We start from the raw sequence: 62,937 nt of genomic DNA, 5'->3' as shown, positions 1-62,937 counted from the left end.
TTCTCAGGAACCAGAGACCTTTAAAGACTATACACCCTCAGCAACACTTCTTAAAGCATTCAAAGATGCTTACAACCATGATCCCTTTGCGAAAAGAACTTTGGAATACCTCCAGAAGAAAGGTTCCTCTCTTGAGAAAGTTGGACTACAGAATTTCTCAAAAAATCAGCATGGACTTCTCTTATTCAAGAACTATATCTATGTCCCAAGGGATAAACGATTACAGCTACACCTCCTACAGCAGTTCCATGATGCTCCAGCTGCAGGGCACTTTGGCTTTGCAAAAACTTATGAACTTCTAACAAGAAAGTTCTACTGGCCTAGTCTAAGGACTACTCTTCAAGACTATATATCTTCTTGCACTACTTGCAACTTGAACAAACCTACACGGCAAAAGCCCTATGGCCTCTTGCAGCCTCTACCTATACCAGAACGCCCATGGGACTCCATATCCATTGACTTTATAGTCAAGTTGCCTCCTTCTATCCCAAAAGGGGGTGCTACCCCTTATGACTCTATCCTTGTGGTGGTAGAAAGGCTCACAAAAATGGCACACTTTGAGCCTTGCAATGAGACTATCACAGCTTCTGAACTTGCGTGGCTATTCCTTAAGGTGGTCTTTAAATATCATGGAATTCCTGGACACTGGATCTCAGATAGGGGAGCAGTTTTCACTTCAAACTTTTTTAAGGAGTTCTCTAAACTCTTAAACATGGAACAACGCTTCTCTACAGCTTATCACCCTCAAACAGATGGCCAGACAGAGAGAGTCAACTCTGTACTTGAACAATATCTAAGAATTTATACAAACTATGCTCAAGACAACTGGGCAGATCTTCTCCATCTTGCAGAATTTGCTTACAACAACACAGTCTCTAACACCACAAAAGAGACACCTTTCTATGCAAACTATGGTTATCACCCTAGGTTTGAAGTGGCAGAACTGAATTGTCCTGAAAATTTCAAAAACCCTTCTGCTACTGAAAGAATCATCTACCTTAAGGGCCTCCAGGACTATCTCAAGGTTCAAATACAGCGTGCACAAGACGAGCAGGCTCAGGCCTTTCACAGGGGTGTGGTTGCACCACAATTCAAAGTTGGTGATAAAGTCTTTTTGTCTAGAAGACATATCACAACTACTAGACCCTCAGACAAACTTGATACTAAAAGACTTGGACCTTTTAAGATCACAAGGACTATTGGCAAGAATGCTTTCGAGCTTGCATTACCACCTACTTGGACTATCCATAATGTCTTCCATGCATCTCTCTTGTCTAAGGCACAAGAAAGTTCCTTAAGACCACTTCAGTCTCCTCCACCTCCTGTTCTGATCTTGGATCAACCAGAATATGAAGTAGAGTCTATCCTTGACAAAAAGACACTTAGAGGTCAGGACTACTTCCTCGTTAAGTGGAAAGGTTATCCTACAAGTGACAACACTTGGGAGCCTAAGAGAAATCTAAAAAATGCATCTAAGCTCATTCTAGAATTTCTTTCTAAGAAAGCCACCTGGCTAAAGGGCAAGCAGACAGCCAACAAACGTCCTTAAAAGGGGGATCATGTCATACTGACATTCGTTGCACTCAGTTTGCTATCAAACTCAAGAGCAAACTTAGAAATCTCCTCCTCAAACCTAATCTGTTTATGCTACATACATCACGGCATATCATTTGGACACTCATTGAACAAGTTATTAAGAAAATCTCCTCCTTAAGGGGGTGGGCCAATACTACCACATGGCATATCTCTACCAACTAGAGGCCTAGGAACATGAACGATAGCTCTAGAAGCTTCTACAACCCTCTATGATTCATTACATGTCATCGCTCCTTAGTTATCCACAAGATTGGTTAAGTTATGACATAATTAACTATAGGTGCTATGACCTTGGACCTCCTTTTCACTTCCTATAGGCTAGGAACCCAAGAGATGGTTCTATGGGATTCTCTTACGTTCACTACATGATTAGCAAGCTAGTTGTGGGTCGCACTTGATTTCTAATACATTTACCAAGCCTGGTTAGTCATGGAAAGTCATGGAAAATGAGAGAACTACACTCCTTTGGCATAAATAGGATTGCCCTTTCCTTAAGAAAGGGCAAGCAGGCAATACAGTAAATCGACTATCACATACTTCCACGTCTTTTACAAGCTTCCAAGCATTCATCTTGTTACTCCTTGTTTCTGAAAAGTCAGTGAGGTGTTAACCTCTGACTTACCCCTGAGTTCCCAGACTCAACATTTGTTGCAACTTGTCTGAACCACTTCACTACATCACACACCTGATTGCTGCGTTGTGGAATAGTCTAAGCTACAACCCTTTGGCTCTGTTTCCTAAGACAGTGTGTTGTCTTAGTAAAATCATCCCTTCCTTGGGTGGCTAGATTCTCACATCTGGTGCACCCACCATTACACCCAGGCATTGTGAGCTGTAGCCAAAACATCCCAGGCATTGTGAGCTGTCGCTAAACCACATCTCAGCTCCTCGAGGACATTCAAATCTCTTGCTGCTGAGAACTCTTAGCTCCTGTCAAACCACGTCTCCAAGGTGGTCAGCTGACACATGCTGTGCTTCATCAACAGTCCCCCCCCCCCCAAACAGAATTTTGCTCAGAGCTTCCCAGGCTTTCCTAGCCCTGGAAAAATCCAAGATATCTTAAACACCTCATTTGGAGGTTGGAAATATAAAGTGGATTTGGGTGCAACCGGACTTGAGCCAAAAACCAGAAGATTGGTCGACTGCAACCACCCAATACATAGGTCAGCCATAGCTGGCTATCTTTGGCAATGCCTCCTCGACCCTTGCGATCTCGACTGAAGAAGAGGGCACATTTGTTCCGAGCTCCAATCCCTAGGCCCAGTGCACCAGCAGTCGACAGTGGTGGACATAATGCATTAGGTATACAGGCAGGAAACCATGGAGATCAGCCATCAGATACAAGTATACAGTTTAACGCTATGATTAATGGCGATGCTAGTGATGACTATGATAATGACTATAACACAATTGGCAGCAACAGCGATTCCGATATCGACATGCCCCTGCCCCAACCCCAAGATCTCCAGGAAATCACCGAGAAAGCAATCCAGGATCTTTCAGGCCACATTCCTGTGGATGATCCTGCCACGACAGTTCCATATGCTGACACTGCCAGAAACGACGTCTTTGTGCTAGAGATCCCTATAGAGGACTTCCTTCCTGATGACTTGAGGATGCCCCCTCCCCCCGTTCCAGCCGCCGCTGAACACGCTTCCATCCTCGGCGAAGATGATTCTGAGCTTGTCCAGCACAACCGATCATCACAGCCATTCAGCCCATACCTGGCGTTCATGGCCATGTGGGCCGAAAAGTACAATCTGTCCCGGCAGGCCTATCAAGATCCTAATGAGGGATTACCTCTCGGACAAGATCTTAACATCAAAGCAGTAGAGTTGCCACGAGATGTTACAACTCTAAAGAAACAGTTTATGGCGCAACTGCCATTGCTCCCACTACGGCACAAGATGGTTGATCTCAACCAAGAGAAGCTCCCGACAATGACGCCGGCGGAGAAGACAGGCCCGAGAAAGGACCGCCAGGCTGATGCACACTGGTTTGATGTTGCAACATTGGTAACTGCAATATTGTCAGTGGAAGACCTCCACAAGGACTTCTGGAAGGGACTCGGGGCATTCGTGGATACCCCAAACGAGATATGGGAAAGTGACGTGTGGCTTTGCTCACTCCGGACAACGTCTGGAGAGCATATTACATTCTCCGATAGGCTACCAGTTATCTGCTCTGAGTTTGTGGAGTATAACTCGAAGAAGAAAGGTGGCTTCCGAGTTGGCCGAGTTTATAGCATTGAAATCGATAAAAGAACAGATGCCATCGAGAGAGGCAAGCCAGTTGTAAAGATCCAGATGGTCTATTCAACAGCTGAGTTATCACCAAAGATCAGAAACATTGGGTCTGAATTGCCAGTCCCACTGACTCGCCTTGAGAAGCTCTTATCCGAAGATGACTTCGAGTTTGTTTTGCCCAAGAATTTAGTCCAGCAGCTTGATATAACGGTAGACTACACGTTTGGGAATGGGATTCTAGGTCAACAGAATCATGGCTTCAAACCACAGTCACAAATCAGAAGGGTGTTGAACACCATGCACGAAGAGATACGGCCGGCTGCACAATCCCACCCACATGTGGCGGAGCTTGAACTGAAGGCCTACGGGCGAGAATGGATAGTTAAAGCCCTCGAACAAGGCTTTATCTCAGTCCCATGGCTCATGTTCATTGATGGTTTTGGTTTGTATCGCAATATGTACCGATCAATGACTGGTGTGTATGTTACAGCTGCCTAGCCCCTTAAGATGCGGATGCATTGTGCAAATGTCTTTGTGATCACTCTTGGACTGCATGGGTCAAACCTGGATGATGTTCTGCTGTCCATTTTGGACCTCCCAAAGCTGGATAGGGGCATGTCCCTTAATATCAATGGCGAGGAAAAGCTGGTTATGGCTTTTATGCTAGGATATATTGGGGACATGCCCCAGCAGAACGATAATGCCGGGATACTACGCCAGAATGCATGGAGACATCCACTTTGACTACATGAGGCTTGGCCGATACCACCATCACCAAGTCCAGCTCCGAGAGCATGGAAGCACACTTCCTCCTGCAAAAAAGAAGGCATGGTACCAGCAATGGGGGATGCGTGAAACCGAGCCTGCGTTGTTCAAAATATCACCAGCGCTTGATATTGTGCTGAGTCGGCCTCCGGATGTGTGTCATTCAGAATATGGCGGGCAAGGGAAGCAATTCCAGCTTCTCCTCACAACGGCAATACTGTCAAAATCGGGACTTCAAAATACTTTAGAGAGTTCACAAGGTTCCCATCGCCAGCAAGATGGGGACGACGACAGTCGCCCCTTCATCATCTTAAATCCTGGAGCCTCTCTGAGGCTGGGATGGCCTCGATGCAAACGCCCCTGATATTGTGATGCATGCCACTCGAGAAGGAAGATTTTGAGTGGAGGTTTTATAAGGCCATGCAATCTGAATTCCGAACGAAACTGAGACTATTAAAGCTGATGCCAGAACAGCTTGTTGTGCTTGCTTTTGCATCGATAGCCAAGTCGAATGCAACCACTTGCGCATGGAGGATGAAGCCTGGACAGCACCAGGATGCCGAGAAGGCAATATTTGAGGGCCGTAGCATGTATCGGGGGCTCTGCAATGCTGCATCTCTGGCTTCACAGATGAAAGTTCGGAACCAAGGCAAGGGAAAAGGGAAAGGAAAGGGGAACGCATCTCTAACGCCATCAGTTAGTCCACCAAGTGTTGACAACAGCTACCGAGGATTTCTGCAGTGTTATAGATTCAATCGAGCAGTCGGTGCAACAAGAATTCGAACTGGTTACCAGTATGATGGATTTAAAAACAGCATCAGGATCCCTCAATGATTATATAAAATGGCGCAGCCGGCCGAACGTCCACCAAGGAGCCCATATCAACGATACAATTGGGAGGTATGGAAATAGTTTCAGCTGCAATGTTCTCCATTGCGAGGACAAGCATAAGTAGGTTGTCCTCCCCTTATTTATTTGATTCTATTCTGATTATTGAGATAGGCTTTTTAAGAAGTGGGTGGAGGAACTAAATGGATGCTCAGTTGAGCGTTCTTTGATGATGCGCGAGTCAATCAACACGACCATTCGGCTCCTGCTCCAAGGAGCATTCAAGTATTCTGAGCCAGAGATTTTAAGTCAGTAGTGACGTACCGCGGAACGTCACTACTAGCGCAGCTATCAACAGTATCGTACCCATTACCCCACAAACCTTACCTAATCAGGAAGTGATAGGTCAACTCCTCCAACCTTGCAACGACCACCCAGCAACAATGAGGCTAGAGGAGGCACCGGCATCACAGAAGGAGCAAAATTACAAGACAACGAGCAGGTATTACATTTACTACAGCAGCATAGAGCCGATACTACCTAGGGCTCGGATACGGATGCAAATCCGTGAGGTTTTTCTCAATCCGTATCCGTATTCGTGGGTTTTGAAGGTCCTTATATTCAATCTGTGATAATATTCATAGAAGATTAAAACTATTCATATTCATATTCATCGTATTCATGAATATTCGTGAATATATTCATGAATGCTTGGCAATGCTTAGCAGTATGCACGTGCCATAATTGAGGCCGTAAAAAGGAGGGGTAAGTTATATTTGTTTTGTGTTATAATCATGACAAAACACCCATAACTTCTCTTTTTTATTCTTCGCTCTATTTAGGATATATTCATATTATCTAAATATGAATCTGTCTAATTCTCCCCTAGCACGGCGCACACGTCATCGAGAAATTGATTTTCATACATTAAATGATGGAAGTGATGAAGAATATGACTCTGATGTCGTATCACAAGTTAAACGACCACGAAATCCCAAAAACAAGCCCAAATCTCTCAAGATTTATCACTTTTAAGAGAAGAAGATGATAATATCTCACCACATGATTCAGCTTCGCAAGTTCAAGCCTCACACCCTCTACATACAGAAGAGAAAAATACCATTACTACAAATACTCCCTACTCAAGTGCTCTTGAGTATACCCCCTTAATTCAACGAGTGAATAAGGAGCTAATAGGGCAAAGTAGCTGGGTGTACACTCATTTTGATATGGTAGAACTTGCAGAGCCATGGCTATATAAGTCAAGTAAGAAGATGATACCAATTGAGCGTGTTTGGACCTGCAAGACCCTTCATTGCTCTGGGGTTTACAGCGACTCAAAGCGACAAGGAACAACATCTAATATGATTACACACCTTAAATCGCATCATGTCTACAAGGACGGACAAGGCCTTACAGCATCATCAAGTGAGCAAGCAAGTATCGCATCATTCCTATCATCAGCAATGACGATGCCCCCTCCAACATCTACGCAACGGAATAGCCAAGAACAATTTGAATACAATCTTGCACATTGGATTGTACAGACTCAACAACCTTTTACTGCCATTGAAGCACCGTCTTTCCGTCAAATTTTCCGCAGCATCCCTAATTTTGCGCTCAAGTTCAAGTCTGCAAAAACAATGAAATCACGCATCATTCAATACTTTCAAGAGTCACGCACTACATTACAGAATCAGCTAGATGTTGAGTGCTCTACTATTGCCTTTTCACTTGATGCATGGACAAGTACCAATCATTGTGGAATGCTAGGTGTAATTTGCCATTGGCTGTCAAAAGACTTTCAATATCATGAGTCAGTTGTTGAGTTTGCAGAGATCCCTGGATGACATAGTGGAGAGAATATGGCTGAAATGATATTCTCATTATGTCAGGAGTTGAATCTTAATTCAAAGCTACTTGCGATCACTGCAGATAATGCGGATAACAATGGCACACTATGTTCTCATTTATATGAGCTACTATCTCATAACGACATTACACAATATATTGAGGAGCCAAACCTCTCTATCCGCTTCGAAGGAGATGCTAGCTATGTACGCTGTCTTGCACATGTTCTCAATTTAATTGTGAAAGACATCTTACAAAGTTTAAAGTCAGGGGATATGAAGACTGCAGTTGATACTTGCAACGCTATGGCAAAGGGAACCCCTTTCCCATCAGGCCTCGCTGCACTTGCACGACTTAGACTTATTATAGTCTGGATGAATCGTAGTGCAGTTCGTCGGCAAAATTGGAAGACTGTGTGTACAGTTAACAACCTTCCAACAAATATGATTGAGTGCATCAACATCATACTCAATCATATTTGTTGGAAGGTTGTTAACTGTACACACAGTCTTCCAATTTTGCCGACGAGATAGAGAGATTGTTGGAGATTCGAAAGGCTCGGTCGGGAATGCGGAAAGCATTGTATCCAGGTATAGGATCCTTCGAGTTTCAGCAATAGTCATGATGTGGAAGATGTACTACCTTGGTCTTAATGAAATCCAGCTCCTTGATCAGTCGCTTAACAATATCGAACAAAGTAGGTTCGTCTTCGCAAAGATATAAATTCTTTCTTAACATTTTGAACTTCTGTTGCTCAAGTAAATTAGATCCTTAAGCTCCTTCAGCACTTCATTTGCTTTGTCATTAAGCCGCTCCTGATATAGATGTTCTCCTGGAGAGGACATGGTGTTTGATGATAGCCTTGGATTATTGGCGCACAGCGCAGATGCAGGTTTTCAGTTGGGAATTGGTCAACTACACCAATGTTGGAAATCCGGATGTATGTCCTATCGCTGTTGAGGTTATGGTATTGAAATAGAACTGTATTGACTTACCCTACACAATTAGAGATGTACAAATTCGAGTTGCCGGTGCTGTTCTTTTCTTCGCGGGTTGACGGAAAAAGCGCAAATCCTGAAATGGCGCGGGGTTGGAGGGGTAGTGATTGAGCACTTCCATATCGCCAAAGTTTCGATGTGTATGCAATACGACTATGTGTGCGGCAGGTTGAAGCAGCCGTGTATATACAAAATAGAATGCACTTGCATCACGTGGGTACGGTATCGTCTAACTCGCCTATGGCGAGGGAATTCCATATCGTGTGAGATCACGTATGGCCGAATCGTGCGCGCCGGTCACGATTATGACCAACAATCCCACCTTCCAAACATTGTAATTATTCGAAATTACACATTGAGACTTTGCATTTGCTGTTGCTTCGAGCTAGGTGTCGAGGCCAACACAGCCACCGCGTAACTGGCTAGCTATATACTGCTAAATTATTCGATTTTTTATATATTATCTTCTTCTTGAAATGCGAGCATTGTCCGGCGTCGGAGTTATAGCGGCATACAAGTGGAGAGGGAAAGGGTTTTGAGGGGGAGATAGGAGGGAAGGAGATGAGTCTTGGTATCTACACAACAATATATCATATCATGAACGAAGCGACCTACCCAACCGTGGCCCATAAGGCTGGAAACTTAGCCTCAAGTTAGGGAGGTGGTAATCTATCATCTTATTGAACAGCTGGAAGTGAAATCGTCACGTAGAAACCAAATACAACCCCTCACACTATACCCCTCACTCTATAGTATCGTTCGTTGCCTGACCGCCTGATTTTCTACCTAATCTACAATGCGGTTATCGTGTCACCGGAATGTCGCACCCAAAGGAGCCGCATAAATATCTCTAACTCATGCCGTAGTATCATCGGCGTGGTCGCGCGCGTTTTCGATTGACTACCCTTCATATGCATATCCAGTGCAGTGCGTACACTACCCACGTGATCGAAAAATCAACAAGGCTACCCATCTATTTTCAGAGAGTTGGTAATAAGTGCCCACTGGATTATATAAAAGGCAGTTTCCTATAAAAGGATCAGTTCCGTCAACTATCGAAACTGCATTCCAGTGTCCTTCAGTCTCGACAGCAACGTACGTTTACGCACTTCTTCTACTTCCTATTGGAACTTTGCAACGGTAAGTGTTGAAATCGAAATACTATTGCTTGAACTAACAGAACTAGATGGTCTGCGGAGATAAATGTTGGCTACACCGTCTTTGTGGCCACTTTCACACAACTGATATTCTTAAATGTGCAATTCATCTGAATACCACCGATTCCTGTCCCCCCCCGCGCGAAAGAATCCATGATCCGAGAGACACGACCGACACGTACTGTCCTGCTTGCAAAGGGGAAACACCACCTGATTCCGATTAAACACACCGTCAGCTCATTTCCAGTTAGCAGGGAGAGTGGCTGGTGCTTTTGAGCTGCCTGTAGATGGAATTGAAAGACTATTCTCAACCCAAGTGCAAAACCGTGCGATTCAAATTCGTCTGTTAGCACCTGTCTACCACAATAGCATCTTTGATCAAAGCGCTACCTCTATACTCAAAATTACTTGTGCCACCCCATCTGAGCATATGATTGTAGTACTGCACACCGGCCATGCACGAGTAAAATTGACTGAGTAGGATCAGAAATGAAGATAATGCATAATGCTGCAGCTAACTTACGGGTTCCCATCATTATACTTCACTCTCCAACAGTGTATAGGAATTTTTGCTAAGTCCTGGTCTTTATCCCCAACATTGATATCGAAGACTATCCATGCAGATTTATTATCCGGCGAATCGATCAATCCCGGAACATGGACATAGTCTTGGTCGGTCAATTGTCTGTTGATGTGCTGATAGAAGTGATCTCTAAGCAGAGATTCTCTTTGGGATGCTTCGCCAGGCACTTCTAATGTTTTGAACTTCAAGAAATGGCGGGCCTTGCTCATATTTGCTGGCTGTGCTGCTACGGTCGTAATTGAAGATGAGATGTCGAGGACTGTGTGAATATTTGAAGGGGCATTGGTCTTGCACTTATACCCTACTACAGCTTGATCTGAGACATGACTTATGTAATCGAGAACGTAACACGTGACACGACTGGCAGGTTTCAGGCGTGACAGCACGGGAAAGATCACTGTCTTCTTCTGCTTACGCAGGTGACGGGGATGGTGGCGTTTTGCAGCGTGGAAGAGCCATTTGAATTGAGGGTATGTCACGCCGATGCTGCATGGCACACCGGTGTAGTTTGGGACTTCGTGCTTCCTCATTCAGCCCGCTGCTGAAAAGAACGCAATTGACTCATTGAGCCGGCTTTCACTGTCACCCAATTATGCCCGCTCTTACATGAGTGAGAATTTTAGGTTGTTGGTGACCTTCAGATTCCTTCCTATATAGAGTGCCAAATCCCTACTCCGTCTTTCTTCCACAGATCTACTGTTCTCATCATTGCCCGACGTCTCAACGAAACTCTCTCCTCCCAGACTTTGCATCCAACACAATTCGCCTCAAGCACACAACAGCCAGTACCTCTGAAAACATCTCTTCGCTCTATTCCGGTAGACCTGTACGCCTCCAGACACTTTGCTCGTTTGAAACTATAAGGTCTCCGCTATTTCCGATTCCAATGTGTGTACAAAAAGTTAGAAAATGGGCGAACTGCGGGTGTGTGGTTAAAGTTGGCGGGGTCGAATCCTGCAAGGATAAAGGGACACCCGGTTGCAAGGGTGTCACGGAGGAACCGATTTCATATTGGTCGAGTTGGTGCAGTGACCATAAACCTTAGGACAGAGGGAGCGAATATTATATTGGGGCTGCGTATCTACCAAATGCTTCCAAATCAGAATTAGTTCCATATATACCGTCCGCATAGACCCTTGGAAAAAAAGACGGGACTTCGCTTCCTAATCGGCCTGCAAAGCTAAAGTCAATCAAGATAATATGGCCATCCGCGTCTTTCATGATGTTGCTGGGACTAAAGTCCCCATGGCTGAAGCCTGCAGTATGGAGCCGATCCAGTGTTTGCTTGATGTCGTCCGTTCGCGAACGTAGCTCAGATAGTTCGACTTTGAAGAGCCTGTTCATTCGGTAGCCGCAAATGACTCCATTGTCCAAAATTGGCTGCTGGTCGAATTCAACAATGAAAAGTCCGAGCTTCGCCAAGTCAGCGAGAACGTCGATTTCATGTTGAATGAGCTTGATAGACAGCTCGTCTTGGTGGGCAAGCTTGAGAATAGGAAATCGACCGTGCTCGGTGACTCGAATGGACGCATAAGCACCGTAATCAACTATCGTCGAGTCTCTCCAGATTGCAGCTATTTCGGAATTTTGATGTACTGAATGAACGCTGACATTCTTAAGGTCGGGAAACCTTGCAAGGTCACAGATGGGGGAACCCGGTGAGTCAATTGTCTCAAGTACCCTCAGGCGAACCCGACCAAGTGATAGAAAACGGTTGGTGATCGTAGTCGACCATGCATTCATACAACCCGCGGACTCCCCCGCTTTGAGGTGGTGTTATGGGCTTCGCCTCCTGGGGGGACTGTGACCCGCGGACTTCCCCGCTTTGAAATGGTGTTATGGGCTTGACCTCCTGGGGGGACTGCGTTGTAATTTGTCGAGGAGGTCTGAGTCGTGATATCTGCTGATTGCTAACGCAATATGTTCTTCTGGGCAAGCTTTCCTGACAGCAGTTAATTGGTACTCGGATAGCAACTAGCTGGTCCATACCTTGGGCGTGTTTCTTCACTCTAGTGCGGGCCATGTCGACGTAAGGATACCCGCCCCAGATAATTGATCTGGGCTAGGATACACCCCGCGCGTTGACCAAACTGCGGGATGTCTCGTCGAGATATTAGATTTTGTAGCACCATAAATCGACGGCATAAAGAACGTACAGGTGTCACCGTTGAGGTGCAGTGATGAATGGCGACCAACTTCGTCGTTGTTGTGGATAGGTAATGAATCGCCCAGCGAGGAGAGAGAAGAATATAGCAGCCCAAGGAAGGGTGGACTGAAGATTTGTACTCATCTTCCGAAGTGTTTTGAATATCTTCCCCTTCCTATAATCAAATGATCCTAGATGTAAGGACACAGGGCACCCAGTGTTACGACGGAACAAGAAGGCTGGCCAACTACAGGACAGGAAGGAGGGAGGTCGCATGAGACCGGCCCTGGTACCTGGAGGGGCAGCGGGGAATAGTAGTTCCGAAAGTATCACGTGACGGACTTGCAGGATGATGAGAAGAGTCCTAAGAGTCCAGGACTCCGAGGACTCGAGTGAGTTCCCAGGAGTCCACTAGGCACGTGATGGACTCGCAGGATGATGAGAAGAGTCCTAAGAGTCCAGGACTCCGAGGACTCGAGTGAGTTCCCAAGAGTCCACTAGGCACGACGCCACTATATAAGTAGATAGTATTTCCTTAGATAGGAGCTTCGTGCTCAACTCAATACAGTATTTGTTATATACTAGTAACGTGTTACTTGAAGCCTTTGTGTCTGATCCCCTGCCTCCTCTGATAAGTAAACCTTTACGCAAGAGAACCTCTGTGTCTTCTATCGTTTAGAAGTCAGCGTTACACTTTGAGCACCACTTCTACGAGGCACTGGCTCATACACAAAGCAACATGTCTGTCGTCAGTTCGAAGGGAAAAACCCCCACCACGCCAACTTCGTCTCAGAGGTCTAAGCCTGAGAATGAAGAGATGCCCGACGCACCCACCGTCAACGAACTCAAGGAAACTCTACGCGTCAAGTTGCCCGACACTTACTCCGGCAACCGAAAGGAACTTGAGGTGTTTTTGCTACAGGTCGAACTGTACCAGCACTTCAATGACAAGAAGTTTCCCACCCAGGAGAGCTATGCCCTGTGGACTGCGTCCTACCTTAGGGGGAAAGCCCTGCGATGGATCGAACCATTCCTCAAGGATTATTTCAAATATGAAAGTACCAATGGAAGCATGGCAACTACGCAGACTATGTTTGGCAGCTGGAAAGGATTCTGTAAGGAAATCCGACGCATGTTCGGAGACATCGATGAGATTAAGACCGCGGAAGACCATCTGTTTGCACTTAAGCAGACTGGCAGCGCCCTCACGTACTCCACAGAATTCCAGAGATATGGCAATCAGACAGGATGGGACGCCAGCGCACTCATCAGCCACTACCGACGTGGGCTGAAGAGCCATATACGTATGGAACTTGCCCGTTTGGAACAACAACCAACGGACATGGTAGCGCTAATCGAACATACGGTCCGAATCGACAATCGACTATACGAATTCCAGAGGGAACGTTGGACCTATGACAAGCGCAAGAAAAGTTACCCCTACCGGGGAAACGAGGGCAGACGACGGGATCAACACCCGCGAGACAACCGTTGGTCGGACCCAATGGAACTCGATGCCACATTCAAACCTGGACGACCCCGTGACCCTAAGAAAGACAGACAATTCAAGGAACGACTCTGTTTTAACTGCGACAAGCCAGGCCACATGGCCCGAGACTGCAGACAGCCAAAGAAAGGGAACGGCGGACGCAAAGTTGGCAAACAACTCAATGCCACCTGGACAGGACAGTTGAATGCAACATTTGTGAACAAACAGGACTGGGGAATAAACGGCGAAAGCACCCCAGAAGACGGAACGACTCTGTTTTAACTGCGACTACGGGAACCTGTTACAGGGACTTCCGTTAGAGTGCAAGGTGGACGACTGCAAGGATGACCTCTGGAGATACTATGACCAACTAACGAATACCCGCAGGCTGCTTGGCACGTCCCCAGACGTAGCTAAGTTGGAAGCCCAAGAAGCGGAAGAACTGGAGAAGGATGTCGAGCATATGGCTAAACTGAAGTATATGAAAAGCGTCGAACTTTACTACCAGGACCGCAGGAAAGCCCTGAAGAAGTACGACGAGAAAGCCAGAGATATGCTCCGACGGGAAAATGCGAGACCCACTCCACGCATCGAAAGGAGAGCCATGGAGCAACTAGACACGTTCTCCACGCCTCCGAGGGAAGATAGTGCATGGGTGAGAGGACAGCGGGAACTATCAACGACAGACGCAACAGAGACTGATCATCCCTGGCACACGTATGTCTACTGGGAGTATTGCAGCGAAGATGACTGCAAGCTCCACTGGAAAAAGAAACACCAGAATCAGTTGTTTCCCCGATCCTCGCCCAGGATACACTTCAGAGACGCAGAGCAAGTTCACGCCCTCAGGCGAAGCCAGTCTGAAGGGGACTTGCCTATCAAAAGCAAACAGGTATACGAGAAATACCCACATCTGCTAGATGAAGCAGAAGAGCGAGGGAAACGATCTCCCCAAGGACCACCATTGGAAGCGGATGAATACTATCCTTCCTCGGACGAGTCAAAAAACTAGGAGTCCTCGACGGTAGGCCACCGGCGAGCGACACGAAGAGGCCTAGTACAGACCAGCTATGCGCCACGACGGGCAGCATGCAACTATATGTGGTCGCTAAGATACAACAGCGGCACCTCCGAGCAATGATTGACTCAGGAGCGACGGGCAACTTTATGACAAAGAAAGTAGCAGACACACAAGGTTTCAAGACGCAATTGAAAACTGAACCATACCCGTTAATGGTCGTAGATGGAGAGCCCATCTCGACTAATGAAGGAATGGTGACCCACGAAACGATCCCATTGGAAATGGTCATGCTACATGGGCACAAGGAAACGATTCAGTTTGACATCGTGCACATGGACAACCATGCGTGCATCCTTGGTGTGCCATGGCTCAAGAAACACAACCCCCAGATCGACTGGTGGAACGAGAAAGTTGTGATGAGCCAGTGCGCATGTGAACAACGGACGGACACGCGACAATGGGAGAAACCCTCCCAGGGCCGGAAGGAGTTATGTGCAACCTCCGAGCTCGATGACCTAGCTCAGGCATCCTCACCGACGAGTATACCGGTGGAGTACAAGGAATACGAGCAATTATTCCAGGAAGGCCTAAGAACGAGGCGCTTCCTAAGCACCAACCATGGGATCACGAGATACCTTTGGAGAAAGACAAGAGTCCACCGTTCGGACCAATATATCAGCTATCGGAAAAGGAGCTGAAGGTACTTAAGGAGTACATCGATGATAACCTAGCGAAAGGATTCATCAGACCATCCACATCACCAGCAGGAAGTCCGGTGCTTTTCGTACCAAAGAAAGACGGCTCCCTACGGTCATGTGTGGACTATCGAGCGTTGAACAACATCACAATCAAGGACAGGTATGCCCTGCCGTTAATCAACGAACTACACGATAGATTTCAAGGAGCAAAGATCTTCAGTAAGCTAGATCTGCGAGGAGCATACAACCTGATCCGAATCAAGGCTGGGGAAGAGTGGAAAACAGCATTCCGCACCCGCTATGGCCTATTCGAGTATCAAGCCATGCCCTTTGGGCTAACAAACGCACCCGCATCTATGCAACGACTGATGAATGATGCTTTGCACGAATACTTAGACATCTTTACCATTGTCTACTTAGACGATGTCCTGGTGTATTCAGCAACCAAGGGGGAGCATGTCAAGCATGTCAAACTCGTCCTGAAGAAACTAAAGGAGTACAGCTTACTCCTCAAACCAGAGAAGTGCGAGTTCCATAAAAAACAAGTCGAATTCTTGGGTTACATTATTGGAACGCACGGCATCAAGATGGACCAAGCAAAAGTAACGGCAGTGTTGGAATGGCCAACACCGACCACGGTCAAGGAAGTGCAAGCCTTCCTAGGCTTCGCCAACTTCTACCGAAGATTCATCTCGGGATATTCCAAGGTAGCTCAACCACTCACGGAGCTTACCAGAAAGGATCTCGAATTCAAATGGACGGACAAGGCAGAGGCTGCTTTCCAGGAACTTAAGACGAAGTTCACGGAAGCACCTATCCTTGCTACATTTGACCCTGCAAAGAAGATCATCCTCGAAATGGACTCTTCTGACTTCGCAATTGGAGCATGTCTGAATCAACCAGACGAGAATGGTAAGTTCAAACCAATCGCGTACTACTCTAGGAAACTGTCACCCGCGGAACTCAATTACGACATCCACGACAAGGAGCTACTGGCTATTGTCGTTGCCTTTGAGCAGTGGCGAGTATATCTTGAGGGATCCACCTACCCTCTGCAGGTATGGACGGATCACAAGAACCTCATATATTTCACCACGACCAAGGTTTTAAACCGCAGACAAGTCCGCTGGGCAGAAACCCTCACAGCCTACAACTTCACGATAACCTATCGCAAGGGCTCCGAGAATGCAAGAGCAGATGCTCTCAGCAAACGGACCGACTACGCCGGCCCAAAGGAAGAAAGACCTAGAGCAATTCTGAAGAAAACAGATGCAGGAATACAGTACAACGAGTTACTAGCGACGATCTCAGTCATCGAAGATACAGAACTCGAGGAAAGACTCAAGAAAGCTTACGCAACAGACGAATGCGCCAAGCGAGTCTTGTCCAAAGTCGAAGGCGACTTCGCCATCGACGAACAAGGATTGATTCGATACAAAGGGTTAGTATATGTCCCAAGTCAAATGAGACGCCCGCTGGTGCAAGAACAACACTCGTTACCAGCACACGGTCATCAGGGAGTAACACGAACCTTCGAACGAATCACCCGACACTACTACTTCCCAGGTATGAGGAAGTAGGTAGAGACAGTGGTAAGAGAGTGCGACATTTGCAGCAAGTCAAAATCCAATAGGCACCTGCCATACGGACAACTCAAGTCGACACCAGTACCAAAAGGAGCGTGGAAATCAATAGCTTTGGACTTCATCGTCAAGCTTCCACCCTCCAAGGACCCGTTAACAGGAATAGAATATGACTCTATCCTCGTCATCACGGAAAGACTCACGAAATATGGGAAGTTTATACCATATCTAGAAGCTAGCGATGCCGAGGTGCTCGCATATACCTTCATTCGAGTCATATTAGCCGATCATGGGATGCCAGAAGAAATCATCTCAGATAGAGACAAGCTCTTTACTTCGAAATTCTGGAAATCATTGATGGCGCTACTGGGAACAAATCATAAGCTATCAACAGCTTTTCATCCCCAGACAGACGGCCAAACAGAAAGATTAAATCAGACCCTTGAACAGTACCTGCGAAGCTATGTCAATCATCAACAGGATAACTGGGTTCAGATCTTACCCATCGCACAGTTTGCATATAACAGCGCGATGACAGAAGCAACGAAAGTCTCACCGTTCTTTGCCAATTACGGCTACCAGCCAGAAGCATATAGGCAACCAAGACCAGATGAATCACGAGCTGAACAAGCCCTGATCGTGGTGGAACAACTGAAATCGTTCCACGAACAACTTGCGATGGACATCCAATTCTTAAATGAACGATCCGCCGCATATGCAAACAAGAAGCGCAGTATGGAACCTGCCTTCAAGGAGGGGGATAAAGTATACCTACTCCGGAAACATATCAAAACGAAACGACCAAGCACAAAGTTGGACTTCAAGAAATTGGGACCATTCAAAATATTGAACAAAGTCAGCTCAGTTAATTACAGACTGCAGCTACCCAGGAAGTCTAGACTACACCCGGTATTTCATGTCTCACTACTGGAACCAGCAAGAGTAAATACCCCAATTGCGACCGACACCGAACTCCAACCCGAGAATGAGATAATCGAATATGAGGTCGAAGCGATCCTAGACAGAAGGTTAGTAGGACGTCGAGAAGAGTTTTTGATAAAATGGGAAAATTACGAACCTACGGATAATTCGTGGGAACCAACAAGGAACATCAGCAAAGAACTGCTGGAGGAATATCGACGCCGCCATCCGCCAGCCATTGATCCCAAGATGCAGGGGAGTAGGCCAGTGGATCGGAGGAAGCGGGGGTCCCGGTCACAGACGAGGAGGCAGCGCTAACTGCCTGTTCCTCGGCCTCAACAGCGTCACGCTTCTCAGCAGCCACACGTTCGGCCTCCTCTGCCGCATCAAGCTCGTCGAGGGTTTTCAAACCTCGCCGGAGCATATCTTTACCACGGGTTCGGATGAGGCGTTTCTGCTTCCGCAGACGAAGTAACTTTGAAAGGGTTTCTTCCTCTTCGCGATCCAGGCGATCCTCCTCCCGTTCGAGCTTCACCCAGTCGGGATGCTCAGGACCCATACAGTCACACTTTTCTTTCAAGTTGCGACGAACGCACTCGGCGCACCGCCGTGAATCATTTGGAGATGACACGCAAGTAACGTTTCGCCTCACGCAGTTCGAGCAAGAATCCATTTCGGGTAGTTCGTATCCGTGGTTCTTTATTCGACGGACAAGATCGTTGCGTTCTTGGAGTTTGCGGGCAGTGTCAGTAGGCATGTTGCATGTTGAAGGACTCGCTGAGGAGCAGCAGAGTCCCAGGGATTCGAGACGAATGCCCAGGGGAAGGGAGCGAGTGTTACGACGGAACAAGAAGGCTGGCCAACTACAGGACAGGAAGGAGGGAGGTCGCATGAGACCGGCCCTGGTACCTGGAGGGGCAGCGGGGAATAGTAGTTCCGAAAGTATCACGTGACGGACTTGCAGGATGATGAGAAGAGTCCTAAGAGTCCAGGACTCCGAGGACTCGAGTGAGTTCCCAGGAGTCCACTAGGCACGTGACGGACTCGCAGGATGATGAGAAGAATCCTAAGAGTCCAGGACTCCGAGGACTCGAGTGAGTTCCCAAGAGTCCACTAGGCACATGACGGACTCGCAGGATGATGAGAAGAATCCTAAGAGTCCAGGACTCCGAGGACTCGAGTGAGTTCCCAAGAGTCCACTAGGCACGACGCCACTATATAAGTAGATAGTATTTCCTTAGATAGGAGCTTCGTGCTCAACTCAATACAGTATTTGTTATATACTAGTAACATGTTACTTGAAGCCTTTGTGTCTGATCCCCTGTCTCCTCTGATAAGTAAACCTTTACGCAAGAGAACCTCTGTGTCTTCTATCGTTTAGAAGTCAGCGTTACAATATCGTAGCTAGCTATTATAACAAAGATACTCCTCTACTGTTGGTGGTGGTACTAGAAACCTTGTCCTGATCAAATTGCCACGAATACAGGTATAACAGTTTGACAGCAATATTGCAGCTTCAAAGTGAGCAGCTACAGGCTGCGATTGTGACTGTAACCCCTTGTCAAATGCTGTATATGTCCATAACTGTTGTGTTAACCCAAAGGCGTTCTCTACTGCAATTCTTACAGACGATAGCGCCTTATTAAACTGCTTCTGCTTTTGCGGAAGATATCGATGACCACGAGGGCAAGTATATGGGGCTAGAATACCATCTGTACAACGGTAGGCAGGGTCCCCATAAAGATATAAATCCTTTCTTCCTCCTATAGTACGCCGGATCCGCTGTACGCAGCCAGAATCCTGCCATATTCGCCAGTCGTTTGCGGGTCCGTTATATGGTCCAATTAAGGAAGATACAAGCCCGTCTGGGGTTACAATTGCTTGGAAGTGCATTCCGTGCTTCTTTTGATATCCAGAATACCACTGCTGCTGGACTTCGGAGTCTCCTGCTGGTCGACAAAAGCCTTGGAAGGTTCTGTCGACAAACCCCCATATTTGACCACACCCACCATTGTCTTCAATCGCTTCTTCGAATTGTAACAGCTTCTTGTATGTAAGGTATGGGTGCCACTCGAGTACAGCCTCAAACTCGTGTACTAAGTGGCTCATTACGTCGTTGAAAACTGTAGAGAGCATGCTGGCGACCGCCCAAAAAGATCAGCGCAGGTTGACCAACGTCCTGGATAAGCAAGGCGAGCTAGGACTACACAAAGAGCAGTCTCTAAGTCTGGCTTTACCCGGTCTCTCCATTCGATTTTATAAAGCTGAAGGAGTGGCACAAGCCGGGCGATTTCCTCAATTAAAAACCTTAATAGTATAAGAACCTATACCCCAAACCTCAACCCCTATTCAATTACTTACCGGAACTTGTGTACTACCCGCCCTGGAGTTTGACTACCCCACGATCGTAGATTCCAGTAGAACTTCTCATATTCATATGTAATCCGGGCTTGTGGGCGTTGAGTTATATGTAAAGACCGTATAAGCCACCAATAATATCGGCGCCGGCGACGACGTCAAACAAGTAAGGCTGCTGCGCAAACAGTAAGAGCAATCAACTCTAGCTCTTCAGTATCCGACATTAGGTTATATTACTATAACCTCCTTTATTTTTACACAATATAGTAGCTACGTCGCAAAGATATTTTATAACGAAAGTGGTGGTCGAATAGGGGGGGTAATTTGAAGTGGTGGCGGTCGCAAAAGGGTACATATAGGTACTTCCATTTACATATATATTTGTATGGCAATAAACGTACCGCGATGTATCTTTTTTTCTTCTCGCAGTGTTCAATACAGTCAATATCACCAAACTTTTGATATTGCCTAATTAGGAGGTATGGTAAGTACTAAACAAGGATTCTATTGCTCTAATTAATACTAATATAATCTAGTAGTACTCTAGTACTGCTTGGCATCACCGGATTAGGCAGTGTCAAGCCGACGACTGTCGAACACTGCTGAATCGCTCTATTGTACTGCACTATACATCGATCGATTGTACACAATATGTTATATGACTATATATGTGCTCCTAAGGCATGCGAAACTTATAAAATCACTCCTAAGTCAATAGCTCTTTAGGTACAGAAGTTATTTAATGTTGAAGTTCTAGGGGTTGGATTTTAGTAGGGTAAGGGTACATAGGGCCGAAAATGCGAAAATGCAACACCGCCAACACCACCAACACCCCATGCCGCCCACACCATGGCTGGAGCGCATAAGGTACCAACGCTATAATCGACCTACCAGGCAAAAATTGAAAATTCAAAAGTGGCTGCGATGGTGGCCGCCTACCTAGTAAAGGTCTCAAAAGTCGAAAATTCAAAGGTGCACTGTAACATCTGATCCACTTCTTAGATCAATTCGTTTATACGATGAAAAACGTAGAGCTCAATCGCGCGAATTCAATAAAACCGAAATGATGTCCGTAGCTCATTAGGTACAAAAGTTATTCAATGTTGAAGTTTGGGTAGGGGTACATAGGTACATAGGGCCAAAAAAAGCGAAAATGGGGGATGACCCCAAGTGAGCTACCCGGCAAAAAAGTCGAAAAAAGCGAAAATGCAAAAGAGGCCCAGATAGAGGCCGCCTACCTAGTAAAGGTCTCAAAAGTCGAAAATTCCAAACTCAATTAATTTATTATAAATTCTGACTATAATGGGTTGGTCGACATTGTATATAGGGCTGTTTTAAGAGCAGAAGAAAATGGCTTTTTCGGAATTTGGATACAACTTCAAATGAGAGAGATATTCAGGATTTGTTAGGCAGGAAGCCATGGTATGAGATGTGGCCTAGGTCTTGCAGCAATGGGCGAAAAGTAACGTCTGGTATTGTCATTGTGAGCGATTTACAAGAGGAATCGAATGGCCTCTTACGATTTTTGATACGAGGGAGGGAGGTAGAGTTTTCAGGCCAAGTAAGAAGCGGGAGGTGATGGAATAGGGTGGGAGGTACAGGACACAGGCCAAGGAAGGAGCAGGAGGTGATGGAATAGGGAGGTTGAGAGGGCCCAAGCCGAATGACGAAGCCGCCATGATATAAGAATAGTGTAGTTTATGTAGTAAGTATGCAGCGATGATGTTATATAAGGTAGTTTTTGTGTAGAAATAGAATCAAGTTTGTTTGTAGATTAGAGTAGAGTTGGCAAAGTAATTATCATATTTCATGAAATAGGGGGGTCATGATATGAGAATAGTTGGAAGATTTCTAGTTTATATAGTAAGTAGAGATAAGAGTTTATGGTAGTTTTTGTGTAGAAATGGAATGGTGTGTCCGTTTATAGATAGGAGTAAAAGTGCTAAAGAAATTATCATATTTCATGGAATAGGGGGGTGTCATGGGCAGAACAACCCTCAGGATGAAGAATGTGACGAGTATGAGATGTATTGCTTGACTCCTCGGCTTAGCCAGAAGAGTAAACAGCGGCCAATCGATTGGTGGAAAGAGGCCTCACAACAAGAGGCATATCCCAATTTGTCTCGTTGGGCAATCGATGTTTTGTCAATACCAGCAATGAGTGATGATGAGCCTGAGAGGCTGTTTTCAAGAGCCTCAAATACAATCAATGAGGACCGAGCACAGCTATTGCCAGACACAGTACAAGCGCTCGAGTGTATCAAGTCCTGGACGCTTCAGAAAATTGGATCTGAGAATGTGGATCGTAGCATAGAACAGCTAGAGTTGGACATCATGTAATTCTACGGCGATTTTCCCCAAGTTACCACACTTTCAAGGCTCGTAATGACTGCACTGTTACACTATCAGTGCGACACTGATAGTGCAGTGCGAGTTTCGCACTACACTGTTGACATGCCTGCTCTACCGCCAGTTCTTACTTTCCAGAGCAATCCTCTCTTTTTCTAGAGTAAGCTTCTCCTTTCCCAGAGCGAGTTTCTTCTTTCCTAAGGCGAGCTTCCTCTTTCCCAGGGCGAGCTTATTCTTTTCTAGAACAAGCCTCTTATTTTCCAGAGCTAGTTTCTCTCTTTCAAGTGCGAGATCCTTATTTTCCCGAGTGAGCTTTTTGACCAGAATGGTGGGGCAAGTGTCTTCTCTTCCGTAACGGCTACTCGTGCTTCGGCGTTGAGTTTCAACCCATCCTTCCCTGCCTGTTCTGATGAATCCGTAAACGAAATCATGCCGCTACTTGGGATCATGTCATTTAAGTTTCGCCTCTTGCTCGCTCGTGGCCATCACTCGGGAATACTATATGTAAAATTAACTGGGGTTATCTAGAGTAGAAGATTTTGTTGGTCGTACCATCAGATGGTCGTCGCTTCAGCAACGTGATCTGGGGTAGCGGCGAGGATTTTGGGTTTGCCATGATTTGGTTCTCTCGTCTGCCTCTTGCACCAATTTAGAGGTATGAAAGGATGCGGATTCCTGTGAAATGTTAGAGTGGGGAAAATGCTGGGGGTTTGATGCACATACGTAGTTGCTATTTCCTCGGTTTTGAGCACGTAGGCCGGCCAGGCGGCCATGAGCTGAGAGATGATGCCTGTAGTTGCGCCACAAATCTCAACTGTAACGCGTTTGCTAGGGTTCGATAAATTTTCTAGCAACATATTCTTACTCTTTTTTGTCAAAACTTCCAGCCATTGGGGCAAGTTGAGATACAACTTCGGTAGATTCAAACGGAGAGCTTCCGTGGGTTACTTCTGAGGTGAGTTGGATAATCTCAGAAATGAGCCTGGTAACCTGAAAAGGCGACGTTGGCAACCTCTGAAGTGACCTTGGTATATCTAAGTTTGAAACCATCAACCCAAATATATAGCTTCCATGACGAGGGGGATCGATGATTGAGGTCGAAGGTTGAGGGTCGAAGGTTGATGGATGAAGGTTGAGGCTTGAGGCTTGAGGCTTGAGGCTTGGGAGATGAGAAGGGGGAGGCGAAGGACAGCAGAAGTGGAAGGCGCGACCTGACAAAACCAGAAAGGGAAGGGACGAAGCACCACCGCACTTTCCCCAAGACGATACTTTCAGTCTTACGCCGCCTGAAAAACATCTGAAAACTCACATTTACTGTATGAAGCCCAACAACATGAACGGATTTGCTTATTGCCAATTTTCCCTTGATTGTGGTGGATATATATATTGCTGACTTTGAGGACGCTTTTCGTCGATCTATCCCGTCTCTTTCTTTTTTCGACAGTGTTTGGCGTCTGCAGCCTCGTCGTTATGCCCCTCCCGGTTATCCAGCTACACCTCAAATGTAAAATGGAGGCAGATGCACGGATACCAGCAGTATGTACCAGCCTTTCACGTCGTGACGTCTCGCGAGTACTCTAACAACGAACCCAGGGGAGGGGACTGAGAAAAGATTATAGATTCCACAAATCTCAGAAGATCTGAACTATCTAGCCCACAAGAAATAAGTAGAGAGGATATATATACCACCATAACACCAGCCCATCCTCATTATAACCCATAAATGTCATTTCCGTATCACATACAGCTCCAATCGCCAGCCTCCTCCCCGCTACCACCAGCTCCCCAGGCCAGCCATCGACGGTCCCCGACCCGCGACCTGCCCCAGATCATTCTGCAACATAACGTCCCTCACCAGATCATCAAAGTTCTCCCACGAGAAATCATCCATACCACTACTCTCCCCCGAGCTCACCCCCATCTCCATATCCAAATCTCTCAGCGGCGCCTCAAGCAACCACGGCACCTGACCCTGCATCTGCCCCGCATATCCCGGCACTTGGTTTCGGACACCCCGGTACCCCGGGGTCTGCATATTCTGTTGCCGCGCCATCTGCGCCTGCTGGTTCTCGTACTGCTGGAACTGCGCCTGTAGTTGCGTCGGTCCACCCCCCGCGTCCTCGATAGCCGAACTCACCTCCTGCGTCTGTGATTCTATCGTATAAGGCCGTAAGGGGATGTCCGGGCCACAATCGGACATCGGCTGGTCTGGGTACAAGATACCCTGTTGCAGAGGACGGAAGACTTCGACGTCGCCAAGCTCAACGGGTTGATGCTGCTGCTCCTCCCCTTGAGGCATCGCGCTCGGGCACTCCGACGGCATCGCCCATTTATCCATGTCCAAAAAGCCAGGTTTTTGGCGTGATATGTCACCGGCGGCAACGGCAGCAAGGTCCTCCTCGCGCTTACGATGCGCTTTAGCCATCAACCTGCGCAGTGGCAGCCACAGCATCCCATTCTTCGAGCTGCGGGAATGCTTCACCGCATCATCCCAACTTGAGAACGAGCTATCCACAGCACGCCACGCGCGGTCCGTGACAGGGCAGCGTGGACGATGGCTGATCTCGCGGAGGATATACACGAGGGCGTGCCAGTGGACGTACGTGTGGAACAGCCAGCCCCATTTTTTCGTCGCGGCGCCGGTCTCAAGGAGCCGGCTGTACTCGTTGATTTCGATGCTAGCGATGAAGAGGCGGTCGCGGATGTGCTGGGGCAGGTTATCAGGGGAGTCTGGGCCGCGGAAGAAGATCATGATGCTCATCTTTGCGAGGACGAGGCGTGAGACGGTGGCGGCGACCCAGTGGAGAGGTCCGGAATTGAGGCAGTATTGGAGATATTTCGTCTCAAGGTGGGCGTGTAGATCTCGCACCATTTTCTCCTTCTCCTCGAAAGTGGTAGCGTTCGCGATGGGGGCATAGACATGGGGTGTCGAGTAAGGCATGTGCCGCATGACTTTGCAGACCTCGTACCGAATGAGGCAGAAGGTCATATCAGACACGCCGACGTGCTCCTGCGGGGGTTCGGTGGCGAGAGGGTCAAGATCAGCGTCATTAACATTAAGAGGTAAAAGGGTATCGTAGGTGCCCTCCAGGATCGCAGGTTCAGAGCCATAGTCTTCGGATGCGCGGACGTCGAGAACGCAAAGCGACCACCATAACCGGCGGCGCATTTCGGTGTCGAAAGGCGAAAGACCCATCTTGGAGCCGTCGCGGTGGAGGCCAAGGCCTATCGATAGTCGGATCGCAAGACCAGCTAGCGACCAGACAAATTTGGACTGGTCATGATGGCGAACGCAGGTCAGGAAGAGAGAGAATGCTTGTATTATGACCAGCTCCGAGGTATTGAGGAAGTCAGCTCGGGCGAGAGCTTGCTCCACTCCGAACCTATAGCGATCAATCAACACGCTTTTGTTAGTGCCAAAGCTTGACTTGACTTCTTCCTGGCTCATGGATGTTACAACAGAGTAATATATTGCGAAAAGCAACGCCTCTATACTCTTGCTCAGGCTGTCGAGATTTTCCTTGGCCTCCTTGATTGCTTTGGCCATTGTAGGCACGTGGAGGACTTTCGTGAGAGGGTCCACGTTCTCCATAAAGACGTCCCAGAAGAATGGTATCTGCGAAGGCAAGGGGTGCAGAGACCGCAGATCCACCATAGTGCTCGAATAGCCAAACAAAAACCCCTGATGTCCCACAGGGGATCTTGAACCTGGCAGATCGGTGAGCTCTCCATCATCTCCGACTGAAGTATCATTACCATCAAATATCTCTCTGATATCTTCCACCTAATGAGGGTTAGTTACATACACTTATCTCAGGGAATGGCGCTTTGTTAAGGAAAAAGGGCGCTATTTTACGTGCCTCATGGCTTAAAGTTGCAAACAGGTCGCTGTTGACATAATGACTCTTCCCCTCATCTATGACCAGCTTCCCAAACTCCCGCTTTACCAAATCGGATTCGGGGGGGCCTTCCCCTATATTGGCCATCCGCTCCAGCCACTTGGAAGTCATGGTCTTTCCCTCATCCATCCCCACCACCCTCACAGTCCCCTTCGCCGATTGTGGTTTGCTCATTGTACTATCAGCATCACTGCTCGCACCCTTATCTTTCCACAGTCTATCCTTCGGGCTGTCTGTAGAATTCCGATGGGCTTCCTCGTTCACCTGCCCGCTCAACTCGTGCACAACACCCTCCAGCCGCCTCAGTCGCTTCAGAAACTCGGTTTCTCTCGCCATGACCTGCTTTACTACCTTCGGCCGCCGCGGCGCACGCCCAGGGCCTGGGTAGTGGCATTCTATCTGCGCCTTAGCGCAGTTCGAGCATCCTGTGCTTATTTTGTTGCATTTGACCTTTCGCTTGCGACACACGTCGCACGACCGCGTATAAAGTGTGTTTGATGACTGCAGCGGCGAGTGCGACATTGACGAGGCGAGCGCGCTCTTGTCGTCTGCACCTTTACTTGTGGCGGGATTCGAGGTACCGTCGCCACTGAGGGGATTCGACTGGTTGTGGAGGGGTTCCATCGGGGGCGATTAGTTGTGGTTGTCGTATTTATGGGGTTGAGTTTCGGAATTTCGGACGGGAATCATGAGTCTATATTGGCCATAACAGCCCTAACTATAATTATATATGACATGTACGAGAATATGGAGTGAGGCTTCGGCGTGAGATGTGGTGAGATTCAAAGCATTCCCCCCCCCAGAGCAGGCGTCAATGCCATCGGCATCGGCGGCTTGTGCCGCGCCGATTACGCCAGAAAACCCCTAGTCTGAATGCGGATGGTATATGGGGTCGTACTATCAGATTGGTGTAAGTTACTGGCCAAATAATCTTTGTTCCTGTATGTAACTTGGCATTTATATCAAGTCGACATTGAAAATTATCGTTAACATGATAATTGTCTTGGCTCAGCCGTACTGGTTTATCTGATCCTGATTTTCTGTTCCCTTACTAAGTGTATCAGGAGATTAGTTAAGCCTATCATGGGCGTATCTTCATGTGTTCTAAGGTTCAACTTTGACAACACAACGACGGTTTACGGCCAGGACCAAACGGCAATTTATCACCAGATCACCATGGCCATGAACAATTCAAACTGCACACCGCATATCCCGTGCGGGATGATGTTTTCTGCAGTTCATCTCCCACAAGCCGCCCAAGCACCACTTTTGCCACTTTTGAGCAGATCTCACCAACCCAGGATGGACTTGGGCGTTTTATATGGCCCTCCTAATATATGGAATAACGTACATGTATAGCGAAAGCGCCAAACAAGCGAAAGCGCCAAAATTATCTACCCTCACGACAAACATTGCGATAAATCTACCACAACATTAGAAATCAATTGAAACTACTCGGAGTCCTCTTCCTCAGAGGTGTCTATTACAATCTGACACGTGCGCGCATTGTGCCCAGTCTCACCACACTTGCCACAGCGACGGGCACGGGTTTCTTCCCTTGGCTTCCGACCACGGCTTGCCCTTATTTCCTGCTCTACCTGCTGCACAACATCCCTCTCATCCTGTAGCTCTTGCGCCCCTTGTTGACTAAGTGATCCTCCTTGCTGTAGTCGTGTTTTCCTAGCTCTCCGGCGCTTGCTTAGTACTTCATTTGCCTGTCGTAGGTTTTGGTTCTCTCCCTTTAGCAGTGCTAATTGATGCATTATTTGCGATGCACCCTTTGTAAACTGGTCAACAGCTGCATAGATTGAGGTTGGAGAGCTATTTTGATGGCGTGAAATCCGAGTTTTAATAAATGTAGACTGTGACATAGCTTCAATTGGGTTGTTTGGTGTCTGAGAAACCCAAGGTTGAGCAGTACCTGGGCGGGAGCTTGGAGGCGTTGGTGTCCTTAACTTAAGATCAAGTGTAGATATCACTCTCTCAGGGTCAAATGGAAGAAGCCCTGCCCCTCGGAACCCGCCTCAAATGTTACTTTCCGTCATTGTAGTGTTAAATGCAGCGTGGAAGGCAGGAAAGAAGTCATCCTTTGTAATATGAGAAATATGAGCCTGCATCATATCTTCAATTTGCCGACCATAGGCCTGCTTTAACGGGCCGAAACAGCCAACATCAAGTGGCTGGAGTAGATGAGAAGAGTGAGCAGGCATACAAAGCGTAATAATGTTGTGTTCCTTGCAGTACTCCTCAAACTCATCTGAGTGGTGGCTCTCATGACCATCAAGGACTAACAAGCGATAACCACCAACACTCCGGGCCTTTGTATGCTTCTCAAAGTGCTGAATCCAATCCATGCCTCTCTCGTTTGTAGTCCAGCCATTTTCAGTAACAGAAATCACCCAATCGCTTGAAAATCCACTATTCTCATACCAAGATGTAAGGTGGTTTTTGCCTGCAACAATGATAAATGGTGGTACTGCCCAACCTTGAGAACTAACGCCTTGGATTACTGTAACCCATTCCCGATTACCAGGCTGTACCTTCTTTGCTTTTGCCCGCCCGTCTGAGCTTGTTACAACCATAGCAGTTGAGATAACGCCCATCATAAACCCAGTCTCATCAAAGTTGTAGATATCTGCTTCATCGATACCATATTTCGCAATTGTGTTACGCACAAGCTCAAACCAGCCATTAATAACTTCTGGATCTTCGCACTTAGCCCTCTGGTAGTCGTATTTGCGCTGAAAGCGTGTCTGGAGCTCTACACGCCGCTTAACAAAGTTTGAAGCCCAACGCGACCCAACGCGTGACGCGTCGCGTGTTGCAAGTAGTCGACTTGCCATATCTTCAACAACAGACAGCCGAGGAGGAAACCCTTTGGCAGCTAGGTCGAGTATATACTGAACAAGGACGGACTCCTCTAGGTTAGTTAATTTCCGTGAGTTGGCTTGGATATCGCGTCGTGAAGGTACACCTTCTAGACGACGACCTAGCTTGCGGTGGTCCACAGAATAGATCCTAGCAGCAACTCGAAGGCGTAACTTTGGGTCGCTTTGCATAGCCTGGATAGCTAGCACTAATTGGCTTTCATCGTTTTTATGGGGCATGTTTTGTTGTTGAGGAATTTAACATTTAGTTGGGGGGTTTGGTCACCGCATCATTTTGGCGCTTTCGCTTGTTTGGCGCTTTCGCTATACATGTACGTTATGGATATATGGAGGTTAAAGTCAGGGATACGGAATCCCACAAATAAGACCCCGGGTTTTGGTTAGGTTGACGATCCGTTTCGAACCAAGGTATCAGGATCGCCAGTTTTCCAGCCTGCGTTGCCCGTCGCCCCAAGCATCAGTCTTGTCAGTTAACAATATTTTATTTTCCCTCTATACCCAATGTATCTATCATATCTCATCACCATAACCAACCATCTTTACCCCCACCTCATCCTCTCTCTGCAAAACCATCTAAGGATACGTCCCCCGTCTCGGCTCACTCTCAAAGAACTTCTCCGGCACCTCCCACCCCGGCACCTCCTTCTGCAACGCCAGCTTTGCATCATGAATAACATCATACCCAAAATTAAACTCAAAGAACTCCTCCGGGTTTTCTATCCGTACACGTTAGCTCTCCCCTCTCCCTCTTTCAACCCAGCACTCCAAAACCGGGAATGGAAATGGAAATGGGAATCAAGATTATACGTACTAGGCACTTTATCAGCATCCATATACTTACCCGCCGCCTCGCGAATCTTCTCCGGCTCATCCTGACCCGCGTTACTGAAGTGCTGGATCGCGCTGGCGCGGTTGAGACGCAGACCTTCGTAGAGAGATAGGCGCGATTGGAGGGTCTCGGGCATGGCGCCTGTGAGGAGGAGGCCTAGTGCGAGGGCGTCTTCGATTGCTTGGGCGCCGCCTTGGCCTTGGTCTGGGGGTGTGTTAGTTGCGTTTAGTGTTTTGGTTGGGGTGTGGGAAAAGGGGGTATGGGAGGTGGGAAGGGGGTAGGGGAGTCGTACGAGGAAGCATGGGGTGCGCGGCATCACCGAGGAGAGCGAGCTTGCCACGGCGCCAGGTTGGGAGGGGGGCGCGGAAGAGGAGGGGCCATTGCTTGAGGTCTCTTGCTTTTCTGTCTGGGTATTAGCTATGTGGATGAAGATTGGGGGGATGGGGGGGGGTACTTGAGGACTGCAAGAACGGATGGGTGGAAGCCTTTGTAGGTTTCTAGGAGGGCGGAAACCTCCAGAGGGGTGCGATAATCTGTGGAACGTTAGTTGGCATGGTATGTTTGGGGGTGAGGGACATGCTCACCTTCCACATTTTTGACTTCATCATCGGTGCTGAAGATAGCCACAAAATTGTGCTGCTCGTTACTTCTCATAGTCAGCCGTCGGTTCAAATGTGACTCGTTAATTGAACAAAACATACTTCCTGCATGGGTACCACACCAGCCTCCGTCCCTCAGTAACAATAACCTTGATCCTCCCATCGTCGCCCTCGGTCCAGATGGCCGTCTCTGGGTCCGCAGCGATCTCTGCAGTAGGGATTAAGAAGCGGTAGCAAAAGTTGTACTTCTCAGTCGGCAGCGCTGGGTTCGGGTACCCTATCACGGTCTCAACAGCCTTGGAGTGCACACCATCAGCAGCGACCACCAAGTCACCACTAGCCACACTCCCATCCGTGAACGTCACAGACCCCGCCTCAGCATCATAACTCCTAACCTCCTTCTTCAAATGCACCACCGCCGGCTTCCCCTCGCCCTTCTCCCCCAGCGCCAACACCTTCAACGCCTCATGCAAATCGACTCTATGGCACCACCACCACGGCGCCCCGAACTTTTCGGAAATATACCCCTCATCCGCCTCATGAAAGCACGTTAGCGTCGCGCTGTCGGCGCGCCAGCTCTTCTTGGCGGTCACGAAGCGCGCGGCGACGGGGTCGAGGCCCAGGGCGGCCAAGCCGCGAGAGGCGTTCGGGCAGACGTGGATGGCGGCGCCGATCTCGTTGTTGAGGCTGGACCGCTCGTAGATCTGGACGTGGTGGCCGGCGCGGCGGAGGGTGAGGGCGGCGGCGAAGCCGCCTATGCCGGCGCCGACGATGAGGATGTTGAGGGGGGGGAGATAGCCATGGCGGGTTGGGGGGTGGTTGATTGGGGGGTGGATGGGAGTGGAGGGGTGGAGGGGTGGAGGGGTGGAGGGGTGGAGGGGTGGAGGGGTGGAGGGGTGGAGGGGTGGAGGGGTGGAGGGGTGGAGGGGTGGTTTTGAGGGTTTGGGGAGAGGGGTAGTTGGTTGAGGTTGGGGATGGAGATGGAGGGGAGAAAAGGGAAAAACAATGTTCAATGTGGAGCTATAGGATATGAGATACTAGAATAGGATGAAGCTGATTAATGATGGAGGAGGTTTATAGGTTTGTGTTCCTGATATTCTTGGCTGCATGAGTAAGATTATAGAGCACCAGTAGAGTAGGAGTAGTACACTCTCTGGACAGCGGCGGTTGTTCTTCCCGTGACGGTGGGTGTTTAGTGGTACTGCCTGCACTAGCAGCATCACTACAACATCACTAGCAGCATCACTACAACATCACTAGCAGCATCACTAGCAGCATCACTAGCAGCATCACTAGCAGCATCACTACAACATCACCAGCAGCATCACTACAACATCACTAGCAACATCACTAGCAACATCACTAGCACACAGGGATCAGCCGCTAAAGTGGTGGCCACAGGAGCGTTTACAGGCTTAAACTCGGAAGGAACAGCATTGCCAGGGTACCGGTCAGGGTTCACCGGTGTTCAGATCAACAACTCTCTCTCCAATTGACTTCATATCGTCTGTAGAGATGGCGGACGCAGGTGTTCCCGTTCAAGAGAAGGCTGCCCCTGTGGCTTCGGCGTCGGCACCTGGAGCAATCCCTGCCGAGCAAGTGGTTTCCGATAACCAGGTCGACGAGAAGACGTATTGCGACAATTCGGCCAGCATCGAGGACCATGACGAGCCCGAGCCACGCCTTCACACGAAGACGTGGCTCACGGTCTTCGCAGTCTGCCTGATCTACTTTGCGCAGCTCATCAACGTTGTTGGCGCAGGTGCTGTAAGTTGCATCCCAAAATCCAGAATAGCAAGCCCCTCTGACTATTTCCCAGCGCGCACAAGATATTGCAAAGGTAGTCGGCGGCAATGCCAACAGCACCTGGCTCACCTCTGCCGTTGCCATCTTCACCACCGTCCTCTCTCCCCCAGTCTCCCAAGCGGCCGATTACTGGGGCCGCCGATGGTTTCTCATCCTCCTCACCCTCTGCGGCGCCGTCGGCTCCATTATCGTTGCGCGCGCAGACACCATGAACATGGCCATTGCGGGACAGTGTGTTGCCGGAATCTCATATGGTGTCCAGCCTCTCCTCCACGCAGTCACCTCCGAGGTGCTGCCCCGAAAGTACAGACCATACGCACAAGCCGCCGATAACGTTGCGGCTTCGTTGGGAGGTCTTGTGGCTCTCCTCGTGGGAGGTGCCATGACCCGGACCAACCCGGAGGGATTCAGAAACTACTGGTACTTTTCGACTGCTATCTACGCCATCGCGACAGTTCTCTGCCTCGTCTTATACAACCCACCATCGTTGCCAACACAGCTCGGCCTCGCGCACTTCGAGAAGCTGAAGAAGCTCGACTGGATCGGCTACTTCTTCCTCACTGCCGGCCTCGTCCTCTTCTGCATGGGTCTCTCATGGTCGCAGAACCCATACGATTGGCCAGAGGTCCATATCATGGTGCCCTTTTTCATCGGTATTGCCTTCATCGCAGCCCTGATCGTCTACGAGACGCGCTTCAAGAAGGACGGCATGTTCCACCACGGCCTCTTCAGCAACGGCCGCAACTTCTCCATTGCGCTCTTCGGTATCTTCGTTGAGGGCCTGGTCTTCTTCGCGGCGAACAACTACTTCGCCTTCCAGGCATCCATCCTCTACGAGACGGACCCGCTACGTGTCGGCGCCCGGTACGGGATCAACTTCATCATCTACGCCCTCTTCGCCATTCTCGCGGGCGCCTACTGCGCGACAACTAAGCAGGTCAAGATCCCGACCGTGGGCGCCTTCGTCAGCATGATCATCTTCTTTATCCTCATGGCTACGGCTGGCCCGTCAAGCGGTGATCACGCATGGGGATACCCCGTATTCTTGGGTATCGGTCTCGGAACGTGTCTCTGCACGCTCGTCACTGTTGCACAGCTGTCTACCCCCCGTGAGCTCATCGCAACGACATCCGGGCTCATGATCTCCGTTCGCTCTTTCGGCGGTTCCATTGGTCTGGCTATCTGTAAGTCCACATCTCCTTATATTACCAGCTCCCCCGGCTAACATCTATGCAGACAACGCCATTCTCGTTGGCAAGCTAAACACCAATCTCGGCCCCAAGATCGCCGCGGCCGTCCTACCCCTCGGCCTGCCCGAGTCCTCACTGCCTGACTTCATCACTGCGCTGAACAACCAGAACGTTGCCGCTCTCGGGAAAATCCCGGGCGTCACTGGACAGGTCATCGGTGCTGGTCTTGGGGGACTCCGCGAGGCGTACACTCTGGGCTTCAGGTTCATCTGGGTCGCTGCCGGGTGTTTCACCGTTGCGACTGCTGTTGGTACGTCTATATTTGCAGTATTATTATTTCTGGGATCACGAGACTAATGAATTTCACAGCTTCCATCTTCCTCATCGACCCCGTCAAGGAGTTCAACAACCGCATCGACCACCCTGCTGAAATGGAGGAGGAGCTGTTTGGGAACTCCGCTGCGATATCGGTAGCTGCCCATTAATCTGCTCATTAGTCTGAGCGCATGCATTCATCTGATCGAGCACACTATTGGCAAGGAAAAAAAGAGGCGCCCGAGCAAAGAAATGCGACGCAAAAATACGACGCCAAAAATACGACAGGGGGATCTAGATCGTGGGCTCGGCGGGCTATTTCTGTTGGTCGCTTTCGCTGCCACATGCTTTTTTTTGCCTTTAATTATGTATGATTAGCTATGCCAGCGAATGTCTGGAGGGGTGGGGGTTTGAGCGGGCGTTTTTTACTAGGGAGGGATGTTTTTTATGGGGGTTTGTGCATATAGATAGAGTATACTCCGTACATACTGCACGAGGTAGATAGCAGGGTACATCATAACGTTACGTCGATAGCTCAGCTCCCGTAAATAATATCGAGATAACGTACATGTAACGAGTCGGCCACCCAAGCGAGTCGGCCACTTTCCACTGACCACCTATATATTATATAAATCAATTCAACTACAACGCCTTAAATCAATTAAAACTACTCAGAATCGCCATCTTCAGACGTCTCCCAAACTACCTGACAAGTTCGCGAATTATGACCAGTTTGGCTGCAGTTGCCACAACGCCGAGTACGTAGCTGAGCCCGCTCTGTAGAACTACCCTCCCTACGTGTATTTTCTCTCCTAGCATCAACTATACCCTTTTCTAGCCGTATCGCATTAGCTTCAGGTGCTGAAAGCGAACCTCCAAGCTGTAGGCGGCTCTTTTTAGCCCTCCGGCGTTTGCTTAGTAACTCATTTGCTGTACAAAGCTCCTGGTTCTCAGCTTCAAGAAGGACTAGTCTGTGTGCTAGCATTGAGATACCTTTAGCCTGGGCGTCAACTACGTTATATAAATGGGTTGGGAGCTACCCTGATGCCTAGCAATCCTAGATTTCAAGGTAGTAGAGCTTTGAACAGCCTCAATTGCTGTAGTTGGCATTTTTAGACCCCAGGAGGTAGCGGTTCCTGGCCGAGAGTTTGACGGTGTAGGCGTTCTAGGCTTAAAATCCAGCCGAGAAATTACTGTTTCAGGGTCGTATGGAACAAGGCCAGTTGCTCGGAAGCCAGCTCGTACATTCTCTTCTCCCATTGAAGCAAAAAAGGCCTGCTGGAAGGCAGGAAAGAAGTCGTCTTTAGTAATGTGAGTTATATGCCTCCGCATCATCTGCTCAATTGCCTTGCTATACGAAGCTTTTAAAGGGCTAAAACAGCCTACATCGAGAGGCTGGAGGATATTCGATAAATGGGGAGGCATGCAAAGCGGTATAATATTGTTAAGCTTGCAGAAATCATCGAATTCAGTAGCCCGGTGGCTGTTGTGGCCGTCGAGGATTAGAAGTCTATATCCACCAGTTGTACGAGGCTTAGTACATCCCTCAAAGTGATTCAACCAATCTAGGCCTATAGCGTTTGTAGTCCAGCCATTTTCGCTCGGATGGATCCGCCAGGTTGGTGGGAATTGGCCGTTGGTATACCAGGAGAGGAGGTGATATTTGCCCTTAACAATGATATATGGCGGCATTGCCCAGCCATCTGCACATACACCCTGGATTACAGAAACCCATTCCCGATTGCCAGGCTGCTTTGTACGAGGTCTGTCCTGTCGATCAGAGGTTGTTACAACCTTAGCATGCGAGAGCATTCCCATCAAAAACCCAGTCTCATCAAAGTTGTAGATGTCTGAGTTGACAATACCGTATTTTGCAATTGTATTCTGTACAAGTGCAAACCAAGCTTGTATAATCTTAGGATCTTCAGCTAGGGCCCTCTGGTAGTCAATTCGACGTCGAAAATGCATATTAAGGGCTGGTTGGCGTCGTACGAAGTTCCCTGACCATCGTGAGCCAACACGCGTTGCGTCGCGTACCCCAAGGAGGCGATTGGCCATATCTTGTATATCTTTGAGCCGGGGCAGAAATCCTCGCTCAATTAGATCAATAATATGATCAAGAAGCACACTCTCTTCAGTATTGGTCAACTTCCTCCCATTTGCAGTTATATTGCGTCTTGATAGTTTTCCAGCGCGTCGGTCGGCCAAAGTCGCCCGGGGAACCTTATAGATACCTGCTGCAGCTCGTTCGGTAAGTTTAGGGTCATTTTTAAGAGCTTCAATTGCTAGGATTATACGGCTTTCATTTGAAGTAGATTCCATTTTTGTACGTAGAGGGAAATAGTTGCAAAGTAAAAGGTGGTGGAAATGGTGGAAAGTGGCCGACTCACTTGGGTGGCCGACTCGTTATACATGTACGTTAGCGTAAATATTAAGATATGGAATTTCACGTGACATCTATATAAAATTAAACTATTTACATAAACTAGCCATGTAAGGTTCCCTGTGCCTTAGAATTGGCTACTATAAGCCCTAACTGTCTCTCAAACTTCTCAAAGGACTGTAAATACACTGCTGCCTCCTTCGTGCCACTATTCCTAGATTCTATTAAACTCAATTAAACGTTGTATAGCTTGATGTGCAGCTTGTGGGGTTAGCATAGACTGTAGATTAAGCTCTTCACCCTCATCATCATCTTGAGCCTTAGAATCTAGTATGTATTGTGCAATGACCTACTAGAAGTATACCATCCCCTATAGCCTCCCTAATGCTCTCCTCCATCATCTCTATGTTCTCCTCTACTAGATTTAAGAAATTCGAGAGATCCATAGCATGTAACGCTACTTCCTATCCGATAGGATACATAGAGGTTTCTTACATAAGGTTAACTTAACAGAGGAGGCAGGGGATTAAACACAAAGGCTTTCTAAGTAACACGTTATAGTATTATAAAGAATACTATATTAAGTTGAGCACGAAGCTCCTATCTAAGGAAATACTATCTACTTATATAGTGGCATCGTGCTAAAGGGATAGTGGGAATAGTAGACTTTCTTACTATTCCTGCTATTCCTTTACGTGTAGCGAATGGTAGGAATAGTGACTCTCTGTAACGCTGACTTCTAAACGATAAAAGACACAGAGGTTTCTTGCATAAGGTTGACTTGACAGAGGAGGCAGGGGATTAGACACAAAGGCTTTTCCAAGTAATACGTTACAGTATTGTAAAGAATACTATATTGAGTTGAGCACGAAGCTCCTATCTAAGGAAATACTATCTACTTATATAGTGGCGTCGTGCCTCATGGGTAATCTGGATAGTTGGCGGATAGCTAGATATTCAGGATAGTTCGTGGATAGCTCAACTATCCAATATCCACTAGTTTCTGCAACTATCCATTAGCCCCGTCACATGGCAGCCTACCCCGCTTCCCACTGTGACTCACACATCACGTTACTAGGCCCTGGCCCCTGTAACCATGACATCATGTTACTGTAGCCGTAACATCGACACGCCAGAGGAGAGCGTCCCTCCCAGCGTTGCTTCGCTGATCTAGAAGAAGAGAAAGATTATAGCATCGCAGGACTGCAAGTCTGAGCGACGCCGCGATATAAAAGCTTCTCTGGACAGCCGTGAGACAGCCACTAAGTCTGCTCTCAGGGAGCTGCAGGTCGTGAAAGCTGCCCAGAGCGGTGCCAGCATGCTCGATTGCACAGTCCAGTTCGGATCTCCATGGGCCCGCTTCTGTGAGAAGTTCGAACTGAACCTCGGCGGATATGTTCCCATCGTAGCTGATCTGTCTCCCCCGTACGATCTTCTTATGGTGAAGTGCCTTGAGGGACCCGACGCCGCCCAGAGGGTCCGCATGTTATGGAGAGTGCGGCACTAGAACTTCCACAACATGGTTGAGTGATTTAACTTTGAAGGCTCTCACTATGCCATCTTTCAGCACCTTCCTGTCACGCTTGACAATATCGTGTACTCGCCTCCCTACCCTACCGAGCTTGAGCTGGCTACTGCACTGGCACAGATGCATCCTACGACTATGATGGGTTGATGTGCTGACTGGTACAGATTGTCAAGGGGCTCAAGTATCTCGCCTCATGCCAGCTCGGTGCTTATGGCTGTAGAGAGGATACACGTAGTGTGTTTGACGAAGTAATATAATAGGACAATATTTATATTTATAGAAGGATAACGTACATGTATAGCGAAAGCGCCAAACAAGCGAAAGCGCCAAAATGATGCGGTGACCAAACCCCCCAACTAAATGTTAAATTCCTCAACAACAAAACATGCCCCATAAAAACGATGAAAGCCGATTAGTGCTAGCTATCCAGGCTATGCAAAGCGACCCAAAGTTACGCCTTCGAGTTGCTGCTAGGATCTATTCTGTGGACCACCGCAAGCTAGGTCGTCGTCTAGAAGGTGTACCTTCACGACGCGATATCCAAGCCAACTCACGGAAATTAACTAACCTAGAGGAGTCCGTCCTTGTTCAGTATATACTCGACCTAGCTGCCAAAGGGTTTCCTCCTCGGCTGTCTGTTGTTGAAGATATGGCAAGTCGACTACTTGCAACACGCGACGCGTCACGCGTTGGGTCGCGTTGGGCTTCAAACTTTGTTAAGCGGCGTGTAGAGCTCCAGACACGCTTTCAGCGCAAATACGACTACCAGAGGGCTAAGTGCGAAGATCCAGAAGTTATTAATGGCTGGTTTGAGCTTGTGCGTAACACAATTGCGAAATATGGTATCGATGAAGCAGATATCTACAACTTTGATGAGACTGGGTTTATGATGGGCGTTATCTCAACTGCTATGGTTGTAACAAGCTCAGACGGGCGGGCAAAAGCAAAGAAGGTACAGCCTGGTAATCGGGAATGGGTTACAGTAATCCAAGGCGTTAGTTCTCAAGGTTGGGCAGTACCACCATTTATCATTGTTGCAGGCAAAAACCACCTTACATCTTGGTATGAGAATAGTGGATTTTCAAGCGATTGGGTGATTTCTGTTACTGAAAATGGCTGGACTACAAACGAGAGAGGCATGGATTGGATTCAGCACTTTGAGAAGCATACAAAGGCCCGGAGTGTTGGTGGTTATCGCTTGTTAGTCCTTGATGGTCATGAGAGCCACCACTCAGATGAGTTTGAGGAGTACTGCAAGGAACACAACATTATTACGCTTTGTATGCCTGCTCACTCTTCTCATCTACTCCAGCCACTTGATGTTGGCTGTTTCGGCCCGTTAAAGCAGGCCTATGGTCGGCAAATTGAAGATATGATGCAGGCTCATATTTCTCATATTACAAAGGATGACTTCTTTCCTGCCTTCCACGCTGCATTTAACACTACAATGACGGAAAGTAACATTTGAGGCGGGTTCCGAGGGGCAGGGCTTCTTCCATTTGACCCTGAGAGAGTGATATCTACACTTGATCTTAAGTTAAGGACACCAACGCCTCCAAGCTCCCGCCCAGGTACTGCTCAACCTTGGGTTTCTCAGACACCAAACAACCCAATTGAAGCTATGTCACAGTCTACATTTATTAAAACTCGGATTTCACGCCATCAAAATAGCTCTCCAACCTCAATCTATGCAGCTGTTGACCAGTTTACAAAGGGTGCATCGCAAATAATGCATCAATTAGCACTGCTAAAGGGAGAGAACCAAAACCTACGACAGGCAAATGAAGTACTAAGCAAGCGCCGGAGAGCTAGGAAAACACGACTACAGCAAGGAGGATCACTTAGTCAACAAGGGGCGCAAGAGCTACAGGATGAGAGGGATGTTGTGCAGCAGGTAGAGCAGGAAATAAGGGCAAGCCGTGGTCGGAAGCCAAGGGAAGAAACCCGTGCCCGTCGCTGTGGCAAGTGTGGTGAGACTGGGCACAATGCGCGCACGTGTCAGATTGTAATAGACACCTCTGAGGAAGAGGACTCCGAGTAGTTTCAATTGATTTCTAATGTTGTGGTAGATTTATCGCAATGTTTGTCGTGAGGGTAGATAATTTTGGCGCTTTCGCTTGTTTGGCGCTTTCGCTATACATGTACGTTATAAATTATAGTATATAAATTCAATAACGTGGTTTATCAGTACGTCGGACATATCAGTACCTTGGACACTTTTCCCGAATTTCCTACCCTCTAACTTCACAACGCGGTTTTTCCACCTTTTATTATGTCAGTGATTACCCAAGAAGCAAAAATCATTCTAGCTATCGAGGCTATCCGAACATCAAAAAATCTAAGTCGTCGGAAGGCTGCTAAGCTCTATGAAGTACCTCATTCTACACTCTGCGACAGAATGAACGGCCGAACTACTGTCTACGAACGCCGGCCTGCAATGATGAAATTAACTATACTAGAAGAGGAGGTGGTTATTCAGAATATACTTGATATGGATTCAAGAGGATTTGCACCCCGGCTTGCTGGTGTAGAAGATATGGCAAATTTTATACTCGAATCGTGTGGAGGGAGGCGCGTCGGGAAGCTCTGGGCCCACCGATTTGTACAACGACGTCCAGAATTAAAGACGCGTTTTAATCGCGTTTACGACTTCCAAAGGGCCTTGTGCGAAGATTCTGAACTAATTGGCGCGTGGTTTCGACTAGTGGAAAATATGAGGGCAAAATATGGTGTTTTGGACTGCGACTTCTATAACTTTGACGAAACTGGGTTTATGATGGGTATGATTTGCCCTGCAATGGTTGTTACCCGTGCAGATCGACTTGGCAGAGGTAAGGCAGTTCAGCCAGGGAATCGGGAATGGGCTACAGCGATTGCTTGTATCAACAGTGACGGCTGGAGTATTCCTCCATTTTTGGTAGTTAAAGGCAAGAATCATCTTGCAAATTGGTATACAGACGGCGGCCTTCCACACAACTGGGTTGTTAAACCAACAAGCAATGGATGGACAAACAATGAGACGGGTCTAGAATGGTTGAAACACTTCGACAAACATACTGCTGTTCGTGCAAGGGGTCCATATCGAATGCTGGTGTTAGACGGGCACGAGAGTCATGAATCGGCCGAGTTCCAAGAGTACTGCAAGGCACACAACATTATAACTCTTGGACTACCTCCCCACTCGTCTCATTTAACTCAGCCACTTGATGTCGGGTGCTTTAGTGTGTTGAAGCGGGCATATGGTCGGCAGATTGGGACCTTCATTAAGGCTCATATCAACCACATTACCAAGGTCGAGTTCTTTCTCGCCTTTAGAGCAGCATATCTGGAATCCATGACAGCCCAAAACGCCCAGTCCGGGTTCCGCGGAGCTGGCTTAGTGCCTTTCGACCCGCAAGCAGTGCTTTCAAAGCTTGACGTGAGGTTACGGACTCCAACTCCCTCTAGACCCTCTACTGCCAACACCAACCCTTGGGTCTCCCAGACCCCTTCCAACCCAACTGAAGCTCTTTCACAAACAACCCTCGTTCGAAATCGAATTGCCCGTCACCAAGCAAGCTCGCCAACTCCACTCTTCGGGACAGTTATTGCATTGGCAAAGGGTACGGAGCGACTAGCACATGAGAACACCCTTCTGTCTGCTGAGGTACGTACCCTTCGAGCAGCCAACGAAGCCCTTAGCAAACGCCGCAGGGCTAAAAAGGCTCGTGTCCGTGAAGGAGGTGCACTTATAGTAGAGGATGCACAGGCTATTATCACACAGAAGGATGTGGATGAGCAGGTACGACGCGACGTACGTGCGGTTGGGGGTAGTCGCAAGGAGGGGCAACCGTCTAGGCGATGCTGTGGGATCTGTGGAAAAGCTGGTCATAATGCGCGAACTTGTCAAGAAGCTATAGATATGTCTAGTTCATCTGATTCCGCTTAGTTATAGTTAATTTAATATGTTATGGTTGATTTATTGATATTCAAAGTAGAATGCCAATGAAAAGTGTCCAAGGTACTGATATGTCCGACATACTGATAAACCACGTTACAATATTTTTTATTTAAATTATTTAACTCTGTTATATGTGTATTGGATTTTTTAACTCTAACAGTAGCCTCTTATGTGGGCTTCTATTTTATTACTACTATTAATACTATTTCAGTACGTATATTATGTCAGAAGTGTCTTCCTATAGGAATACTTATTAGCTGTCGGAATATCACCTTCCGGAAATACTACTAGTATCAGCTTAGCGTCAAAATACCATACCACTAAGCCCTTTTGTAGCCAAATTATTGGCTACATAAGACAGTGTGGGTCACTCTATGACCCTTTTATACGATTAATCCTATCCAATGGTCACGAAAAAAGGCCCGGCCCCCCTAAGGTACCCGGGTATTGCCAAGCCTTGTGACTTGATCACGTGTAAAATGTATATAGCTACAATAAGTAGCACCAAAGCAGGATCACGTGCTAAGGGCTGACCTGATCTTCAGCACGTGATGGGGCACGGGCGACTTCAAATACCCGGATACATACCCAGATACTCAGGTAGGTACGGGTAGGTATAAGAAATCAGAAAGGTAGGTATATACCCGGGTATATACCCGGATACGCTGGGTATATACCTACCCCCGTGCCGAACACTGTTTTAATGATATTTGGAGAAGTTATACGCTTCCAAATACGTTGATATTTTCTCATATAAATCTCTACGTAAATTTATATGGACGAATATCAAAATATTTATTACTCCATATTTTTACAACATTTAACAAGTATCATTAAATGTATAATCTAACTATGTAATTAATTCATATATCTCAGAGCTAAGTCAATAATTCGAAATTGCGCTGACTATTGAAGTTTTTAAAATGTTGGGAAATTTAAGTTCGTAGGTACCCTCACACACAAATTTATATGTAAGTGTACCTCGGAAAGAAAACCGTCCTGCTTGCATACACGTGTTCCAAGATGGAGGGTCACTTACTATAGAAGATGCTCAAAAACTGATCGCTAAAAAAGAGGGTGCTGTAGAGGCTGTTCATCGACTTCGCGGCGCTATGGGAGGTGCAGCAAGACTAGGCATAATGTACGAACCTGTCTAGGAGAAGAGAGTTCAATTGAGTGTAGTTAATTTTAATGTGTTGGGGTGGAGTAATTGGGTTTGAGGTTGCGATGTAGTCGGAAAGTGTTTCATTTGGTAGGATGTTCCGTTTGGTGGTAAACCACGTTAGTAGGTAAAATCTCATCAATTTCGAACAATATAGCATGCAAAAATGCAAAATATATTTCCTTGCAGTGGGGATAGATAATTCCATCGACCTCCTTGAATTAATGTAGCACGCAAATAAACTGCAAAAAGATGAATCTCCGAATTGGAGACTGGTGGTGTTGCATCAGCCGTGAATCGAACACGGGGCCCATCGATGGCAACGATGGATTTTACCACTAAACCACTGATGCCTTTTGTTGTAAGCCAATCGCGTATTGCCATATATGATGGTTGGGCCCCGGATGCTCCACACACACTCCGCTGCTTTTGCAATGCGCCATTTTCGTGATTCGGCCACTTGCAAAAGCGGCTCCCCTTGGTGTCCGTCGGGCATGCGGGAGGTACGCCGCGCAACCAGGGTTCCGCCATCTTAGCATATAGGATGTCTTGTTTTGGCCCCTCCGAGTACGTATTTTGGTGCGAAGTTCAGGCGCAAAGTCCTCCCCCGCAAATGGACAGTCGGCATTACAATTATCCGTAGGGAGTCAGCCTCAAGCCTAGCGCACATATTACTAAACTATTGTCAGTATTAGGCTGCGCACTGGGTACTCATGAGTCGAGTAGTAGAATTTCTACTCACCCAGCTGAGTTACTCACTCATATCCCGAGTATTGTTGAATGAGGATTACTCACTTGCCGGGTACCTAGTATAGGTCTTGGCAACCCAGTTATATCACGTGTTTGATTAGTCATTGAAAAGGGGGTGTGATCGTGACTTCACATTGATATCGATATCGTAAAACGCCATAACTCAATAACTCCATTCCCATGTCGTTGATATCCTATTCCACACTATAACCTTTGCCTTTAGGTACCAGGTTACCAGAAGGTTGCCAGAACTTATCTAACCTTCATTCCTGGGTGAGAGACATTTCCATCGATTAAGCCTACAGCTCCATGATTAAACATCATATCCCGCAAACGCCGAACCAATACCATATCCTTTGCCTGAATTGTCACTCTCTTCGCATGAATAGCAAGGAGATTTGTCACTATAACTGTTAGTATGTCCCTGTCACTATGTTCAAGTATCATACTCTCAAATTCTCGAATGAGGAAGCATTCGGCAGCTTCCTGGAGAGCTAGGATAGCAGATTGCTGGAAGCGAAGATTGGACTTGAAGTCTTGTGCGATTTCCCTAACAAGACGCTGGAATGAGAGCTTTGGAATAATCAGGCGAGTATCAAGTTGCTGTCTTCTGATATCGCGGAGAGCCTTGGTGCCTATATGTTTATTAGAGAGTTCTGGTAATCCTCTGGTAATCCTCTTACCAGACTTTGCACGGCGCATGGCCTTCTGAGCATGATTGTTGCAAGCTTGAGATGAGCGAACTGGAGCTTTTCTTGCTGTGCGCACAGCCTTTTCCTTTCCCTTTCCCTTTCCACCAAGCCTAGAGCCAGCCTGTAATCCAAGTGGCATCCTTGGTGCTGTGCCGCCAGTTGATCTCCTAGCAGTTTGCTTAATACGAGCCATTTGCTAACATTAAGATGAGTTAGTGAAGTATACACAAGACAAAGAAGTAGATCAAAAGATATATGTACTTACAGTGAGTTTGTAGCAAGGATGTTGTAGAAAGAGTAAAGAAAGAGGTAGAGGTTGAAAGGTATGTGTTTTATTTGAAGGTACGCGTTGTAGTGTTGTTTAGAACAGTAATTATTTGCAGGTGAATATTCCTTGACGAATATAATTGTTTGCAACTTTAAAAAAACAACAACCTTACAACCAACCACCTTCCTTGGTTACGTTCCGATCTACACATTCTTCTTCTCTTTTGCGCTTTACCTCTTCACTAGGACCTCAAGTAAGTTTATTATCTTGATTCTACAGTCAGAACTTCTGATGATCTTCTGCTAATCACGTGTTTAGCATGGCGAAACGCAAGGCACCTGAAGAACTCTCCACTAATTTGAATACTATCAAAGCTCGTAACCGCGTCTCCAACCTTACTGAAGATGAGAAGGCTGTTCATTTAGCACTCAAGGCTGACCATGGTGATCTGAGCTACTACTTAAAGAAGTTATACAAGTCTGCAAAGTATATCGCTGCCTCTGCTGAAGACAAGACACGTCTACAGAATGAATTGAAGGTTGAGCGTATTCGTGTTCGGTAAGTTCCTTCTGGTAATCTCTGGTAGCCTTAATCTAACTATAAACAGGACTGAAAAGGGCACCCATGCATCTTGCATTGCGAATCAGAAAGTCAAGAATACTAGCGCCCCTTCTTCTTCTCCACAAGCCCCACCATCTACTCCGCCACAACTTCTGTCTGAGCTTGCTGCATTTGAGGGTATCACCAGTATCCCAATCGATGACGATCATAACAGCGAATGGGAGGATACTGAGGTTGAAGACGATTTAGAGTTGGAGCTTATGTTACGGCGCGACGATATTTTAAATGACGAGGCTGTTCTACCAGATGAGCTTTCTGATGAAGAGATCGCTAGCATCCAGGCTCTCTTAACTCAAGCACGCATTGATGTTGGTACCTCATAGTCTGGTAATCTTCTGGTAATCTTCTGGTAATACTAACGGTTGATAGGCCCATGAAGAGTCCAATTTCCGCAAGTGGCAACATTTCTGGGATAGCTGTATCCGCTCATATACGAGAAAGGCTGGAAAGCTGAGAAAGAAGCCTGAGCATCTCTTTGAATATATGCCATGGATTGATGTAGAAGAAGGGTACGTCTCTGATCATTCTAGCAATCTTCTAGAGATACTAATTGTTTATTATAGCACTTTTCACAACGTTATCCCACCACATAAATATTTCTGTTTGTACGAGCAGGCAGTTTGGACAAACTTTACAGCTTGGAAGTTTGGAAAGTGGGCCCAATTACCAGGACCTGCGCAGTGGTACCCAAAGTCTTACAATCTTGCCGACAACGGATGGTTACAAGTCTCCACTCATAGTTCTAGCTTCAAAGAGGCGTTCTTACTTGTCTACTCTAAGAAATTTGATAAGGAAAAGTGGGCTAAGGTATCAGCTGCACAGGATATGTTGTTTCTGGAGTTAGAGTAGAGGAGAGAAATGGAGTATTTGATTTTCCGACGCGAATAGGGGCTATAGAGATTTAAGTATTTCATCGTAGCCAGACTTCTGGTAATCTTCTGATAATCAAACAATTTGCTACTTGCCAAATGTCATCGCAATATTCAGAGTTGTTTGACTCTGACAATCCTATTTCTAATATATTCTCAGACTCTCTTCCCTCTTCTCAACGACTACCTTCATTAAATCAAATCCCTGCGGGCCTCGAATATACTGGCAAATTAAACCAATTCATCAAATGGACTAAGGATACACACGATGTATTCATTGAGTGGTGGAAGCTATCACGATGGTATGAACAACACTCAGATCATACTACAAAACTCCTTATGAAGATTGCATGGGATTCAACCAACTGGAGTTCTCAATACTGGAGAATTTATCACCAAGGAGCAGACCGGCTTTCTGGAGAACCATGTGTCATTTGTACCTATTGTTCGAAGGCCCTTACGCATCCTGCAATCAAGTCTGCTGGCCCAAAGTCTATGGCAACACATCTTGCATCAGACATTTGCAAAAAGAAGTCACGGATGGGTAAGGATAGTCTCTATCAAATGCGAATCAATCAGATGCGACCTCAACAGGTAAGGATTACCAGATTATTACCAGAATTATATAGGCTAATATCTATAATAGGATCATATTCTCACACAAGAGGCATTTTACGAACAAGTTCTATACACAGTTATCTCAACTCATAGCTCGTTCCGCTCAGTCGAGGATCCTGAATGGAAAAGGCTTGCTATCTTACAGAATCCTCACTATCCACTACCCTCAGCAACAACTATTCGAAACCTCTTAACAACAAAGCTCACACAAATCGAAGAAGAGATGCTACAAGATGTTGTTCCTGGTTCAAAGATTGCATTATCGCTCGACTGTTGGTCAAGTGTTACTCGACTTTCATTTATGGGTGTTATTGCATCATTTATCGACCGTCATTGGAAAATGCAAGAGGTCTTGATTGGGTTTGAACCTATATATACAGAGCATACTGGTGCTGAGTTATGTGGAATACTTGAAAAAGTTATCACAAGGCAGCATTTAGAAGGACGAATTATATCCATTACGACTGATAATGCGTCAAACAACACTTCAATGATGAGAGATGTGGAAATAATGCTTGATAGTATTGCAGACAACGAGCATTTCATTGGAGGAAAAGTACAACACATACCCTGCCTAGCTCACGTTATTCAACTTGCCCTTAGTGCTCTCCTTGGTCGAATCCGGATTACGCCAACAAATCAAGAGATCTTAATGAACTGGGAAGAAGAGAATCAGATGGAGGGCCTTGCAAAGTTGCAGAAGGACAAGGGTATTGGATTTACACTTGGAAAGGTATATATTCTCTTGTTAGTTCTGGTAAACTTCTGGTAGTCTTTTCTAATATCTCATAGCTCCGGAAGCTCACTATCTTTGTTAATTCAAGTCAAACTCGAAGGAACAGGTTTATGACTTTGCAAAAGGCAAACATGAACCGGGGTCAATCATCTCAGAGGCTTCTTCGACTTATTCAAGATGTATCAACTCGATGGGATTCGACATGCCATATGCTTCTGCGAGCACAGCAACTCAAGTCAACAATCAATCAATATACTCGAGGCGATCATGGTGCTCACATGTTCAGACTTAGCGAGCTAGAATGGAAGCACATCGAATACATCATTGATCTTACAAGGCCATTCAACTTCTTTACAACAAACATTGGATCGTCAGCCGGACCTACTGTCTGCTATACACTTGGAGTATATCAAAAACTCTTATCAACGCTTGAAGGAACTTGGCACCGGCTACGGCATAAGACATATCCATGGGCAGCAAAGATGACTTTAGCAATCGATGCTGCAGAGAAGAAGATTAGGAAGTATTATAACAAGCTATACACAAATACTGGATCTATCTTCGCATTTGCTAGTATCTTAAATCCTAGTGTGAAGCTCTCACACTTTAACAAAAAGGTTTGCAAGCTTGACTTTTCAATACGAAATTGGGAGACAGAGTTTGAACAACAGTTTAGGACTCTTTATAAAGAGCAGTACTCTACAGTGCGAGTTGCGAGTCAATCAGGATTACGAGATGCAGATATGGATCCATTAGCCTTAGTATTGCAGCAAAGTCAGACATTAAATGGGACTCGGGGCCAGCGAGAGGAATATGTGAATGAGGCTGATCTCTATCTTGATGCTCGTAAGTTTCTGGTAATCTTCTGATAATCTTATTCTAACTTGTATAGCACATATCTACACAAAGATATTGCTATTTTGGCAACAAAAGGAAGAGCAATTTCCTGGTCTATCAGCAATGGCTCGTGATATACTTTGTATTCCTGCTGCTGAGTCTGGAGTTGAGCGAGTCTTTAGTGCCGCAAGGGACGTATGTGGCCACCGACGTGGTCAACTTAATCCTGAGACGATTAAGAGTATTATGCTTATATATTACTCTCGACAATACAAGAATCGTCAAGGTCATCGTGACAAGCTTGCAGATATGATGGACGTCGTTGATATGACTGAGGAGCAAGTCGAAGAAGAGTATGAGGCACAACGACAACGGATGTGCAATTCTATCGAGTTACAATATATCAGCGATGAAGAAGAACCACGATCAAATACACATATCCGAGAGACATATTCAAAGGTACAATATCCTCCGTTTAATCCTCAGCGGCCACAGCAACAGCAAGACTTATCACAAGCTGCACATGAAGAACGACAAATGCGCTACCAACAAGGTGAAGAAAGAGATAGGGCTGACCGTCTTAACGAGACCTTATACGACATCCCAGATGATGATATCCCAGATAATGAAGATATAAGAGAAGATGGTAATAATGAGGAGCCTATACTTCCAACTATTCATGACGATGAAGATAAGGATATGCCGTCCTCGCCACCAACGCCTATCCAACGCCCTCGGAAGACTGGAAGAGATCTACTTGATATCTTTCAAGCTACTCGTCAAGACCCTATAAATACTTTAGGTATTAGTAGGTCTGGCCGGCCTCATCAAGCAAGGTGGAAAGATGTTCTTGAGCATATATAATATAGTGTTCTGATTAGGCTGCGCACTACTCGCTCAATACTCGGCTCACTCGCTCAGTGGGTTACTCAGCTGGGTGAGTAGCTGAACCTTTTACTCGACTCGGTGAGTGAGGTCAATACTCAGTTACTCTGTAAAAACCCGGTGAGTACTCGGCTATCACGTGTAAGATTTATGCATCATGTGAACAGTCCCTCATACGATTAATACTGTTTTATGGTTAAGTTAAAGTATTACATCTATTAGCATCACTCTCGCCATCTCTAGTAAGCTGTGAGAACGAATCATGTATATTCCTCTATCTAAGTACCATGATTATCAGAAGATTATTAGAACGCTATTATCTATTATATATGCTTAAGAACATCCCTCCACCTTGCTTGATGAGGCCGGCCAGACCTACTAATACCTAAAGTATTTATAGGGTCTTGATGAGGATCCTCGACTGAGCGGAACGAGCTATGAGTCAAGATAACTGTGTATAGAACTTGTTCATAAAATGTCTCTTGTGTGAGAATATGATCTTATTATAGGTATTAACCTACATAATTCTGGTAATAATCTGGTAATCCTTACTTGTTGAGGTTGCATTTGATTGATTCGCATTTGATAGAGACTATCCTTCCCATCTGTGACTTCTTTTTGCAAATGTCTGATGCAAGATGTGTTGCCATAGACTTTGGGCCAGCAGACTTGATTGTAGGATGCGTAAGGGCCTTCGAACAATAAGTACAAATAACACATGGTTCTCCAGAAAGCCGGTCTGCTCCTTGGTGATAACTTCTCCAGTATTGAGAACTCCAGTTGGTTGAATCCCATGCAATCTTCATAAGGAGTTTTGTAGTATGATCTGAGTGTTGTTCATACCATCGTGATAGCTTCCACCACTCAATGAATATATCGTGTGTATCCTTAGTCCATTTGACGAATTGGTTTAACTTGCCAATATATTCAAGGCCTGCAGGGACTTTGTAAGGATGCCTGTCCCTCAGTGATGGAAAGGATCTGAGTCGGGCAGGTTACGGTCACATGATAAGAGTTAAGGCAGGTTAGCTGAGTCGGACCCGTTTCGGGTACTTAAGGAGATTGACCCAACGGGGGTTCCTCTCTTCATCTTTTTTGTATCCTTCGTAGTAGACCTATAGGATAGCATCCGTTTAGCCTCTGACTCGCACTCTCATATGCTATTACTGTGAGCTGGGTGCCCTGTGTCCTTACAGACTTAATTTAATGAGGATAGTCGTTGAGAAGACGGAAAAGAGTCTGAGAATACTGTCAGAATCAAACAACTCTGAGTATTGAGATGGCATTTGGCAAATTGCTCGATTATCAGAAGGTTACCAGAAGTCTGGCTACGATGAAGTACTTAAATACCTGGTTTTCCAACGCGAAAGGTACTCCAGCACTATAACTTTAGCAACTCAAGTTCTCCTCTACTCTAGCTCCAGGAACAACATATCCTGTGCAGCTGATACCTTAGCCCACTTTTCCTTATCAAACTTCTTAGAGTAGACAAGTAAGAACGCCTCTTTGAAGCTAGAACTATGAGTGGATATTTGCAACCATCCATTGTCGACAAGATTGTAAGACTTTGGGTACCACTGCACAGGTCCTGGTAATTAGGCCCACTTTCCAAACTGCCTGCTCGTACAAACAGAAATATTTATGTGGTGGGATAACCTCGTGAAAAGTGCTATAATAAACAATTAGTATTGCCAGAAGATTGCTAGGATGATCAGAGACGTACCCTTCCTCTACATCAATCCATGGCATATACTCAAAGAGACGCTCAGGCTTCTTTCTCAGCTTTCCAGCCTTTCTCGTATATGAGTGGATACAGCTATCCCAGAAATGTTGCCACTTGCGGAAATTGGACTCTTCATGGGCCTATCAACTATTAGTATCACCAGAAGATTACCAGATTATGAGGTAGCATACATCAATGTGCGCTTGAGTTAAGAGAGCCTGGGTGCTAGTGATCTCTTCATCGGAAAGCTCATCTGGTAGAACAGCCTCGTCATTTAAAATATCTCGCGCTGTAACATAAGCTCCAACTCCAAATCGTCTTCAACCTCAGTATCCTCCCATTCGCTGTTATGATTGTCATCGATTGGAATACTTGAGATACCCTCAAATGCAGCAAGCTCAGACAGAAGTTGTTTGGGCGGAGTAGATGGTGGGGCTTGTGGAGAAGAAGAGGCGCTAATATTCTTGACTTTCTGATTCGCAATGCAAGATGCATGGGTACCCTTCTCAGTCCTGTTTATAGTTAGATTGAGGCTACCAGAGATTACCAGAAGGGACTTACCGAACACAAATACGCTCAACCTTCAATTCATTCTGTAGACGTGTCTTGTCTTCAGTAGAGGCAGCGATATACTTTGTGTAATGACACAGGGCACCCAGCTCACAGTAATAGCATATGAGAGTGCGAGTTGGAGGCTAAAAGGATGCTATCCTATAGGTCTACTACGAAGGATACAAAAAAGATGAAGGGGGAACCCCGTTAAGTTTGTTTCCTTAAGTACCCGAAACGGGCCCGACTCGGTTATCCCAACCCTAGCCCTGAACCTTCCACCGCAACAGGTCCGCATCGACCCTGAACCCTACACCCTTACCGTCCCCCACTATAGTGTAACTCGCTATGTCCTCCTCTACTGGTCCGAAACCACACCGAGTCGGATTTCATGCTTGTGGTGACCGTAACAGCTCTGAGGCGGGTTCTTCGAGTATCTAGGTAAGGAGGCATCCTTACACTTTGCAGACTTATATAACTTCTTTAAGTAGTAGCTCAGATCAGCATGGTCAGCCTTGAGTGCTAAGTGAACAGCCTTCTCATCTTCAGTAAGGTTGGAGACGCAGTTGCGAGCTTTGATAGTATTCGCATTAGTGGAGAGTTCTTCATGTGCCTTGAGTTTCGCCATACTAACTAAACACGTGATTAGCAGAGATCTCCAGAAGTTCTGGCTATAGAATCAAGATAATAAACTTAGTTGAAGTCCTAGAGAAGAGGTAAAGGCTCAAAAGGGAAGAAGAATGTGTAGATCGGAGAGTAACCAAGGAAGGTGGTTCTAAGGTTCATGGTTATTTTAAAGTTGCAAACAAAAATATTTGTGAAGGAATATTCACCTACAAAGAATTACTGTTCCAAAAACAACACCACAATGCGCACCTTCATATAAAACACATACCTTTCAACCTCTACCTCTTTACTATACTCTTCTTCTGCAATATTCTTTCTACAAACTCACTGTAAGTACACATATCTTTTGATCTACTTCTTTATCTTGTGTTTACTTTACTAACTCACCTTGATATTAGCAAATGACTCGTACCAAGCAAACTGCTAGGAGATCAACTGGCGGCATAGCACCAAGGATGCCACTTGGATTACGGGCTGGCTCTGGGCTTGGCGGAAAGGGACAGGAAAAGGCTGTGGGCACAGCAAGAAAAGCTCCAGTTTGCTCATCTCAAGCTAGCAACAATCATGCTCAGAAGGCCACGCGCTGCACAAAGTCTAGTAAGAGGATTACCAGAGGATTACCAGAGGATTACCAGAACTCTCTAATAAACATATAGGCACCAAGGCTCTCCGCGATATCAGAAGACAGCAACTTGATACTAGCTCCCATTCCAGCGTCTTGTTAGGGAAATCACAGAAGACTTCAAGTCCAATCTTCGCTTCCAGCAATCTGCTATCCTAGCTCTTTAGGAAGCTGCTGAATGCTTCCTCATTCGAGAATTTGAGAGTATGATGTTTAAACATAGTGACAGGGACATACTAACAGTTATAGTGACAAACCTCCTCGCTATTCATGCGAAGAGAGTGACAATTCAGGCAAAGGGTATGATATTGGTTCGGCGTTTGCAGGATATGATGTTTAAGCTGTGGGCTTAATCGATGGAAATGTCTCTCACCCAGGAATGAAGGTCAGATGAGTTCTGGCAACCATCTGGTAACCTGGTACCTAAAGTCCAAAGGTTATAGTGTGGAATAGGACATCAACAATATGGGAATGGAGTTGGAGTTATGGCGTCTTGATCAATGAAGTCGCACCCCGTTTTTAACATAAGTAATGGCTAATCAAACACGTGATATAACTGAGTTGCCAAGACCCATACTAGGTACTCAGCAAGTGAGTAATCCTCATTCAACAATACTCGGGACATGAGTGAGTAACTCAGCTGGGTGAGTAAAAATTCTACTACTCGACTCGTGAGTACCCAGTGCGCAGCCTACGACTACGACAACGACGCGCATCACCACAACGCACCGCTGTGCCACGCGGAGGCCAGAACAGAGTACTGTCTGATGTACAAGTTACAGCTATACAAAGATACATCCAACGCTCGTACGAAAATGGGTACGGTGCAACTAAGCCTATGGTGTTCAGTGCCATCTGCCAACTACGTGCAGCAGAAACTCCAACACGTGCACCACCATCACAACGGTGGTTCCAGACATGGATTAAGACACAACAACACAACTTCCATACAATAAAAACCCGGCCAATTGAAGCAGCACGGGTTGCATCTCATGAAGTATCAGCTATTAAAGAATGGTTTTATGAATTTAAAGATGTGTGTAATCAACTAGATATTACTGCAGGTGATATCTACAACTTTGATGAAGTTGGATTCCGTGTAGGAATGAGCACCGGTGAACATGTGTTGGTACCATCTGCAGTAAAGGAGGTAAGTTGTTTCTACTTATCTTACTTTATATTATTCTAATATTTATAGCTTTATATACAAGCTCCAGAGAACAGACAAAGTCTTACAGTTATAGAGACAATTTCAGCTGCTGGCATTGCACTTCCACCGTTCCTTATTATACAAGGAAAATTACACATGGAAAGTTGGTACCATGACAATCTACACGGTGATGAGAAAGTTGCAGTATCCGATTCCGGATATACAAACTCTGAGCTTGCAATGGAATATCTACAGCATTTTATTCAACATACACCGTCTATAAGAACGAAATTGTTAATAATGGACTCTCATGTCTCACATGAAGTTCCAGAGTTTATAATACTTGCACATCAACACAATATACACTTACATGTGTTTCCGTCTCATCTTACGCATATTCTACAACCGCTAGATGTTACTGTGTTTGCACAATATAAACATTGGCACCGACGTGCAATTCAACAAGCAATCCGGAATTTTGATACAGATTATAATGTTATATCTTTCTTTAGAGACTTGTCTACTATCCGTAAGCAGACATTTACAAAGGGTAACTGTATCAAGTCTTTTAGAGATGCAGGTATTTGGCCACCTAACTATGAAAAGATTCAAGAGAAGGTTGCTATATATGCAAAACCAGAAGTTTTAGAAACACCACAACGCGCATTTCAAGCAAGTTATGATCTTTCAACATGGAGTCAAACATTTGATAAGATCCTTAGTTCACCGTCACGGCAAAAGTGGGCATCTTCTTATACTGAAATCCAAACTCAGTTAACAGAGGCTGAGCTGTTCCAGTCAGAGCTTGTACAAATTACTACTATTATGACTGAGCAACGACAGCGGAAGGTTAGAAGTCGGAAATCTATTCAAAAAGGCGGTGCTATTACAGTTGAACATGCACGGCAAAGGATTTATGAGAAGAAGGTAAAGGAGCAACTTTTAGAAGAAGCACGGGAGAAAAGAGAGAGAACACGCATGGTGAACGTTGAGCGTAAGATGCAGCTCCGTGCTGGCATCGATGCACGGAAGGCAGAACGTACACGGAAAAAGGACCTACATGAATTTCAAAAAAGTAACCCAGACACGGAGCCACCAATTGGCTTACGTACAGAAATCATTGACCCGGACGTTACACAGAAGAAACGTGAGGAGGAGGAGGAGGCGGACCGACTGTTAGCCATCGAGGAGAGTGGGTACGTGAACTTTGCAGGCTTGGACTACGACATGATTCACGATGCAAGTGACGGTGGCTGTGATGATCAATCACTGCCTGACAATATTGATCCAAATCTTTTTTAATTATTTAATTCTATAACTTATATATATTTACAGCATTGTTACGTTGTCAGTCGTGTTCATGGTCGGTCGTGTCGCGTCGCGAGTCCGCTCCCGAAGTGTCCCACAATCGCTTTCGCGTCCCAGTTCGCTTTCGCCAACCGCCTCCAGGCGGTGGTTTGAGAACCAACGATTACCCCGCATTGGATACGGGTCCCTGTTCTGGCTCCTCTTTGGCTTGGCTGAGCAAAGCGAAGGAGGGCCAAAGGAGGGGCCAAAACAAAAGGCCCAGCCCCTAACGCCGAGGAGGGGCAGAACCCTGCTTGCACTGCCCACCTCATGCATGTCTGACGGACACCAAGGGGAGTCGCTTTTACATAGCACGAAAACGAGAAAAATGGCGTATGCCAAAAGTAGTGCGAGGGGATGTGAGCACACGAGGCCCAACCATGATATGTGTTAATATGCGATTGGCTAACAACAATCCAGCTTCAGTGGGCTCAATGTTCATTTCACAGCTGTGCATCCGTTAATTAATTTGACAACTCCAATAACGTCCGTCCCTCATAACCAAGCGGGAGATCGTTATCAGCTATATGGTGGTAGTGCGGGGTAAATTCATGTATAGTTGCCACAGAAATTAATACCTCAAGTCAAAGCGACCAGCTCTTGCGATGCGAATCGCCATGGCGCCAGCATATATGAAAACAGATATATTTCGATTACTTTTCATGTTGCCTAAGATAGGTGCGGTAATCAGACTCAGATAGAAGTTCTTGAATCTTGTCACATTGACTCTCCTATTGTTCTGGGGAAATACGCAAAAGGCTCAGTAGTGTAGCCTTACGCAAAAGGCTCAGCAGTGTAGCCTTTTGCGTATTTCCCCAGAACAATAGGAGAGTCAATGTGACAAGATTCAAGAACTTCTATCTGAGTCTGATTACCGCACCTATATAAAGTATATTCTTAGGAATACTTTTGAGAAAGGGGAATTTGAACCAAGGTAGGCCATTTGGATATTTGCATTAAGTCGTGTAAATTAACGGTAGCTTTGGTATAGTTATGATCAATTGAATCAACGGCTAAAAAAATGGCATTTGAGTGGTGCTATCGAGTACCCCTGGGACAAACTGTAAGTTTAAAAAACGTCAAGCTAGATACTAGTCGAGACCTAGTTAACTAATTTAGGGACGAACCAAACACTCTGGAAGAAAATATATAAATGGCTTAAGATATTGATGACAGACTTTTAGACCTGGAGGAGGAGAAGTGCATCGCTTCCAGCCAGAGGGCTTGCAGAGTAGGGTAGAGCAGCTATCACATCGAATCATGCACACGGTCAAAGAGCAGTTTTAGTATTGTATTGCATTTTATTAACTTGGTATCTACCTCATCCTGCCACTCCGTCTCCTTTTGGGTATGTCTATGCCGTCTCTTGTCTGATGTTCAAAATCCCCGTCCTCGACCACTGCGCGCCCTTCCATCTTACTTTCTGCGTTGCGAAACTCCCTCTCCCTGTCAGAAGAGAGTTGTTCTGTAGGAGTAGAACGACGCTTCCTTTTCTTGGTTTGCCATTTTCTTTCCGATTCTTTTCTCCCCCAATGCTGGTTGTCTTACTCGTTGGACTCCCTCTGCTTCATCCAAAAACTTACCAAGCTTTGCATTTGTGGTTGTAATGCCTGGTATCCCTTCGGGTTTTAACGTTGCTACCTCGGAAGTAGCGAAGTCATCGAGGAAGATACAATGTCCTGGCAGTATTGGCAGCAGATCTATCCGATGATCAGACTTCGTTCACATTCAAAATTCACCTCTATATCGGCAATCCTTAACCCCACCAGCCGAAACAGCTACAATCCCAACCCCCTCGGCAAAGCAAGGCTGTTCGTCAGAAGTAGCTCAAGATAGAGCTGCAGGTACTGGGCCGACGCGTCGAGGGTACGATCAGTGGGAGGCGCAAGCGGGAAAGAATCGACGTAGAGCGTGCTGCAGGCTGGGACAGACGTAGAGATATAGGTTATAGAGTAAGCCCTGGAAGAGTGCCTCGATAGTGGGGTTAGTGATGGTAATATAGACAAACGGAGGGGCTTAAGCTGCTAAATCTAGATTCATCATCCAGGTTACGACACGCTAGAACGTCCAACTTCGATCTAGCACAGAGCTGAACTCGGCTTGTGAAGCATATTGCACCTCAATATTGACAATCTAGATAGCATCTTAGCCAGAGGAAGCCAGTAGTCTTCCGCCACCTATACGTCATTTGAGACCGGCTAGACAAGGACATGTTGATCTCGGCGGACTGCGACATAGTGATGAGTATTGTTTGCAGCGGTTATATGTTAGAGAATCTATGCTGCAAATAATCACATACTGACTAGGCTGCGCACTACTCGCCCAATACTCGGCTCACTCACTCAGTGGGTTACTCAGCTGGGTGAGTAGCTGAACCTTTCACTCGACTCGGTGAGTGAGGCCAATACTCAGTTACTCTGTAAAAACCCAGTGAGTACTCGGCTGTCACGTGTAAGATATATGCATTACGTGAACAGTCCCTCATACGATTAATACTGTTTTATGGTTACAGTTGTAAGTTAACTTAAAGTATTACATTTATCAGCATCACTCTACCATCTCTAATAAGCTGTGAGAACGAATCACGTATATTCCTCTATCTAAGTACCACGATTATCAGAAGATTATCAGAACTAGGCTGCGCACTGGGTACTCACGAGTCGAGTAGTAGAATTTTTACTCACCCAGCTGAGTTACTCACTCATGTCCCGAGTATTGTTGAATGAGGATTACTCACTTGCTGAGTACCTAGTATGGGTCTTGGCAACTCAGTTATATCACGTGTTTGATTAGCCATTACTTATGTTAAAAACGGGGTGCGACTTCATTGATCAAGACGCCATAACTCCAACTCCATTCCCATATTGTTGATGTCCTATTCCACACTATAACCTTTGGACTTTAGGTACCAGGTTACCAGATGGTTGCCAGAACTCATCTGACCTTCATTCCTGGGTGAGAGACATTTCCATCGATTAAGCCCACAGCTTAAACATCATATCCTGCAAACGCCGAACCAATATCATACCCTTTGCCTGAATTGTCACTCTCTTCGCATGAATAGCGAGGAGGTTTGTCACTATAACTGTTAGTATGTCCCTGTCACTATGTTTAAACATCATACTCTCAAATTCTCGAATGAGGAAGCATTCAGCAGCTTCCTAAAGAGCTAGGATAGCAGATTGCTGGAAGCGAAGATTGGACTTGAAGTCTTCTGTGATTTCCCTAACAAGACGCTGGAATGGGAGCTAGTATCAAGTTGCTGTCTTCTGATATCGCGGAGAGCCTTGGTGCCTATATGTTTATTAGAGAGTTCTGGTAATCCTCTGGTAATCCTCTGGTAATCCTCTTACTAGACTTTGTGCAGCGCGTGGCCTTCTGAGCATGATTGTTGCTAGCTTGAGATGAGCAAACTGGAGCTTTTCTTGCTGTGCCCACAGCCTTTTCCTGTCCCTTTCCGCCAAGCCCAGAGCCAGCCCGTAATCCAAGTGGCATCCTTGGTGCTATGCCGCCAGTTGATCTCCTAGCAGTTTGCTTGGTACGAGTCATTTGCTAATATCAAGGTGAGTTAGTAAAGTAAACACAAGATAAAGAAGTAGATCAAAAGATATGTGTACTTACAGTGAGTTTGTAGAAAGAATATTGCAGAAGAAGAGTATAGTAAAGAGGTAGAGGTTGAAAGGTATGTGTTTTATATGAAGGTGCGCATTGTGGTGTTGTTTTTGGAACAGTAATTCTTTGTAGGTGAATATTCCTTCACAAATATTTTTGTTTGCAACTTTAAAATAACCATGAACCTTAGAACCACCTTCCTTGGTTACTCTCCGATCTACACATTCTTCTTCCCTTTTGAGCCTTTACCTCTTCTCTAGGACTTCAACTAAGTTTATTATCTTGATTCTATAGCCAGAACTTCTGGAGATCTCTGCTAATCACGTGTTTAGTTAGTATGGCGAAACTCAAGGCACATGAAGAACTCTCCACTAATGCGAATACTATCAAAGCTCGCAACTGCGTCTCCAACCTTACTGAAGATGAGAAGGCTGTTCACTTAGCACTCAAGGCTGACCATGCTGATCTGAGCTACTACTTAAAGAAGTTATATAAGTCTGCAAAGTGTAAGGATGCCTCCTTACCTAGATACTCGAAGAACCCGCCTCAGAGCTGTTACGGTCACCACAAGCATGAAATCCGACTCGGTGTGGTTTCGGACCAGTAGAGGAGGACATAGCGAGTTACACTATAGTGGGGGACGGTAAGGGTGTAGGGTTCAGGGTCGATGCGGACCTGTTGCGGTGGAAGGTTCAGGGCTAGGGTTGGGATAACCGAGTCGGGCCCGTTTCGGGTACTTAAGGAAACAAACTTAACGGGGTTCCCCCTTCATCTTTTTTGTATCCTTCGTAGTAGACCTATAGGATAGCATCCTTTTAGCCTCCAACTCGCACTCTCATATGCTATTACTGTGAGCTGGGTGCCCTGTGTCATTACACAAAGTATATCGCTGCCTCTACTGAAGACAAGACACGTCTACAGAATGAATTGAAGGTTGAGCGTATTTGTGTTCGGTAAGTCCCTTCTGGTAATCTCTGGTAGCCTCAATCTAACTATAAACAGGACTGAGAAGGGTACCCATGCATCTTGCATTGCGAATCAGAAAGTCAAGAATATTAGCGCCTCTTCTTCTCCACAAGCCCCACCATCTACTCCGCCCAAACAACTTCTGTCTGAGCTTGCTGCATTTGAGGGTATCTCAAGTATTCCAATCGATGACAATCATAACAGCGAATGGGAGGATACTGAGGTTGAAGACGATTTGGAGTTGGAGCTTATGTTACAGCGCGAGATATTTTAAATGACGAGGCTGTTCTACCAGATGAGCTTTCCGATGAAGAGATCACTAGCACCCAGGCTCTCTTAACTCAAGCGCACATTGATGTATGCTACCTCATAATCTGGTAATCTTCTGGTGATACTAATAGTTGATAGGCCCATGAAGAGTCCAATTTCCGCAAGTGGCAACATTTCTGGGATAGCTGTATCCACTCATATACGAGAAAGGCTGGAAAGCTGAGAAAGAAGCCTGAGCGTCTCTTTGAGTATATGCCATGGATTGATGTAGAGGAAGGGTACGTCTCTGATCATCCTAGCAATCTTCTGGCAATACTAATTGTTTATTATAGCACTTTTCACGAGGTTATCCCACCACATAAATATTTCTGTTTGTACGAGCAGGCAGTTTGGAAAGTGGGCCTAATTACCAGGACCTGTGCAGTGGTACCCAAAGTCTTACAATCTTGTCGACAATGGATGGTTGCAAATATCCACTCATAGTTCTAGCTTCAAAGAGGCGTTCTTACTTGTCTACTCTAAGAAGTTTGATAAGGAAAAGTGGGCTAAGGTATCAGCTGCACAGGATATGTTGTTCCTGGAGCTAGAGTAGAGGAGAACTTGAGTTGCTAAAGTTATAGTGCTGGAGTACCTTTCGCGTTGGAAAACCAGGTATTTAAGTACTTCATCGTAGCCAGACTTCTGGTAACCTTCTGATAATCGAGCAATTTGCCAAATGCCATCTCAATACTCAGAGTTGTTTGATTCTGACAGTATTCTCAGACTCTTTTCCGTCTTCTCAACGACTATCCTCATTAAATTAAGTCTGTAAGGACACAGGGCACCCAGCTCACAGTAATAGCATATGAGAGTGCGAGTCAGAGGCTAAACGGATGCTATCCTATAGGTCTACTACGAAGGATACAAAAAAGATGAAGAGAGGAACCCCCGTTGGGTCAATCTCCTTAAGTACCCGAAACGGGTCCGACTCAGCTAACCTGCCTTAACTCTTATCATGTGACCGTAACCTGCCCGACTCAGATCCTTTCCATCACTGAGGGACAGGCATCCTTACAAAGTCCCTGCAGGCCTTGAATATATTGGCAAGTTAAACCAATTCGTCAAATGGACTAAGGATACACACGATATATTCATTGAGTGGTGGAAGCTATCACGATGGTATGAACAACACTCAGATCATACTACAAAACTCCTTATGAAGATTGCATGGGATTCAACCAACTGGAGTTCTCAATACTGGAGAAGTTATCACCAAGGAGCAGACCGGCTTTCTGGAGAACCATGTGTTATTTGTACTTATTGTTCGAAGGCCCTTACGCATCCTACAATCAAGTCTGCTGGCCCAAAGTCTATGGCAACACATCTTGCATCAGACATTTGCAAAAAGAAGTCACAGATGGGAAGGATAGTCTCTATCAAATGCGAATCAATCAAATGCAACCTCAACAAGTAAGGATTACCAGATTATTACCAGAATTATGTAGGTTAATACCTATAATAAGATCATATTCTCACACAAGAGACATTTTATGAACAAGTTCTATACACAGTTATCTTGACTCATAGCTCGTTCCGCTCAGTCGAGGATCCTCATCAAGACCCTATAAATACTTTAGGTATTAGTAGGTCTGGCCGGCCTCATCAAGCAAGGTGGAGGGATGTTCTTAAGCATATATAATAGATAATAGCGTTCTAATAATCTTCTGATAATCATGGTACTTAGATAGAGGAATATACATGATTCGTTCTCACAGCTTACTAGAGATGGCGAGAGTGATGCTAATAGATGTAATACTTTAACTTAACCATAAAACAGTATTAATCGTATGAGGGACTGTTCACATGATGCATAAATCTTACACGTGATAGCCGAGTACTCACCGGGTTTTTACAGAGTAACTGAGTATTGACCTCACTCACCGAGTCGAGTAAAAGGTTCAGCTACTCACCCAGCTGAGTAACCCACTGAGCGAGTGAGCCGAGTATTGAGCGAGTAGTGCGCAGCCTACGTAGTCGTATAGTCCGGAGCGTACTTGGGTTTACTCTGTACATCCGTGCTACTGTAGCACTCTTCTCTGTTGGGTTTTCATTTAAAAATTCAATGGCATTTAAAAGAGCTTCATTTTTATTTACTTCAACTACCGGCATAGTTGTGGTTGTAGTTGTGCTCGTTGTCGGTCATGTTCATGGTCGGTCGTGTCGCGTCGTGAGTCCGCTCCCGAAGTGTCCCACAATCGCTTTCGCGTCCCAGTTCGCTTTCGCCAACCGCCTCCAGGCGGTGGTTTGAGAACCAACGATTACGTATTGGTGCGAAGTTCAGGCGCCAAGTCTCACAAATGGACGGTCGGCATTACAATTATCCGCACTTGGCTAGCGTCAAAGCGGCCCCAAACGGCAACCTGATGTCGCGTCTCTTGGCAGGTTTGCGATTGTTTACAACACAGACTCTCCAGCACGGAACTGTTAGGGGACAACTCTCATCATTATGTCGCAGTCCACCGAGTCTGACGACAGCAGTATGTTTTCAGGTAGCCGGTTGGAACTCCCCCCACTACGGACTAAGGCCCGTGGATTAGCACTCCTGTTTGGGCATCTCACGCCTCCAGAGGATGTCGACGACGAAGGTATTATTACCAAGTGTATAACGCAGCTCATGAGGACCGCGTG

The 62,937-nt window shown here is 46.4% G+C and overlaps 11 protein-coding genes and 1 non-coding gene across 12 annotated transcripts in view; 6 read left to right on the top strand and 6 right to left on the bottom strand.

Annotated features, from left to right (window-relative positions):
- Positions 1-2,786: 2,786 nt before the first annotated feature.
- VC83_06555 (uncharacterized protein) lies at positions 2,787-4,340 on the top strand (the record flags this gene model as incomplete). Its single annotated transcript, XM_024470151.1, has 1 exon — positions 2,787-4,340. The coding sequence occupies one exon, from the start codon at positions 2,787-2,789 to the stop codon at positions 4,338-4,340; it is 1,554 nt and encodes a 517-aa protein (XP_024323611.1).
- Positions 4,341-4,542: 202 nt separating this feature from the next.
- Positions 4,543-5,609, top strand: VC83_06554 (uncharacterized protein; the record flags this gene model as incomplete). The annotated part of the gene is made up of 4 exons (XM_024470150.1): positions 4,543-4,761; positions 5,082-5,243; positions 5,305-5,558; positions 5,606-5,609. The coding sequence occupies 4 exons, from the start codon at positions 4,543-4,545 to the stop codon at positions 5,607-5,609; spliced, it is 639 nt and encodes a 212-aa protein (XP_024323612.1).
- Positions 5,610-10,447: 4,838 nt separating this feature from the next.
- On the bottom strand, positions 10,448-11,805 carry VC83_09643 (uncharacterized protein). The gene has a single exon (XM_024473056.1). It carries the CDS (start codon positions 11,765-11,767, stop codon positions 11,087-11,089), a length of 681 nt encoding a protein of 226 aa, XP_024328824.1. The 5' UTR covers positions 11,768-11,805; the 3' UTR covers positions 10,448-11,086.
- An 11,338-nt stretch (positions 11,806-23,143) lies between these two features.
- Positions 23,144-23,362, bottom strand: VC83_06553 (uncharacterized protein; the record flags this gene model as incomplete). Its single annotated transcript, XM_024470149.1, has 2 exons — positions 23,144-23,264; positions 23,313-23,362. 2 exons carry the CDS (start codon positions 23,360-23,362, stop codon positions 23,144-23,146), a joined length of 171 nt encoding a protein of 56 aa, XP_024323480.1.
- An 825-nt stretch (positions 23,363-24,187) lies between these two features.
- VC83_06552 (uncharacterized protein) lies at positions 24,188-27,940 on the bottom strand. Its single transcript, XM_024470148.1, has 2 exons — positions 26,450-27,940; positions 24,188-26,373 (listed from the first exon to the last, which is right to left on the bottom strand). The coding sequence occupies exons 1-2, from the start codon at positions 27,110-27,112 to the stop codon at positions 24,361-24,363; spliced, it is 2,676 nt and encodes an 891-aa protein (XP_024323481.1). The 5' UTR covers positions 27,113-27,940; the 3' UTR covers positions 24,188-24,360.
- A 1,901-nt stretch (positions 27,941-29,841) lies between these two features.
- Positions 29,842-32,024, bottom strand: VC83_06551 (uncharacterized protein; the record flags this gene model as incomplete). The annotated part of the gene is made up of 7 exons (XM_024470147.1): positions 29,842-30,092; positions 30,188-30,409; positions 30,498-30,607; positions 30,660-30,738; positions 30,790-30,851; positions 30,907-31,558; positions 31,955-32,024. 7 exons carry the CDS (start codon positions 32,022-32,024, stop codon positions 29,950-29,952), a joined length of 1,338 nt encoding a protein of 445 aa, XP_024323615.1. The 3' UTR covers positions 29,842-29,949.
- A 110-nt stretch (positions 32,025-32,134) lies between these two features.
- On the top strand, positions 32,135-34,693 carry VC83_06550 (uncharacterized protein). The gene is made up of 4 exons (XM_024470146.1): positions 32,135-32,571; positions 32,624-33,794; positions 33,847-34,110; positions 34,170-34,693. Exons 1-4 carry the CDS (start codon positions 32,320-32,322, stop codon positions 34,283-34,285), a joined length of 1,803 nt encoding a protein of 600 aa, XP_024323616.1. The 5' UTR covers positions 32,135-32,319; the 3' UTR covers positions 34,286-34,693.
- Positions 34,694-43,410: 8,717 nt separating this feature from the next.
- VC83_06549 lies at positions 43,411-43,482 on the bottom strand (the record flags this gene model as incomplete). Its single annotated transcript has 1 exon — positions 43,411-43,482. It is a non-coding gene; the product is annotated as a tRNA-Gly (tRNA).
- A 1,675-nt stretch (positions 43,483-45,157) lies between these two features.
- Positions 45,158-46,308, top strand: VC83_06548 (uncharacterized protein; the record flags this gene model as incomplete). Its single annotated transcript, XM_024470145.1, has 4 exons — positions 45,158-45,396; positions 45,446-45,767; positions 45,829-45,968; positions 46,023-46,308. The coding sequence occupies 4 exons, from the start codon at positions 45,158-45,160 to the stop codon at positions 46,306-46,308; spliced, it is 987 nt and encodes a 328-aa protein (XP_024323488.1).
- Positions 46,309-50,813: 4,505 nt separating this feature from the next.
- On the bottom strand, positions 50,814-52,304 carry VC83_06547 (uncharacterized protein; the record flags this gene model as incomplete). Its single annotated transcript, XM_024470144.1, has 6 exons — positions 50,814-50,916; positions 51,128-51,267; positions 51,319-51,416; positions 51,509-51,639; positions 51,689-51,737; positions 52,136-52,304. The coding sequence occupies 6 exons, from the start codon at positions 52,302-52,304 to the stop codon at positions 50,814-50,816; spliced, it is 690 nt and encodes a 229-aa protein (XP_024323520.1).
- Positions 52,305-59,371: 7,067 nt separating this feature from the next.
- On the top strand, positions 59,372-60,862 carry VC83_06546 (uncharacterized protein; the record flags this gene model as incomplete). The annotated part of the gene is made up of 6 exons (XM_024470143.1): positions 59,372-59,540; positions 59,939-59,987; positions 60,037-60,167; positions 60,260-60,357; positions 60,409-60,548; positions 60,760-60,862. 6 exons carry the CDS (start codon positions 59,372-59,374, stop codon positions 60,860-60,862), a joined length of 690 nt encoding a protein of 229 aa, XP_024323698.1.
- Positions 60,863-62,698: 1,836 nt separating this feature from the next.
- VC83_06545 (uncharacterized protein) overlaps positions 62,699-62,937 on the top strand; it is a 1,748-nt gene continuing 1,509 nt past the window's right edge. The window contains exon 1 of the mRNA XM_024470142.1: positions 62,699-62,937. This exon is cut by the window's right edge and continues 652 nt beyond it. The gene's annotated coding sequence lies outside the window, so the exon portion shown is untranslated.

The sequence above is a fragment of the Pseudogymnoascus destructans genome (assembly GCF_001641265.1).
Source record: "Pseudogymnoascus destructans isolate 20631-21 unplaced genomic scaffold scaffold_12, whole genome shotgun sequence".
Classification (NCBI taxonomy): Eukaryota; Fungi; Ascomycota; class Leotiomycetes; order Thelebolales; family Thelebolaceae; genus Pseudogymnoascus; species Pseudogymnoascus destructans.
The sequence above is the reverse complement of the archived record's forward strand: the minus strand, read 5'-3'. Positions and strand labels throughout refer to the sequence as shown.

Coding starts and splice junctions, on each gene's coding strand:
- VC83_09643 (XM_024473056.1), bottom strand. CDS start 11,767: ATGAATGCATGGTCGACTACGATCACCAACCGTTTTCTATCACTTGGT.
- VC83_06550 (XM_024470146.1), top strand. CDS start 32,320: ATGGCGGACGCAGGTGTTCCCGTTCAAGAGAAGGCTGCCCCTGTGGCT. Junction 32,572..32,623: donor ACGTTGTTGGCGCAGGTGCT/GTAAGTTGCATC, acceptor ACTATTTCCCAG/CGCGCACAAGATATTGCAAA. Junction 33,795..33,846: donor TTCCATTGGTCTGGCTATCT/GTAAGTCCACAT, acceptor ACATCTATGCAG/ACAACGCCATTCTCGTTGGC.
- VC83_06552 (XM_024470148.1), bottom strand. CDS start 27,112: ATGGAACCCCTCCACAACCAGTCGAATCCCCTCAGTGGCGACGGTACC. Junction 26,374..26,449: donor TTGCAACTTTAAGCCATGAG/GCACGTAAAATA, acceptor AACCCTCATTAG/GTGGAAGATATCAGAGAGAT.